Below are 71,297 nucleotides of genomic sequence, written 5' to 3' on the forward strand. Positions count from 1 at the left end.
TGTTTTACAGTAAGTCAGGTGAGGAACACTGCAGTGATGTTTTACAGTAAGTCAGGTGAGGAACACTGCAGTGATGTTTTACAGTAAGGTGAGGAACACTGCAGTGATGTTTTACAGTAAGGTGAGGAACACTGCAGTGATGTTTTACAGTAAGCCAGGTGAGGAACACTGCAGTGATGTTTTACAGTAAGCCAGGTGAGGAACACTGCAGTGATGTTTTACAGTAAGTCAGGTGAGGAACACTGCAGTGATGTTTTACAGTAAGGTGAGGAACACTGCAGTGATGTTTTACAGTAAGGTGAGGAACACTGCAGTGATGTTTTACAGTAAGGTGAGGAACACTGCAGTGATGTTTTACAGTAAGCCAGGTGAGGAACACTGCAGTGATGTTTTACAGTAAGCCAGGTGAGGAACACTGCAGTGATGTTTTACAATAAGCCAGGTGAGGAACACTGCAGTGATGTTTTACAGTAAGCCAGGTGAGGAACACTGCAGTGATGTTTTACAGTAAGCCAGGTGAGGAACACTGCAGTGATGTTTTACAGTAAGCCAGGTGAGGAACACTGCAGTTGACCTTTAACTGTATTTGTTTCTTTTTTGTAGCTAATTATTTTTGCTTTGATTCAAAGAAACCTATGTTGTGATTTTATTGTATTTCATCAATACATTTCAGATTTTGCTCCATGATTCCACTGTGTCTGTAGTTTTCTCTCTACTAGTCCTTTTACAGTGACATATTTATGTGTAGTACCATCATGAAACATGTGTCACATATTTTGTACTACAATATTTAATGATTTTACAAACAACTACACAGTGAAACTAACTATCGGTATCTGGTGTGTGTGGATGATCTAAATGAACGTACCTATGGTATTTCATGATAAATTAGTTATTTGAACCAATGATTCTGCAAGTGCAAGGTTTCTTTAAAGATATGAATACACCATGCAATGTTTTGAACATTGGATAGCCTGTGTTACCGGTTTGAGTTTTGTGTCTAGAGTTTTGAAAAATGACCACAAGGTTCTGAAATTAGTGCCAAAGTGATTGTAAACAACTGTAGGATGACGAGTAGGACTAACAGTGATTGTAAACAACTGTAGGATGACGAGTAGGACTAACAGTGATTGTAAACAACTGTAGGATGACGAGTAGGACTAACAGTGATTGTAAACAACTGTAGGATGACAACTGTAGGATGGAGGACTAACAGTGATTGTAAACAACTGTAGGATGACGAGTAGGACTAACAGTGATTGTAAACAACTGTAGGATGACGAGTAGGACTAACAGTGATTGTAAACAACTGTAGGATGACGAGTAGGACTAACAGTGATTGTAAACAACTGTAGGATGACGAGGAGGACTAACAGTGATTGTAAACAACTGTAGGATGACGAGTAGGACTAACAGTGATTGTAAACAACTGTAGGATGACGAGTAGGACTAACAGTGATTGTAAACAACTGTAGGATGACGAGTAGGACTAACAGTGATTGTAAACAACTGTAGGATGACGAGTAGGACTAACAGTGATTGTAAACAACTGTAGGATGACGAGTAGGACTAACAGTGATTGTAAACAACTGTAGGATGACGAGTAGGACTAACAGTGATTGTAAACAACTGTAGGATGACGAGTAGGACTAACAGTGATTGTAAACAACTGTTGTAGGATGACGAGTAGGACTAACAGTGATTGTAAACAACTGTAGGATGACGAGTAGGACTAACAGTGATTGTAAACAACTGTAGGATGACGAGTAGGACTAACAGTGATTGTAAACAACTGTAGGATGACGAGTAGGACTAACAGTGATTGTAAACAACTGTAGGATGACGAGTAGGACTAACAGTGATTGTAAACAACTGTAGGATGACGAGTAGGACTAACAGTGATTGTAAACAACTGTAGGATGACGAGTAGGACTAACAGTGATTGTAAACAACTGTAGGATGACGAGTAGGACTAACAGTGATTGTAAACAACTGTAGGATGACGAGAAGGACTAACAGTGATTGTAAACAACTGTAGGATGACGAGGACTGACAGTACAAACGGCCATAATAAAACTTGGACTTTTGACGTTATTTTTATAAGTTTTGCAGAGCCTTTGTCGTGCAGTGTGGACCTCCCCCGGATGAACCCAGCCCCTCTCTGGATTCAGTGGGAATGTAAGTGTGTGTATGTATCTGTGTGTGTGTCTGTGTGTATGTGTGTGTGTGTGTATGTATCTGTGTGTGTGTATAGTGTATGTGTGTATGTATCTGTGTCTGTGTGTGTGTGTGTGTGTGTGTGTGCACGCGCATATGTGTGTATTACTCACAGGTCTGCTTGGTGTCATGGCAGGTGTTGTCCTCCAGAGAGAAGATGGGGGGAACACAGGCCGCTGTGGTCCCCAGGCCCTGACCCAATCCCTGGGCCAATCCCTGGCCCAGCACCTGGCCCAGACCCTGGCCCAGACCCTGGCCCAACCCCTGGCCTAGCCCCTGGCTGAGGTAGGAGGCAGAGGAATAGTAGGAATGCATCCGGTACTGAGGAGACACGTTGTGGCTGGATAGACGACTCTCGCCGTTTGGCATCTGTTTCAGACGATAACACACACACGCACACACACAGACAGGTGGGGAGAAAATTATTGTCTTTCTCAATTTCAAAATGATATTTAAACAGAGCTTTAAACAGAGCTCACGTCCTCCCTCAGCTTAAAGGAAGTTAAAGGTTAAACAATGCATCATGCATGTTTACGGGGCGGCAGGTAGCCTAGTGGTTAGAGTGTTTGGACTAGTAGCCAAAAGATTGCAAGATCGAATCCCAGAGCTGACAAAGTCTGAACAAGGCAGTTAACCCACTGTTCCTAGGCTGTTGTCAAAAATAAGAATTTGTTCTGAACTGACTTGCCTGGTGTTACTGTCCTTGGAGGTGTTTTACACTCTGTTATCAGAGACAATATAGGAATCATGAAGGTGTTTTACACATTCACTTTGCTGACATGGAATGCTGCGGTACGGGTCTCTCAGCATGGTACAGATTTCTCCGTTAGTCCAGGGTTTTTGGTTGGGGAATGTCCAGATTTTTTGATGAATCTTGTGATTGATGATGTGTATTCCTCAATGTTAGAGAATGAATCGTGGTTAATCGTGGTTAGATGAGTCCTATATATATTCCAATCAGTATTCTCCAAATCGTCCTGGAACACTGAGTCTGCTCCCTCTGTCCAGTGTCTCACTATTCTCCCTGTTGGTGGCTCCCTCCCTCTGTCCAGTGTCTCACTATTCTCCCTGTTGGTGGCTCCCTCCCTCTGTCCAGTGTCTCACTATTCTCCCTGTTGGTGGCTCCCTCTGTCCAGTGTCTCACTATTCTCCCTGTTGGTGGCTCCCTCCCTCTGTCCAGTGTCTCACTATTCTCCCTGTTGGTGGCTCCCTCCCTCTGTCCAGTGTCTCACTATTCTCCCTGTTGGTGGCTCCCTCTGTCCAGTGTCTCACTATTCTCCCTGTTGGTGGCTCCCTCCCTCTGTCCAGTGTCTCACTATTCTCCCTGTTGGTGGCTCCCTCCCTCTGTCCAGTGTCTCACTATTCTCCCTGTTGGTGGCTCCTCCCTCTGTCCAGTGTCTCACTATTCTCCCTGTTGGTGGCTCCCTCCCTCTGTCCAGTGTCTCACTATTCTCCCTGTTGGTGGCTCCCTCCCTCTGTCCAGTGTCTCACTATTCTCCCTGTTGGTGGCTCCCTCTGTCCAGTGTCTCACTATTCTCCCTGTTGGTGGCTCCCTCCCTCTGTCCAGTGTCTCACTATTCTCCCTGTTGGTGGCTCCCTCTGTCCAGTGTCTCACTATTCTCCCTGTTGGTGGCTCCCTCCCTCTGTCCAGTGTCTCACTATTCTCCCTGTTGGTGGCTCCCTCCCTCTGTCCAGTGTCTCACTATTCTCCCCGTTGGTGGCTCCCCCCTCTGTCCAGTGTCTCACTATTCTCCCTGTTGGTGGCTCCCTCCCTCTGTCCAGTGTCTCACTATTCTCCCTGTTGGTGGCTCCTCCCTCTGTCCAGTGTCTCACTATTCTCCCTGTTGGTGGCCCCTCCCTCTGTCCAGTGTCTCACTATTCTCCCTGTTGGTGGCTCCCTCCTGTCCAGTGTCTCACTATTCTCCCTGTTGGTGACTCCTCCCTCTGTCCAGTGTCTCACTATTCTCCCTGTTGGTGGCTCCTCCCTCTCTGTCCAGTGTCTCACTATTCTCCCTGTTGGTGGCTCCCTCCCTCTGTCCAGTGTCTCACTATTCTCCCTGTTGGTGGCTCCTCTGTCCAGTGTCTCACTATTCTCCTGTTGGTGGCTCCATCTGTCCAGTGTCTCACTATTCTCCCTGTTGGTGGCTCCCTCCCTCTGTCCAGTGTCTCACTATTCTCCCTGTTGGTGGCTCCCTCTGTCCAGTGTCTCACTATTCTCCCTGTTGGTGGCTCCCTCCCTCTGTCCAGTGTCTCACTATTCTCCCTGTTGGTGGCTCCCTCTGTCCAGTGTCTCACTATTCTCCCTGTTGGTGGCTCCCTCTGTCCAGTGTCTCACTATTCTCCCTGTTGGTGGCTCCTCCCTCTGTCCAGTGTCTCACTATTCTCCCTGTTGGTGGCTCCCTCCCTCTGTCCAGTGTCTCACTATTCTCCCTGTTGGTGGCTCCCTCCCTCTGTCCAGTGTCTCACTATTCTCCCTGTTGGTGGCTCCCTCTGTCCAGTGTCTCACTATTCTCCCTGTTGGTGGCTCCCTCCCTCTGTCCAGTGTCTCACTATTCTCCCTGTTGGTGGCTCCCTCTGTCCAGTGTCTCACTATTCTCCCTGTTGGTGGCTCCCTCCTCTGTCCAGTGTCTCACTATTCTCCCTGTTGGTGGCTCCCTCTGTCCAGTGTCCAGTGTCTCACTCATTCTCCCTGTTGGTGGCTGGCTCTGTCCTCTGTCCAGTGTCTCACTATTCTCCCTGTTGGTGGCTCCCTCTGTCCAGTGTCTCACTATTCTCCCTGTCCAGTGTCTCACTATTCTCCCTGTTGGTGGCTCCCTCCCTCTGTCCAGTGTCTCACTATTCTCCCTGTTGGTGGCTCCCTCCCTCTGTCCAGTGTCTCACTATTCTCCCTGTTGGTGGCTCCCCCAGTGTCCAGTGTCTCACTATTCTCCCTGTTGGTGGCTCCTCCCTCTGTCCAGTGTCTCACTATTCTCCCTGTTGGTGGCTCCCTCCCTCTGTCCAGTGTCTCACTATTCTCCCTGTTGGTGGCTCCCTCTGTCCAGTGTCTCACTATTCTCCCTGTTGGTGGCTCCTCCCTCTGTCCAGTGTCTCACTATTCTCCCTGTTGGTGGCTCCCTGTTGGTGGCTCCTCTGTCCAGTGTCTCACTATTCTCCCTGTTGGTGGCTCCTCCCTCTGTCCAGTGTCTCACTATTCTCCCTGTTGGTGGCTCCCTCCTGTCCAGTGTCTGTCACTATTCTCCTGTTGGTGGCTCCCTCCCTCTGTCCAGTGTCTCACTATTCTCCCTGTTGGTGGCTCCCTCTCTGTCCAGTGTCTCACTATTCTCCCTGTTGGTGGCTCCCTCTGTCCAGTGTCTCACTATTCTCCCTGTTGGTGGCTCCCTCCCTCTGTCCAGTGTCTCACTATTCTCCCTGTTGGTGGCTCCCTCCCTCTGTCCAGTGTCTCACTATTCTCCCTGTTGGTGGCTCCCTCCCTCTGTCCAGTGTCTCACTATTCTCCCTGTTGGTGGCTCCCTCCCTCTGTCCAGTGTCTCACTATTCTCCCTGTTGGTGGCTCCCTCCCTCTGTCCAGTGTCTCACTATTCTCCCTGTTGGTGGCTCCCTCCCTCTGTCCAGTGTCTCACTATTCTCCCTGTTGGTGGCTCCTCTCACTATTCTCCCTGTCCAGTGTCTCACTATTCTCCCTGTTGGTGGCTCCCTCCCTCTGTCCAGTGTCTCACTATTCTCCCTGTTGGTGGCTCCCCCTCTGTCCAGTGTCTCACTATTCTCCCTGTTGGTGGCTCCCCTGTTGGTGGCTCCCTCTGTCCAGTGTCTCACTATTCTCCCTGTTGGTGGCTCCCTCCCTCTGTCCAGTGTCTCACTATTCTCCCTGTTGGTGGCTCCCTCCCTCTGTCCAGTGTCTCACTATTCTCCCTGTTGGTGGCTCCCTCTGTCCAGTGTCTCACTATTCTCCCTGTTGGTGGCTCCACTCCCTCTGTCCAGTGTCTCACTATTCTCCCTGTTGGTGGCTCCCTCCCTCTGTCCAGTGTCTCACTATTCTCCCTGTTGGTGGCTCCCCCTCTGTCCAGTGTCTCACTATTCTCCCTGTTGGTGGGCTCACTATTCTCCCTCTGTCCAGTGTCTCACTATTCTCCCTGTTGTGGCTCCCTCTGTCCAGTGTCCTATTCTCCCTGTTGGTGGCTCCCTCTGTCCAGTGTCTCACTATTCTCCCTGTTGGTGGCTCCTCCCTCTGTCCAGTGTCTCACTATTCTCCCTGTTGGTGGCTCCCTCCCTCTGTCCAGTGTCTCACTATTCTCCCTGTTGGTGGCTCCCTCTCTGTCCAGTGTCTCACTATTCTCCCTGTTGGTGGCTCCCTCCCTCTGTCCAGTGTCTCACTATTCTCCCTGTTGGTGGCTCCTCCCTCTGTCCAGTGTCTCACTATTCTCCCTGTTGGTGGCTCCCTCTGTCCAGTGTCTCACTATTCTCCCTGTTGGTGGCTCCCTCCTCTGTCCAGTGTCTCACTATTCTCCCTGTTGGTGGCTCCCTCCCTCTGTCCAGTGTCTCACTATTCTCCCTGTTGGTGGCTCCCTCTGTCCAGTGTCTCACTATTCTCCCTGTTGGTGGCTCCCTCCCTCTCTGTCCAGTGTCTCACTATTCTCCCTGTTGGTGGCTCCTCCCTCTGTCCAGTGTCTCACTATTCTCCCTGTTGGTGGCTCCCTCCCTCTGTCCAGTGTCTCACTATTCTCCCTGTTGGTGGCTCCTCCCTCTGTCCAGTGTCTCACTATTCTCCCTGTTGGTGGCTCCCTCTGTCCAGTGTCTCACTATTCTCCCTGTTGGTGGCTCCCTCTGTCCAGTGTCTCACTATTCTCCCTGTTGGTGGCTCCCTCCCTCTGTCCAGTGTCTCACTATTCTCCCTGTTGGTGGCTCCCTCCCTCTGTCCAGTGTCTCACTATTCTCCTGTTGGTGGCTCCCTCCCTCTGTCCAGTGTCTCACTATTCTCCCTGTTGGTGGCTCCCTCTGTCCAGTGTCTCACTATTCTCCCTGTTGTGGCTCCCTCCCTCTGTCCAGTGTCTCACTATTCTCCCTGTTGGTGGCTCCCTCTGTCCAGTGTCTCACTATTCTCCCTGTTGGTGGCTCCTCCCTCTGTCCAGTGTCTCACTATTCTCCCTGTTGGTGGCTCCCCTCCAGTGTCTCTGTCCAGTGTCTCACTATTCTCCCTGTTGGTGGCTCCCCCTCTGTCCAGTGTCTCACTATTCTCCCTGTTGGTGGCTCCCTCCCTCTGTCCAGTGTCTCACTATTCTCCCTGTTGGTGGCTCCTCTCTGTCCAGTGTCTCACTATTCTCCCTGTTGGTGGCTCCCTCCCTCTGTCCAGTGTCTCACTATTCTCCCTGTTGGTGGCTCCCTCTGTCCAGTGTCTCACTATTCTCCCTGTTGGTGGCTCCTCCCTCTGTCCAGTGTCTCACTATTCTCCCTGTTGGTGGCTCCCCCTCCAGTGTCTGTCCAGTGTCTCACTATTCTCCCTGTTGGTGGCTCCCTCCCTCTGTCCAGTGTCTCACTATTCTCCCTGTTGGTGGCTCCCCTCTGTCCAGTGTCTCACTATTCTCCCTGTTGGTGGCTCCTCCCTCTGTCCAGTGTCTCACTATTCTCCCTGTTGGTGGCTCCTCCTCTGTCCAGTGTCTCACTATTCTCCCTGTTGGTGGCTCCCTCCCTCTGTCCAGTGTCTCACTATTCTCCCTGTTGGTGGCTCCCTCCCTCTGTCCAGTGTCTCACTATTCTCCCTGTTGGTGGCTCCCTCTGTCCAGTGTCTCACTATTCTCCCTGTTGGTGGCTCCTCCCTCTGTCCAGTGTCTCACTATTCTCCCTGTTGGTGGCTCCCTCCCTCTGTCCAGTGTCTCACTATTCTCCCTGTTGGTGGCTCCTCCCCTCTGTCCAGTGTCTCACTATTCTCCCTGTTGGTGGCTCCCTCCCTCTGTCCAGTGTCTCACTATTCTCCCTGTTGGTGGCTCCCTCCTGTCTGGTCAGTGTCTCACTATTCTCCCTGTTGGTGGCTCCCTCCCTCTGTCCAGTGTCTCACTATTCTCCCTGTTGGTGGCTCCCTCCCTCTGTCCAGTGTCTCACTATTCTCCCTGTTGGTGGCTCCTCCCTCTGTCCAGTGTCTCACTATTCTCCCTGTTGGTGGCTCCCTCCCTCTGTCCAGTGTCTCACTATTCTCCCTGTTGGTGGCTCCCTCTCTGTCCAGTGTCTCACTATTCTCCCTGTTGGTGGCTCCCTCCCTCTGTCCAGTGTCTCACTATTCTCCCTGTTGGTGGCTCCCAGTGTCCCTCTGTCCAGTGTCTCACTATTCTCCCTGTTGGTGGCTCCTCCCTCTGTCCAGTGTCTCACTATTCTCCCTGTTGGTGGCTCCCTCCCTCTGTCCAGTGTCTCACTATTCTCCCTGTTGGTGGCTCCTCCCTCTGTCCAGTGTCTCACTATTCTCCCTGTTGGTGGCTCCTCCCTCTGTCCAGTGTCTCACTATTCTCCCTGTTGGTGGCTCCCTCCCTCTGTCCAGTGTCTCACTATTCTCCCTGTTGGTGGCTCCCTCCCTCTGTCCAGTGTCTCACTATTCTCCCTGTTGGTGGCTCCCTCCCTCTGTCCAGTGTCTCACTATTCTCCCTGTTGGTGGCTCCTCCCTCTGTCCAGTGTCTCACTATTCTCCCTGTTGGTGGCTCCTCCTCTGTCCAGTGTCTCACTATTCTCCCTGTTGGTGTGCTCCCCCTCTCCTGTCCAGTGTCTCACTATTCTCCCTGTTGGTGGCTCCTCCCTGTCCAGTGTCTCACTATTCTCCCTGTTGGTCCAGGCTCCCTCCTCTGTCCAGTGTCTCACTATTCTCCCTGTTGGTGGCTCCCTCCCTCTGTCCAGTGTCTCACTATTCTCCCTGTTGGTGGCCAGTGTCTCACTATTCTCCCTGTTGGTGGCTCCCTCCCTCTGTCCAGTGTCTCACTATTCTCCCTGTTGGTGGCTCCCTCCCTCTGTCCAGTGTCTCACTATTCTCCCTGTTGGTGGCTCCCTCTGTCCAGTGTCTCACTATTCTCCCTGTTGGTGGCTCCCTCCCTCTGTCCAGTGTCTCACTATTCTCCCTGTTGGTGGCTCCTCCCTCTGTCCAGTGTCTCACTATTCTCCCTGTTGGTGGCTCCCTCCCTCTGTCCAGTGTCTCACTATTCTCCCTGTTGGTGGCTCCCTCTGTCCAGTGTCTCACTATTCTCCCTGTTGGTGGCTCCCTCCCTCTGTCCAGTGTCTCACTATTCTCCCTGTTGGTGGCTCCCTCCCTCTGTCCAGTGTCTCACTATTCTCCCTGTTGGTGGCTCCCTCCCTCTGTCCAGTGTCTCACTATTCTCCCTGTTGGTGGCTCCCTCCCTCTGTCCAGTGTCTCACTATTCTCCCTGTTGGTGGCTCCCTCCCTCTGTCCAGTGTCTCACTATTCTCCCTGTTGGTGGCTCCCTCCCTCTGTCCAGTGTCTCACTATTCTCCCTGTTGGTGGCTCCCTCCCAGTCTGTCCAGTGTCTCACTATTCTCCCTGTTGGTGGCTCCCCTCCCAGTCTGTCCAGTGTCTCACTATTCTCCCTGTTGGTGGCTCCTCCCTCTGTCCAGTGTCTCACTATTCTCCCTGTTGGTGGCTCCTCTGTCCAGTGTCTCACTATTCTCCCTGTTGGTGGCTCCCTCTCCTCTGTCCAGTGTCTCACTATTCTCCCTGTTGGTGGCTCCCTCCCTCTGTCCAGTGTCTCACTATTCTCCCTGTTGGTGGCTCCCTCCCTCTGTCCAGTGTCTCACTATTCTCCCTGTTGGTGGCTCCCTCTGTCCAGTGTCTCACTATTCTCCCTGTTGGTGGCTCCCTCCCTCTGTCCAGTGTCTCACTATTCTCCCTGTTGGTGGCTCCTCCCTCTGTCCAGTGTCTCACTATTCTCCCTGTTGGTGGCTCCCTCCTCTGTCCAGTGTCTCACTATTCTCCCTGTTGGTGGCTCCCCTCTGTCCAGTGTCTCACTATTCTCCCTGTTGGTGGCTCCCTCCCTCTGTCCAGTGTCTCACTATTCTCCCTGTTGGTGGCTCCCTCCCTCTGTCCAGTGTCTCACTATTCTCCCTGTTGGTGGCTCCCTCTGTCCAGTGTCTCACTATTCTCCCTGTTGGTGGCTCCTCCCTCTGTCCAGTGTCTCACTATTCTCCCTGTTGGTGGCTCCCTCCCTCTGTCCAGTGTCTCACTATTCTCCCTGTTGGTGGCTCCCCTCCCTCTGTCCAGTGTCTCACTATTCTCCCTGTTGGTGGCTCCCTCCCTCTGTCCAGTGTCTCACTATTCTCCCTGTTGGTGGCTCCCTCCCTCTGTCCAGTGTCTCACTATTCTCCCTGTTGGTGGCTCCCTCCCTCTGTCCAGTGTCTCACTATTCTCCCCGTTGGTGACTCCCTCCCTCTGTCCAGTGTCTCACTATTCTCCCTGTTGGTGTCTCCCTCCCTCTGTCCAGTGTCTCACTATTCTCCCTGTTGGTGGCTCCCTCCCTCTGTCCAGTGTCTCACTATTCTCCCTGTTGGTGGCTCCCTCTGTCCAGTGTCTCACTATTCTCCCTGTTGGTGGCTCCTCCCTCTGTCCAGTGTCTCACTATTCTCCCTGTGTCTCCCTCCCTCTGTCCAGTGTCTCCCTCCTGTTGGTGGCTCCCTCTGTCCAGTGTCTCACTATTCTCCCTGTTGGTGGCTCCCTCTGTCCAGTGTCTCACTATTCTCCCTGTTGGTGGCTCCCTCCCTCTGTCCAGTGTCTCACTATTCTCCCCATTGGTGGCTCCCTCCCTCTGTCCAGTGTCTCACTATTCTCCCTGTTGGTGGCTCCCTCCCTCTGTCCAGTGTCTCACTATTCTCCCTGTTGGTGGCTCCCTCTGTCCAGTGTCTCACTATTCTCCCTGTTGGTGGCTCCCTCCCTCTGTCCAGTGTCTCACTATTCTCCCTGTTGGTGGCTCCCTCTGTCCAGTGTCTCACTATTCTCCCTGTTGGTGGCTCCCTCCCTCTGTCCAGTGTCTCACTATTCTCCCTGTTGGTGGCTCCCTCTGTCCAGTGTCTCACTATTCTCCCTGTTGGTGGCTCCCTCCCTCTGTCCAGTGTCTCACTATTCTCCCTGTTGGTGGCTCCCTCCCTCTGTCCAGTGTCTCACTATTCTCCCTGTTGGTGGCTCCCTCTGTCCAGTGTCTCACTATTCTCCCTGTTGGTGGCTCCCTCTGTCCAGTGTCTCACTATTCTCCCTGTTGGTGGCTCCCTCCCTCTGTCCAGTGTCTCACTATTCTCCCTGTTGGTGGCTCCATCTGTCCAGTGTCTCACTATTCTCCCTGTTGGTGGCTCCCTCCCTCTGTCCAGTGTCTCACTATTCTCCCTGTTGGTGGCTCCCTCCCTCTGTCCAGTGTCTCACTATTCTCCCTGTTGGTGGCTCCTCTCTGTCCAGTGTCTCACTATTCTCCCTGTTGGTGGCTCCCTCCCCTCTGTCCAGTGTCTCACTATTCTCCCTGTTGGTGGCTCCCTCTGTCCAGTGTCTCACTATTCTCCCTGTTGGTGGCTCCCTCCCTCTGTCCAGTGTCTCACTATTCTCCCTGTTGGTGGCTCCCTCCCTCTGTCCAGTGTCTCACTATTCTCCCTGTTGGTGGCTCCCTCCATCTGTCCAGTGTCTCACTATTCTCCCTGTTGGTGGCTCCCTCTGTCCAGTGTCTCACTATTCTCCCTGTTGGTGGCTCCCTCCCTCTGTCCAGTGTCTCACTATTCTCCCTGTTGGTGGCTCCCTCCCTCTGTCCAGTGTCTCACTATTCTCCCTGTTGGTTGCTCCCTCCCTCTGTCCAGTGTCTCACTATTCTCCCTGTTGGTGGCTCCCTCTGTCCAGTGTCTCACTATTCTCCCTGTTGGTGGCTCCCTCCCTCTGTCCAGTGTCTCACTATTCTCCCTGTTGGTGGCTCCCTCTGTCCAGTGTCTCACTATTCTCCCTGTTGGTGGCTCCCTCCCTCTGTCCAGTGTCTCACTATTCTCCCTGTTGGTGGCTCCCTCCCTCTGTCCAGTGTCTCACTATTCTCCCTGTTGGTGGCTCCCTCTGTCCAGTGTCTCACTATTCTCCCTGTTGGTGGCTCCCTCCCTCTGTCCAGTGTCTCACTATTCTCCCTGTTGGTGGCTCCCTCTGTCCAGTGTCTCACTATTCTCCCTGTTGGTGGCTCCCTCCCTCTGTCCAGTGTCTCACTATTCTCCCTGTTGGTGGCTCCCTCTGTCCAGTGTCTCACTATTCTCCCTGTTGGTGGCTCCCTCCCTCTGTCCAGTGTCTCACTATTCTCCCTGTTGGTGGCTCCCTCCCTCTGTCCAGTGTCTCACTATTCTCCCTGTTGGTGGCTCCATCTGTCCAGTGTCTCACTATTCTCCCTGTTGGTGGCTCCCTCCCTCTGTCCAGTGTCTCACTATTCTCCCTGTTGGTGGCTCCCTCCCTCTGTCCAGTGTCTCACTATTCTCCCTGTTGGTGGCTCCCTCTGTCCAGTGTCTCACTATTCTCCCTGTTGGTGGCTCCCTCCCTCTGTCCAGTGTCTCACTATTCTCCCTGTTGGTGGCTCCCTCCCTCTGTCCAGTGTCTCACTATTCTCCCTGTTGGTGGCTCCCTCCCTCTGTCCAGTGTCTCACTATTCTCCCTGTTGGTGGCTCCCTCCCTCTGTCCAGTGTCTCACTATTCTCCCTGTTGGTGGCTCCCTCCCTCTGTCCAGTGTCTCACTATTCTCCCTGTTGGTGGCTCCCTCCCTCTGTCCAGTGTCTCACTATTCTCCCTGTTGGTGGCTCCCTCCCTCTGTCCAGTGTCTCACTATTCTCCCTGTTGGTGGCTCCTCCCTCTGTCCAGTGTCTCACTATTCTCCCTGTTGGTGGCTCCCTCCCTCTGTCCAGTGTCTCACTATTCTCCCTGTTGGTGGCTCCCTCTGTCCAGTGTCTCACTATTCTCCCTGTTGGTGGCTCCCTCTGTCCAGTGTCTCACTATTCTCCCTGTTGGTGGCTCCCTCCCTCTGTCCAGTGTCTCACTATTCTCCCTGTTGGTGGCTCCCTCCCTCTGTCCAGTGTCTCACTATTCTCCCTGTTGGTGGCTCCCTCCCTCTGTCCAGTGTCTCACTATTCTCCCTGTTGGTGGCTCCCTCTGTCCAGTGTCTCACTATTCTCCCTGTTGGTGGCTCCCTCCCTCTGTCCAGTGTCTCACTATTCTCCCTGTTGGTGGCTCCCTCTGTCCAGTGTCTCACTATTCTCCCTGTTGGTGGCTCCCTCCCTCTGTCCAGTGTCTCACTATTCTCCCTGTTGGTGGCTCCCTCTCTGTCCAGTGTCTCACTATTCTCCCTGTTGGTGGCTCCCTCCCTCTGTCCAGTGTCTCACTATTCTCCCCATTGGTGGCTCCTCCCTCTGTCCAGTGTCTCACTATTCTCCCTGTTGGTGGCTCCCTCCCTCTGTCCAGTGTCTCACTATTCTCCCTGTTGGTGGCTCCCTCTGTCCAGTGTCTCACTATTCTCCCTGTTGGTGGCTCCCTCCCTCTGTCCAGTGTCTCACTATTCTCCCTGTTGGTGGCTCCATCTGTCCAGTGTCTCACTATTCTCCCTGTTGGTGGCTCCCTCCTCTGTCCAGTGTCTCACTATTCTCCCTGTTGGTGGCTCCTCCCTCTGTCCAGTGTCTCACTATTCTCCCTGTTGGTGGCTCCTCTGTCCAGTGTCTCACTATTCTCCCTGTTGGTGGCTCCCTCCCTCTGTCCAGTGTCTCACTATTCTCCCTGTTGGTGGCTCCCTCTGTCCAGTGTCTCACTATTCTCCCTGTTGGTGGCTCCCTCCCTCTGTCCAGTGTCTCACTATTCTCCCTGTTGGTGGCTCCCTCCCTCTGTCCAGTGTCTCACTATTCTCCCTGTTGGTGGCTCCCTCCATCTGTCCAGTGTCTCACTATTCTCCCTGTTGGTGGCTCCCTCCCTCTGTCCAGTGTCTCACTATTCTCCCTGTTGGTGGCTCCCTCCCTCTGTCCAGTGTCTCACTATTCTCCCTGTTGGTGGCTCCCTCCTCTGTCCAGTGTCTCACTATTCTCCCTGTTGGTGGCTCCCTCCTCTGTCCAGTGTCTCACTATTCTCCCTGTTGGTGGCTCCCTCTGTCCAGTGTCTCACTATTCTCCCTGTTGGTGGCTCCCTCCCTCTGTCCAGTGTCTCACTATTCTCCCTGTTGGTGGCTCCCCCTCTGTCCAGTGTCTCACTATTCTCCCTGTTGGTGGCTCCCTCCCTCTGTCCAGTGTCTCACTATTCTCCTGTTGGTGGCTCCCTCCCTCTGTCCAGTGTCTCACTATTCTCCCTGTTGGTGGCTCCCTCTGTCCAGTGTCTCACTATTCTCCCTGTTGGTGGCTCCCTCCCTCTGTCCAGTGTCTCACTATTCTCCCTGTTGGTGGCTCCCCCTCTGTCCAGTGTCTCACTATTCTCCCTGTTGGTGGCTCCTCCCTCTGTCCAGTGTCTCACTATTCTCCCTGTTGGTGGCTCCCTCTGTCCAGTGTCTCACTATTCTCCCTGTTGGTGGCTCCTCCCTCTGTCCAGTGTCTCACTATTCTCCCTGTTGGTGGCTCCCTCCCTCTGTCCAGTGTCTCACTATTCTCCCTGTTGGTGGCTCCATCTCTGTCCAGTGTCTCACTATTCTCCCTGTTGGTGGCTCCCTCCCTCTGTCCAGTGTCTCACTATTCTCCCTGTTGGTGGCTCCCTCCCTCTGTCCAGTGTCTCACTATTCTCCCTGTTGGTGGCTCCCTCCCTCTGTCCAGTGTCTCACTATTCTCCCTGTTGGTGGCTCCCTCCCAGTCTGTCCAGTGTCTCACTATTCTCCCTGTTGGTGGCTCCTCCCTCTGTCCAGTGTCTCACTATTCTCCCTGTTGGTGGCTCCCTCTGTCCAGTGTCTCACTATTCTCCTGTTGGTGGCTCCCTCCCTCTGTCCAGTGTCTCACTATTCTCCCTGTTGGTGGCTCCCTCCCTCTGTCCAGTGTCTCACTATTCTCCTGTTGGTGGCTCCCTCCCTCTGTCCAGTGTCTCACTATTCTCCCTGTTGGTGGCTCCCTCCCTCTGTCCAGTGTCTCACTATTCTCCCTGTTGGTGGCTCCCTCCCTCTGTCCAGTGTCTCACTATTCTCCCTGTTGGTGGCTCCCCCTCTGTCCAGTGTCTCACTATTCTCCCTGTTGGTGGCTCCCTCCCTCTGTCCAGTGTCTCACTATTCTCCCTGTTGGTGACTCCCTCTGTCCAGTGTCTCACTATTCTCCCTGTTGGTGGCTCCCTCCCTCTGTCCAGTGTCTCACTATTCTCCCTGTTGGTGGCTCCATCTGTCCAGTGTCTCACTATTCTCCCTGTTGGTGGCTCCCTCCCTCTGTCCAGTGTCTCACTATTCTCCCTGTTGGTGGCTCCTCCCTCTGTCCAGTGTCTCACTATTCTCCCTGTTGGTGGCTCCTCCCTCTGTCCAGTGTCTCACTATTCTCCCTGTTGGTGGCTCCCTCCCTCTGTCCAGTGTCTCACTATTCTCCCTGTTGGTGGCTCCCTCCCTCTGTCCAGTGTCTCACTATTCTCCCTGTTGGTGGCTCCTCCCTCTGTCCAGTGTCTCACTATTCTCCCTGTTGGTGGCTCCTCCCTCTGTCCAGTGTCTCACTATTCTCCCTGTTGGTGGCTCCCTCTGTCCAGTGTCTCACTATTCTCCCTGTTGGTGGCTCCCTCCCTCTGTCCAGTGTCTCACTATTCTCCCTGTTGGTGGCTCCCCCTCTGTCCAGTGTCTCACTATTCTCCCTGTTGGTGGCTCCCTCTGTCCAGTGTCTCACTATTCTCCTGTTGGTGGCTCCCTCCCTCTGTCCAGTGTCTCACTATTCTCCCCATTGGTGGCTCCTCCCTCTGTCCAGTGTCTCACTATTCTCCCTGTTGGTGGCTCCCTCCCTCTGTCCAGTGTCTCACTATTCTCCCTGTTGGTGGCTCCCTCTGTCCAGTGTCTCACTATTCTCCCTGTTGGTGGCTCCCTCCCTCTGTCCAGTGTCTCACTATTCTCCCTGTTGGTGGCTCCCTCTGTCCAGTGTCTCACTATTCTCCCTGTTGGTGGCTCCCTCCCTCTGTCCAGTGTCTCACTATTCTCCCTGTTGGTGGCTCCCTCTGTCCAGTGTCTCACTATTCTCCCTGTTGGTGGCTCCCTCCCTCTGTCCAGTGTCTCACTATTCTCCCTGTTGGTGGCTCCCTCCCTCTGTCCAGTGTCTCACTATTCTCCCTGTTGGTGGCTCCCTCTGTCCAGTGTCTCACTATTCTCCCTGTTGGTGGCTCCCTCTGTCCAGTGTCTCACTATTCTCCCTGTTGGTGGCTCCCTCTGTCCAGTGTCTCACTATTCTCCCTGTTGGTGGCTCCTCCCTCTGTCCAGTGTCTCACTATTCTCCCTGTTGGTGGCTCCTCCCTCTGTCCAGTGTCTCACTATTCTCCCTGTTGGTGGCTCCCTCTGTCCAGTGTCTCACTATTCTCCCTGTTGGTGGCTCCCTCCCTCTGTCCAGTGTCTCACTATTCTCCCTGTTGGTGTCTCCCTCCCTCTGTCCAGTGTCTCACTATTCTCCCTGTTGGTGGTTCCCTCCCTCTGTCCAGTGTCTCACTATTCTCCCTGTTGGTGGCTCCCTCTGTCCAGTGTCTCACTATTCTCCCTGTTGGTGGCTCCCTCTGTCCAGTGTCTCACTATTCTCCCTGTTGGTGGCTCCCTCCCTCTGTCCAGTGTCTCACTATTCTCCCTGTTGGTGGCTCCCTCTGTCCAGTGTCTCACTATTCTCCCTGTTGGTGGCTCCCTCTGTCCAGTGTCTCACTATTCTCCCTGTTGGTGGCTCCCTCCCTCTGTCCAGTGTCTCACTATTCTCCCTATTGGTGGCTCCCTCTGTCCAGTGTCTCACTATTCTCCCTGTTGGTGGCTCCCTCTGTCCAGTGTCTCACTATTCTCCCTGTTGGTGGCTCCATCTGTCCAGTGTCTCACTATTCTCCCTGTTGGTTGCTCCCTCCCTCTGTCCAGTGTCTCACTATTCTCCCTGTTGGTGGCTCCCTCCCTCTGTCCAGTGTCTCACTATTCTCCCTGTTGGTGGCTCCCTCCCTCTGTCCAGTGTCTCACTATTCTCCCTGTTGGTGGCTCCCTCCCTCTGTCCAGTGTCTCACTATTCTCCCTGTTGGTGGCTCCCTCCCTCTGTCCAGTGTCTCACTATTCTCCCTGTTGGTGGCTCCCTCCCTCTGTCCAGTGTCTCACTATTCTCCCTGTTGGTGGCTCCCTCTGTCCAGTGTCTCACTATTCTCCCTGTTGGTGGCTCCCTCCCTCTGTCCAGTGTCTCACTATTCTCCCTGTTGGTGGCTCCTCTGTCCAGTGTCTCACTATTCTCCCTGTTGGTGGCTCCCTCTCCTCCCTCTGTCCAGTGTCTCACTATTCTCCCTGTTGGTGGCTCCATCTGTCCAGTGTCTCACTATTCTCCCTGTTGGTGGCTCCCTCCCTCTGTCCAGTGTCTCACTATTCTCCCTGTTGGTGGCTCCCTCTGTCCAGTGTCTCACTATTCTCCCTGTTGGTGGCTCCCCCTCTGTCCAGTGTCTCACTATTCTCCCTGTTGGTGACTCCTCTGTCCAGTGTCTCACTATTCTCCCTGTTGGTGGCTCCCTCTGTCCAGTGTCTCACTATTCTCCCTGTTGGTGGCTCCCTCTGTCCAGTGTCTCACTATTCTCCCTGTTGGTGGCTCCCTCTCTGTCCAGTGTCTCACTATTCTCCTGTTGGTGGCTCCCTCCCTCTGTCCAGTGTCTCACTATTCTCCCTGTTGGTGGCTCCCTCTGTCCAGTGTCTCACTATTCTCCCTGTTGGTGGCTCCCTCCCTCTGTCCAGTGTCTCACTATTCTCCCTGTTGGTGGCTCCCTCCCTCTGTCCAGTGTCTCACTATTCTCCCTGTTGGTGGCTCCCTCTGTCCAGTGTCTCACTATTCTCCCTGTTGGTGGCTCCCTCTGTCCAGTGTCTCACTATTCTCCCTGTTGGTGACTCCCTCTGTCCAGTGTCTCACTATTCTCCCTGTTGGTGGCTCCCTCTGTCCAGTGTCTCACTATTCTCCCTGTTGGTGGCTCCATCTGTCCAGTGTCTCACTATTCTCCCTGTTGGTGGCTCCCTCCCTCTGTCCAGTGTCTCACTATTCTCCCTGTTGGTGGCTCCCTCCTCTGTCCAGTGTCTCACTATTCTCCCTGTTGGTGGCTCCCTCTGTCCAGTGTCTCACTATTCTCCCTGTTGGTGGCTCCTCCCTCTGTCCAGTGTCTCACTATTCTCCCTGTTGGTGGCTCCCTCTGTCTAGTGTCTCACTATTCTCCCTGTTGGTGGCTCCCTCCCTCTGTCCAGTGTCTCACTATTCTCCCTGTTGGTGGCTCCCTCTGTCCAGTGTCTCACTATTCTCCCTGTTGGTGGCTCCCTCTGTCCAGTGTCTCACTATTCTCCCTGTTGGTGACTCCCTCTGTCCAGTGTCTCACTATTCTCCCTGTTGGTGGCTCCCTCCCTCTGTCCAGTGTCTCACTATTCTCCCTCTTGGTGGCTCCATCTGTCCAGTGTCTCACTATTCTCCCTGTCGGTTGCTCCCTCCCTCTGTCCAGTGTCTCACTATTCTCCCTGTTGGTGGCTCCCTCTGTCCAGTGTCTCACTATTCTCCCTGTTGGTGGCTCCCTCTGTCCAGTGTCTCACTATTCTCCCTGTTGGTTGCTCCCTCCCTCTGTCCAGTGTCTCACTATTCTCCCTGTTGGTGGCTCCCTCTGTCCAGTGTCTCACTATTCTCCCTGTTGGTGGCTCCCTCTGTCCAGTGTCTCACTATTCTCCCTGTTGGTGGCTCCCTCCCTCTGTCCAGTGTCTCACTATTCTCCCTGTTGGTGGCTCCCTCTGTCCAGTGTCTCACTATTCTCCCTGTTGGTGGCTCCCTCTGTCCAGTGTCTCACTATTCTCCATGTTGGTGGCTCCCTCTGTCCAGTGTCTCACTATTCTCCCTGTTGGTGGCTCCCTCTGTCCAGTGTCTCACTATTCTCCCTGTTGGTGGCTCCCTCCCTCTGTCCAGTGTCTCACTATTCTCCCTGTTGGTGGCTCCTCTCCTCTGTCCAGTGTCTCACTATTTCCCTGTTGGTGGCTCCCTCCCTCTGTCCAGTGTCTCACTATTCTCCCTGTTGGTGGCTCCCTCTGTCCAGTGTCTCACTATTCTCCCTGTTGGTGGCTCCCTCTGTCCAGTGTCTCACTATTCTCCCTGTTGGTGGCTCCCTCTGTCCAGTGTCTCACTATTCTCCCTGTTGGTGACTCCCTCTGTCCAGTGTCTCACTATTCTCCCTGTTGGTGGCTCCTTCGTTGGTGGCTCCCAGTATTGCTGGTAGTTGTACAAGTTGCTGTAGTAGGCTGCAGAGTTAAGGTAGGTAGGGTAGGGTTAAGGGTAGGTAGGGTAGGATTTAGGTAGGGTAAGGTTAAGGGTAGGTAGGGTAGGGTAGGATTTAGATAAGCTAGGGTTAAGGGTGGGCAGGGTAGGGTTAAGGGTAGGTAAGTTAGGATTTAGGTAGGGTAGGGTTAAGGGTAGGTAGGGTAGGATTTAGGTAGGGTAGGGTTGGGTTAAGGTAGGGTTAAGGGTAGGCAGGGTAGGGTTAAGGTAGGGTAGGGTTAAAGTAGGGTTGGGTTAAGGAAGGGTAGGGTTAAGATAGGTTAGGGTTAAGGTAGGGTAGGGTTAAGGTAGGGTAGGGTTAAGGTAGGGTAGGGTTAAGGTAGATTAGGGTTAAGGTAGGTTAGGGTTTACGTAGGGTAGGGTTTACGTAGGGTAGGGTTAAGGTAGGGTAAAGTAGGGTTAAGGTAGGGTAGGGTTAAGGTAGGGTTAAGGTAGGGTAGGGTTAAGGTAGGGTAAAGTAGGGTTAAGGTAGGGTAGGGTTAAGGTAGGGTTAAGGTAGGGTAGGGTTAAGGTAGGTTAGGGTTAAGGTAGGGTAGGGTTAAGGTAGGGTAAAGTAGGGTTAAGGTAGGGTAGGGTTAAGGTAGGGTTAAGGTAGGGTAGGGTTAAGGTAGGGTAGGGTTAAGGTAGGGTTAAGGTAGGGTAGGGTTAAGGTAGGGTTAAGGTAGGGTAGGGTTAAGGTAGGGTAGGGTTAAGGTAGGGTTAAGGTAGGGTAGGGTTAAGGTAGGGTAGGGTTAAGGTAGGGTAGGGTTAAGGTAGGGTTAAGGTAGGGTAGGATTAAGGTAGGTTAGGGTTAAGGTAGGGTATGGTTAAGGTAGGGTAGGGTTAAGGCTAGGGTTAAGGGTAGGAGAGGGTTAAGGGTAGGGTTAAGAATAGAGTAGGGTAAAGGTATGGTAGGTAGGGTAGGGTTAGGAGTAGGGTTAAGGTACAGTAAGGTTAAGGGTAGGGTTAAGGGTAGGAAAGGGTTAAGGGTAGGAGAGGGTTAAGGGTAGGAGAGGGTTAAGGTAGGGTAAGGTAGAGTATGGTTAAGGGTAGGGTTAGGGTTAAGGTAGGATAGGGTTAAGGTAAGGTAGGGTTAAGGGTAGGATAGGGTTAAGGGTAGGATAGGGTTAAGGGTAGGATAGGGTTAAGGGTAGGATAGGGTTAAGGTAAGGTAGGGTAGGGTTAAGGGTAGGATAGGGTTAAGGGTAGGATATGGTTAAGGTAGGTTAGGGTTAAGGTAGGATAGGGTTAAGGGTATGGTTAAGGTAGGGTAGGGTTAAGGTAGGGTAGGGTAGGGTTAAGGTAAGGTAGGGTAGGGTTGAGGTAGGGTAGGGTTAAGGTAGGATAGGGTTAAGGTAAGGTAGGGTTAAGGTAGGGTAGGAATAAGGGTATGGTTAAGGGTAGGGTTAAGGTAGAGTATGGTTAAGGGTAGGGTTAAGGGTAGGATAGGATAGGGTTAAGGTAAGGTAAGGTAAAGTGAAGGTAGAGTACGGTTAAGAGAAGGGTTAAGGTAGGGTAGGGTTAAGGGTAGAGTTAAGGGTAGAGTTAAGGTAGGGTAGGGTTAAGGGTAGGGTAGGGTTAAGAGAAGGGTTAAGGTAGGGTAGGGTTACAGAGCTCTACCTGGTATTGTTGGTAGTTGTACAGGTTACTGTAGTAGGCTGTAGGGTAGGGTTAAGGGTTAAGGGTAGAGTTAAGGGTAGAGTTAAGGGTAAGGTTAAGGGTAGAGTTAAGGTTAGGGTTAAGGGTAGGGTAGGGTTAAGGGTAGAGTTAAGGGTAGAGTTAAGGTAGGGTAGGGTTAAGGTTAGGGTTAAGGGTAGGGTAGGGTTAAGGGTAGAGTTAAGGGTAGAGTTAAGGTAGGGTTAAGGTTAGGGTTAAGGGTAGGGTAGGGTTAAGAGAAGGGTTAAGGTAGGGTAGGGTTACAGAGGTCTACCTGGTATTGTTGGTAGTTGTACAGGTTACTGTAGTAGGCTGTAGGGTAGCGTGACGGCTGGTAGAAGTTGTAGTAGGAGGTGTCCACCAGGAGGTCAGCTGTTCCGTCAGTAGACTGCCCCCTACTGAACGCTGTGGGGCTGGACGCCAGGCCAGAACGACTACCTACAAGGGACAGAGGAACAGGGTTAGAGGTCAGACAGGGCCAGGTATACTGTCCCTCAGACCAGACCGACTCCCTGCAGGGACAGAGGAACAGGGTTAGGGTTAGAGGTCAGACAGGGCCAGGTATACTGTCCCTCAGACCAGACCGACTCCCTGCAGGGACAGAGGAACAGGGTTAGGGTTAGAGGTCAGGCAGGGCCAGGTATACTGTCCCTCAGACCAGACCGACTCCCTGCAGGGACAGAGGAACAGGGTTAGAGGTCAGACAGGGCCAGGTATACTGTCCCTCAGACCAGACCGACTCCCTGCAGGGACAGAGGATCAGGGTTAGGGTTAGAGGTCAGACAGGGCCAGGTATACTGTCCCTCAGACCAGACCGACTCCCTGCAGGGACAGAGGAACAGGGTTAGGGTTAGAGGTCAGACAGGGCCAGGTATACTGTCCCTCAGACCAGACCGACTCCCTGCAAGGACAGACAGGAGAGAGATTAAAAAGACATTCACTCTGCTCCCACTGCTCTCCATCTGTACACATGCTGAAATTATGGACTTAAAAATCCTCCCGCCAGTGTCCTGCCACCCCTAGTACACTGATACCAACTCGGCCAGTTCCAAGAGAGTTCACAAGGTTGGAAACTAATTGCAAAAATCACTGAAGTTGGAGACATATATTTCCCTCACTAACTTTAAGCATCAGCTGTCAGAGCAGCTTACCAGTTGGTGCAGCTGTACATAGCCCATCTGTAAATAGCCCATCTGTAAATAGCCCACTTCTGTAAATAGCCCATCTGTAAATAGCCCATCCAACCAACTACCTACCTCATCCCCATTTTTGTTTTTTTTGTTTTTCTGTTATTCTGCACACCAGTATTTCTAATTGCACATCCTCATCTGCACATCTACCATTCCAGTGGTTTAATTGATATATTGTAATTACTTCGCCACTATGGCCTATTTATTGCCATACCTCCCTAATTTTACCTCATTTGCACACACTGTATATAGACTTTTCTACTGTGTTATTGACTGTATGTTTGTTTATTCCATGTGTAACTCTGTGTTGTTGTTTTTGTCGCACTGCTATGCTTTATCTTGGCCAGGTCGCAGTTGTAAATGAGAACTTGTTCTCAACTGGCCTACCTGGTTAAATAAAGGTGTTCTCAACTAGCCTACCTGGTTAAATAAAGGTGTTCTCAACTGGCCTACCTGGTTAAATAAAGGTGTTGTCAACTGGCCTACCTGGTTAAATAAAGGTGTTCTCAACTGGCCTACCTGGTTAAATAAAGGTGTTCTCAACTAGCCTACCTGGTTAAATAAAGGTGTTCTCAACTGGCCTACCTGGTTAAATAAAGGTGTTCTCAACTACACTACCTGGTTAAATAAAGGTGTTCTCAACTGGCCTACCTGGTTAAATAAAGGTGTTCTCAACTGGCCTACCTGGTTAAATAAAGGTGTTCTCAACTGGCCTACCTGGTTAAATAAAGGTGTTGTCAACTGGCCTACCTGGTTAAATAAAGGTGTTCTCAACTAGCCTACCTGGTTTAATAAAGGTGTTCTCAACTGGCCTACCTGGTTAAATAAAGGTGTTCTCAACTGGCCAACCTGGTTAAATAAAGGTGTTGTCAACTAGCCTACCTGGTTAAATAAAGGTGTTCTCAACTGGCCTACCTGGTTAAATAAAGGTGTTGTCAACTGGCCTACCTGGTTAAATAAAGGTGTTGTCAACTGGCCTACCTGGTTAAATAAAGGTGTTCTCAACTGGCCTACCTGGTTAAATAAAGGTGTTCTCAACTAGCCTACCTGGTTAAATAAAGGTGTTGTCAACTGGCCTACCTGGTTAAATAAAGGTGTTCTCAACTGGCCTACCTGGTTAAATAAAGGTGTTCTCAACTAGCCTACCTGGTTAAATAAAGGTGTTCTCAACTGGCCTACCTGGTTAAATAAAGGTGTTCTCAACTAGCCTACCTGGTTAAATAAAGGTGTTCTCAACTGGCCTACCTGGTTAAATAAAGGCGTTCTCAACTAGCCTACCTGGTTAAATAAAGGTGTTCTCAACTGGCCTACCTGGTTAAATAAAGGTGTTCTCAACTAGCCTACCTGGTTAAATAAAGGTGTTCTCAACTGGCCTACCTGGTTAAATAAAGGTGTTCTCAACTAGCCTACCTGGTTAAATAAAGGTGTTCTCAACTGGCCTACCTGGTTAAATAAAGGTGTTCTCAACTAGCCTACCTGGTTAAATAAAGGTGTTGTCAACTAGCCTACCTGGTTAAATAAAGGTGTTGTCAACTGGCCTACCTGGTTAAATAAAGGTGTTCTCAACTAGCCTACCTGGTTAAATAAAGGTGTTCTCAACTAGCCTACCTGGTTAAATAAAGGTGTTCTCAACTGGCCTACCTGGTTAAATAAAGGTGTTCTCAACTGGCCTACCTGGTTAAATAAAGGTGTTCTCAACTGGCCTACCTGGTTAAATAAAGGTGTTCTCAACTGGCCTACCTGGTTAAATAAAGGTGTTCTCAACTAGCCTACCTGGTTAAATAAAGGTGTTCTCAACTGGCCTACCTGGTTAAATAAAGGTGTTCTCAACTAGCCTACCTGGTTAAATAAAGGTGTTCTCAACTGGCCTACCTGGTTAAATAAAGGTGTTCTCAACTAGCCTACCTGGTTAAATAAAGGTGTTCTCAACTGGCCTACCTGGTTAAATAAAGGTGTTCTCAACTAGCCTACCTGGTTAAATAAAGGTGTTGTCAACTAGCCTACCTGGTTAAATAAAGGTGTTGTCAACTGGCCTACCTGGTTAAATAAAGGTGTTCTCAACTAGCCTACCTGGTTAAATAAAGGTGTTCTCAACTAGCCTACCTGGTTAAATAAAGGTGTTCTCAACTGGCCTACCTGGTTAAATAAAGGTGTTCTCAACTGGCCTACCTGGTTAAATAAAGGTGTTCTCAACTGGCCTACCTGGTTAAATAAAGGTGTTCTCAACTGGCCTACCTGGTTAAATAAAGGTGTTCTCAACTAGCCACCTGGTTAAATAAAGGTGTTCTCAACTGGCCTACCTGGTTAAATAAAGGTGTTCTCAACTAGCCTACCTGGTTAAATAAAGGTGTTCTCAACTAGCCACCTGGTTAAATAAAGGTGTTCTCAACTAGCCTACCTGGTTAAATAAAGGTGTTCTCAACTAGCCACCTGGTTAAATAAAGGTGTTCTCAACTGGCCTACCTGGTTAAATAAAGGTGTTCTCAACTAGCCTACCTGGTTAAATAAAGGTGTTCTCAACTGGCCTACCTGGTTAAATAAAGGTGTTCTCAACTGGCCTACCTGGTTAAATAAAGGTGTTCTCAACTAGCCTACCTGGTTAAATAAAGGTGTTCTCAACTGGCCTACCTGGTTAAATAAAGGTGTTCTCAACTGGCCTACCTGGTTAAATAAAGGTGTTCTCAACTAACCTACCTGGTTAAATAAAGGTGTTCTCCACTAGCCAACCTGGTTAAATAAAGGTGTTCTCAACTGGCCACCTGGTTAAATAAAGGTGTTCTCAACTGGCCTACCTGGTTAAATAAAGGTGTTCTCAACTGGCCTACCTGGTTAAATAAAGGTGTTCTCAACTAGCCTATCTGGTTAAATAAAGGTGTTGTCAACTAGCCTACCTGGTTAAATAAAGGTGTTCTCCACTAGCCTACCTGGTTAAATAAAGGTGTTCTCAACTAGCCTACCTGGTTAAATAAAGGTGTTCTCAACTAGCCTATCTGGTTAAATAAAGGTGTTGTCAACTGGCCTACCTGGTTAAATAAAGGTGTTCTCCACTAGCCACCTGGTTAAATAAAGGTGTTCTCAACCAGCCTACCTGGTTAAATAAATGTGTTCTCAACTAGCCTACCTGGTTAAATAAAGGTGTTCTCAACTAGCCTACCTGGTTAAATAAAGGTGTTCTCAACTAGCCTACCTGGTTAAATAAAGGTGTTCTCAACTGGCCTACCTGGTTAAATAAAGGTGTTCTCAACTGGCCTACCTGGTTAAATAAAGGTGTTCTCAACTGGCCTACCTGGTTAAATAAAGGTGTTCTCAACTGGCCTACCTGGTTAAATAAAGGTGTTCTCAACTGGCCTACCTGGTTAAATAAAGGTGTTCTCAACTAGCCACCTGGTTAAATAAAGGTGTTCTCAACTGGCCTACCTGGTTAAATAAAGGTGTTCTCAACTAGCCTACCTGGTTAAATAAAGGTGTTCTCAACTAGCCTACCTGGTTAAATAAAGGTGTTGTCAACTGGCCTACCTGGTTAAATAAAGGTGTTCTCAACTAGCCTACCTGGTTAAATAAAGGTGTTCTCAACTAGCCACCTGGTTAAATAAAGGTGTTCTCAACTGGCCTACCTGGTTAAATAAAGGTGTTCTCAACTAGCCTACCTGGTTAAATAAAGGTGTTCTCAACTAGCCTACCTGGTTAAATAAAGGTGTTCTCAACTAGCCTACCTGGTTAAATAAAGGTGTTGTCAACTGGCCTACCTGGTTAAATAAAGGTGTTCTCAACTAGCCTACCTGGTTAAATAAAGGTGTTCTCAACTAGCCACCTGGTTAAATAAAGGTGTTCTCAACTGGCCTACCTGGTTAAATAAAGGTGTTCTCAACTAGCCTACCTGGTTAAATAAAGGTGTTCTCAACTGGCCTACCTGGTTAAATAAAGGTGTTCTCAACTAACCTACCTGGTTAAATAAAGGTGTTCTCCACTAGCCAACCTGGTTAAATAAAGGTGTTCTCAACTGGCCACCTGGTTAAATAAAGGTGTTCTCAACTGGCCTACCTGGTTAAATAAAGGTGTTCTCAACTGGCCTACCTGGTTAAATAAAGGTGTTCTCAACTAGCCTATCTGGTTAAATAAAGGTGTTGTCAACTAGCCTACCTGGTTAAATAAAGGTGTTCTCCACTAGCCTACCTGGTTAAATAAAGGTGTTCTCAACTAGCCTATCTGGTTAAATAAAGGTGTTGTCAACTGGCCTACCTGGTTAAATAAAGGTGTTCTCCACTAGCCACCTGGTTAAATAAAGGTGTTCTCAACCAGCCTACCTGGTTAAATAAAGGTGTTCTCCACTGGCCTACCTGGTTAAATAAAGGTGTTCTCAACTGGCCTACCTGGTTAAATAAAGGTGTTCTCCACTGGCCTACCTGGTTAAATAAAGGTGTTCTCAACTGGCCTACCTGGTTAAATAAAGGTGTTCTCCACTGGCCTACCTGGTTAAATAAAGGTGTTCTCCACTGGCCTACCTGGTTAAATAAAGGTTCAATTAAACAAAAATAAATAAACGTCTTTCTGTTTTCAGTCAAGACATTTTTAGTTTTCAGTCCCACACAATAGCACCATCTACTGGTGGCTGTCCTGAACTGATTCTTCCTGTCACTCTCCATCCTTCTCTTCATTGGTAAAACCATACATACAAAAAAATGTGGCATGCCAGCAAAGCAACAAAACCACACTAAACAATACATTAGTTGCACTATAACTGTGCTCACAAACTGTGCTCACAAACTGTGAGGGCCAACATAAAGTTGTCCCAACACCTTACCACTGCTACAGTTCATTCAGCCTCTAGCTGATATGGCTGACTTGCTTTTTAAACAAATGTGGTTCCTGCTGACAATTGAGATGTACAAACTATGACATAGGGGGACGACAAGCGGATAAGAGGCAATCCGTAATTTCGATTAAGACATTAAAAGAGAGACGATAGTCAATAGTCAATATAACTATTTCTTCGGCACTTTTGAAATGTACAGCGTCAGAATTCAGAACATGGGCCGTTCTTACTTACAGTGTTCTCCCTGTACACCAAGTCAGAACCGTAGGATAAATAAAGAGGGCATATAAGCAGACAATGAAAGCTCTTACAATATTCGATGACTACATTTCTCTGAACATTGAACGCCATTTGGGTCTTTGCGTGTCAAACAAGATACATGCATTACATTATTTGACACATTAAATAAGCCAAGCGCCACCACTACTAGCAGTAGCACTGTCAAAGCCAAGCGCCACCACTACTAGCAGTAGCACTGTCAAAGCCAAGCGCCACCACTACTATCAGCACTGTCAAAGCCAAGCGCCACCACTACTAGCAGTAGCACTGTCAAAGCCAAGCGCCACCCTACTAGCAGTAGCACTGTCAAAGCCAAGCGCCACCACTACTATCAGTAGCACTGTCAAAGCCAAGCGCCACCACTACTATCAGTAGCACTGTCAAAGCCAAGCGCCACCACTACTATCAGTAGCACTGTCAAAGCCAGCGCCACCACTACTATCAGCACTGTCAAAGCCAAGCGCCACCACTACTATCAGTAGCACTGTCAAAGCCAAGCGCCACCACTACTAGCAGTAGCACTGTCAAAGCCAAGCGCCACCACTACTAGCAGTAGCACTGTCAAAGCCAAGCAACACCACTACTATCAGTAGCACTGTCAAAGCCAAGCAACACCACTACTATCAGTAGCACTGTCAAAGCCAAGCGCCACCACTACTAGCAGTAGCACTGTCAAAGCCAAGCGCCACCACTACTAGCAGTAGCACTGTCAAAGCCAAGCAACACCACTACTATCAGCACTGTCAAAGCCAAGCAACACCACTACTATCAGCACTGTCAAAGCCAAGCAACACCACTACTATCAGCACTGTCAAAGCCAAGCAACACCACTACTATCAGTAGCACTGTCAAAGCCAAGCAACACCACTACTATCAGTAGCACTGTCAAAGCCAAGCAACACCACTACTATCAGTAGCATTGTCAAAGCCAAGCAACACCACTACTATCAGTAGCACTGTCAAAGCCAAGCAACACCACTACTAGCAGTAGCACTGTCAAAGCCAAGCAACACCACTACTATCAGTAGCACTGTCAAAGCCAAGCGCCACCACTACTATCAGTAGCACTGTCAAAGCCAAGCAACACCACTACTATCAGCACTGTCAAAGCCAAGCAACACCACTACTATCAGTAGCACTGTCAAAGCCAAGCAACACCACTACTATCAGTAGCACTGACAAAGCCAAGCGCCACCACTACTATCAGTAGCACTGACAAAGCCAAGCGCCACCACTACTATCAGCACTGTCAAAGCCAAGCAACACCACTACTATCTGCACTGTCAAAGCCAAGCAACACCACTACTATCAGCACTGTCAAAGCCAAGCAACACCACTACTATCAGTAGCACTGTCAAAGCCAAGCAACACCACTACTATCAGTAGCACTGTCAAAGCCAAGCGCCACCACTACTATCTGCACTGTCAAAGCCAAGCAACACCACTACTATCAGTAGCACTGTCAAAGCCAAGCGCCACCACTACTATCAGCACTGTCAAAGCCAAGCAACACCACTACTATCAGTAGCACTGTCAAAGCCAAGCGCCACCACTACTATCAGTAGCACTGTCAAAGCCAAGCGCCGTCACTACTATCAGCAGCACTGTCAAAGCCAAGCGCCACCACTACTATCTGCACTGTCAAAGCCAAGCAACACCACTACTATCAGTAGCACTGTCAAAGCCAAGCAACACCACTACTATCAGCACTACTAGCAGCACTGTCAAAGCCAAGCGCCACCACTACTATCAGCACTGTCAAAGCCAAGCAACACCACTACTATCAGTAGCACTGTCAAAGCCAAGCGCCACCACTACTATCAGTAGCACTGTCAAAGCCAAGCGCCACCACTACTATCAGTAGCACTGTCAAAGCCAAGCGCCACCACTACTATCAGTAGCACTGTCAAAGCCAAGCAACACCACTACTATCAGCACTGTCAAAGCCAAGCAACACCACTACTATCAGCACTGTCAAAGCCAAGCAACACCACTACTAGCAGTAGCACTGTCAAAGCCAAGCGCCACCACTACTATCACCGTTTGTGGCCGTTGTGTGCTTGTTTGCAACTTTTTATGTACAGCTTTGACAGTGCTACTGATAGTAGTGGTGGCGCTGGCACTGTCAAAGCTAAGCAACACCACTTTGACAGTGCTGATAGTAGTAGCACTGTCAAAGCCAAGCAACACCACTACTATCAGCACTGTCAAAGCCAAGCGCCACCACTACTATCAGTAGCACTGTCAAAGCCAAGCGCCACCACTACTATCAGTAGCACTGTCAAAGCCAAGCGCCACCACTACTATCAGCACTGTCAAAGCCAAGCGCCACCACTACTATCAGTAGCACTGTCAAAGCCAAGCGCCACCACTACTATCAGCACTGTCAAAGCCAAGCGCCACCACTACTATCAGTAGCACTGTCAAAGCTGTACATAAAAAGTTGCAAACAAGCACACAACGGCCACAAACGGTGAAAACAGACCAAATTATTAGGGCGAGGAACATGGGCTACTAACAGCTTACGACACAACATACACTTAGTATTACTTTCTCAGCTACAGTATAGATATCTCCCTGACATATTACATCATTATTTTCAGCGGGTCCATAAGACATGTTGTAATGTGCTTGAACAGGAAAGTGGCACAGCGGGTCCATAAGACATGTTGTAATGTGCTTGAACAGGAAAGTGGCACAGCGGGTCCATAAGACATGTTGTAATGTGCTTGAACAGGAAAGTGGCGCAGCGGGTCCATAAGACATGTTGTAATGTGCTTGAACAGGAAAGTGGCACAGCGGGTCCATAAGACATGTTGTAATGTGCTTGAACAGGAAAGTGGCGCAGCGGGTCCATAAGACATGTTGTAATGTGCTTGAACAGGAAAGTGGCACAGCGGGTCCATAAGACATGTTGTAATGTGCTTGAACAGGAAAGTGGCACAGCGGGTCCATAAGACATGTTGTGATGTGCTTGAACAGGAAAGTGGCACAGCGGGTCCATAAGACATGTTGTAATGTGCTTGAACAGGAAAGTGGCACAGCGGGTCCATAAGACATGTTGTAATGTGCTTGAACAGGAAAGTGGCGCAGCGGTCCATCGTGAGGACATTTTGTCATCAAAGAGAAAGATTTGAACGACCCGTTCAAACGTATTTTCCCAGTCGAAGCTCGTTTCCCCGAGTCGTCTTGAACTCTGATTCCTTCCCAGACCACACATTGTTGTTCCAACTTGTTGTGTTTAATGTTGAAAAGGATTTGATTGTCGACTTGATTCATGGCGACGACTGCTCGCTTGATCACGATCACGGCTAGCTAAGATTTTGAAAGTATGATGTTGACATGATCAGTCCAATCAAAGCTACGCGTGATTTGATGTCATTCTATCTGTGGCCAATGACCTTGAGCCTTCTTGGATGGGCATTTCTAATATAACTCTATGGCAGAACCCAAGGGTCAAAATATTTGAGCTCTAACCTTAGAATTGGGGATGACGTGCTGTCCCATGAGTGACAGAAAACTGAGCCAATCAGGCTCAACACTGTATTTTCTGCTGGCTCGCCCCACCACCACAGAAAGCACTGGGCTGAAACACCTGCACTTTGGAGTGACGCAGTGTCCCCATGTCCCCAACCAGAGAACATGACCAACCCCACCACCACAGAAAGCACTGAGCTGGGCTGAAACACCTGCACGTTGGAGTGACGCAGTGTCCCCATGAGTGACAGGACACTGAGCCAATCACGGAGCAACCAGAGAACATGACCAACCCCACCACCACAGAAAGCACTGAGCTGGGCTGAAACACCTGCATTTTGGAGCTGCTTTACTCTAGAAAACAAAAAAGAGACCATGTTTGTATGCAGCTTTTTTAACTCAATTACATTAGATTTGTTTTTTTACATTGTTTGCAAACTGATATGTGACACATATTAATGCCAAAATAACAAGCGCAACAGGCAAGCCCCCCCCCCCGAAACAGGCAAGCCCCCCCGAAACAGGCAAGCCCCCGAAACAGGCAAGCCTACCTCAAGGAGTTGCATTAAGGCATATTTACCATATCAACAACTAACCTACCTCAAGGAGTTGCATTAAGGCATATTTACCATATCAACAACTAACTACCTCAAGGAGTTGCATTAAGGCATATTTACCATATCAACAACTAACTACCTCAAGGAGTTGCATTAAGGCATATTTACCATCAACAACTAATCTCATCATGTGTTGGGATATCTGGAGTCAACAAAGACACATTTGTCTCAAGCTTCTGCCAGATTCAGCTCTGTGGTATATCTCACTATCAGTAGATTAGGAGACAGAAGTGTTGTGTGTGTCCCAGGTCTGACCGTTGTCCTCATGGCTGAATCACTGAGTGCTCAACTCCTCTCCTCTCTGTCACCGGCCCAGGGGCCACAAACACACACAGTGGCAGCAGCCTTGACCGGGTTGGTATTCCAGTCCAGAGCTGATATCAGGCTTGAAGGAACAAGCTGTTTCTGCCTCCTTACTTCCTCTACCACAGAGTGATCAAAAGATGGACTTGAGGCTGGCACCAGGACTGTACTATAGTACCGGGACATCAGGACTAGGACTACACTATAGTACCAGGACTGTACTATAGCACCAGGACTGTACTATAGCACCAGGACTGTACTATAGTACCAGGACATCAGGACTATACTGATAGTACCAGGACACTATAGTACCAGGACATCAGGACTAGGACTACACTATAGTACTAGGACATCAGGACTATACTGATAGTACCAGGACACTATAGTACCAGGACATCAGGACTAGGACTACACTATAGTACTAGGACATCAGGACTAGGACTACACTATAGTACTAGGACATCAGGACTAGGACTACACTATAGTACTAGGACATCAGGACTAGGACTACACTATAGTACTAGGACATCAGGACTAGGACTACACTATAGTACCAGGACATCAGGACTAGGACTACACTATAGTACCAGGACATCAGGACTAGGACTACACTATAGTACCAGGACATCAGGACTAGGACTACACTATAGTACTAGGACATCAGGACTAGGACTACACTATAGTACCAGGACATCAGGACTAGGACTACACTATAGTACCAGGACATCAGGACTAGGACTACACTATAGTACCAGGACATCAGGACTAGGACTACACTATAGTACCAGGACATCAGGACTAGGACTACACTATAGTACCAGGACATCAGGACTAGGACTACACTATAGTACTAGGACATCAGGACTAGGACTACACTATAGTACTAGGACATCAGGACTAGGACTACACTATAGTACCAGGACTAGGACTACACTATAGTACCAGGACATCAGGACTAGGACTACACTATAGTACCAGGACATCAGGACTAGGACTACACAGAAAGTCCTCCACATGAGATGCTGTCCACTGTCCTCCCAATGTCTGCAGAGCCCGTTGTGTCCACTGTCCTCCCAATGTCTACAGAGCCAGTTGTGTCCACTGTCCTCCCAATGTCTGCAGAGCCCGTTGTGTCCACTGTCCTCCCAATGTCTACAGAGCCCGTTGTGTCCACTGTCCTCCCAATGTCTGCAGAGCCAGTTGTGTCCACTGTCCTCCCAATGTCTGCAGAGCCCGTTGTGTCCACTGTCCTCCCAATGTCTGCAGAGCCAGTTGTGTCCACTGTCCTCCCAATGTCTGCAGAGCCCGTTGTGTCCACTGTCCTCCCAATGTCTGCAGAGCCCGTTGTGTCCACTGTCCTCCCAATGTCTGCAGAGCCAGTTGTGTCCACTGTCCTCCCAATGTCTGCAGAGCCCGTTGTGTCCACTGTCCTCCCAATGTCTGCAGAGCCAGTTGTGTCCACTGTCCTCCCAATGTCTGCAGAGCCCGTTGTGTCCACTGTCCTCCCAATGTCTGCAGAGCCAGTTGTGTCCACTGTCCTCCCAATGTCTGCAGAGCCAGTTGTGTCCACTGTCCTCCCAATGTCTGCAGAGCCCGTTGTGTCCACTGTCCTCCCAATGTCTGCAGAGCCAGTTGTGTCCACTGTCCTCCCAATGTCTGCAGAGCCAGTTGTGTCCACTGTCCTCCCAATGTCTGCAGAGCCAGTTGTGTCCACTGTCCTCCCAATGTCTGCAGAGCCCGTTGTGTCCACTGTCCTCCCAATGTCTGCAGAGCCAGTTGTGTCCACTGTCCTCCCAATGTCTGCAGAGCCCGTTGTGTCCACTGTCCTCCCAATGTCTGCAGAGCCAGTTGTGTACACTGTCCTCCCAATGTCTGCAGAGCCCGTTGTGTCCACTGTCCTCCCAATGTCTGCAGAGCCAGTTGTGTCCACTGTCCTCCCAATGTCTGCAGAGCCAGTTGTGTACACTGTCCTCCCAATGTCTGCAGAGCCAGTTGTGTCCACTGTCCTCCCAATGTCTGCAGAGCCAGTTGTGTCCACTGTCCTCCCAATGTCTGCAGAGCCTGTTGTGTCCACTGTCCTCCCAATGTCTGCAGAGCCAGTTGTGTCCACTGTCCTCCCAATGTCTGCAGAGCCAGTTGTGTACACTGTCCTCCCAATGTCTGCAGAGCCAGTTGTGTCCACTGTCCTCCCAATGTCTGCAGAGCCAGTTGTGTCCACTGTCCTCCCAATGTCTGCAGAGCCAGTTGTGTCCACATCAAAATGACATTGCATTGACAGGCGGTCCCGAGATCAAAGGCTTTTGAGATCAAATCGCAGAGCTGCATGTAGCCACGTGCGCACATTTGTTGATATTCCTTGCTAGTTAGTCAGTTATTTGCCCAGTTATAGCACATTTTTGGTCGGCAAACAGGGTTCGTAGGGATATGAAAATCCTGTAAAAGTCATAGCGTGTGCATCACCTGCATGTGTGATTTGGGCCTGTGGCCCGCCCCCCTTTTGTAGGTCCACAATGATTTTGTAGAATTGGAGCAAACATGCTTTGAAACTGCAACATTTGTCTCTATGCACCATGCCAGAAAATCTGTCAGCCATCGGGGGGTCCCCAAAAGGCTAGGGTCGGGACTGACTGCGTGTGTGGGTTATGAATGTGGGTACCCGCCAGCCACTGCTGCCCCTCATAATGTGTTCAGATTCTTTGTGCCCCCCACCACCCCTATCAAAATGGCCCATCCCTGGCCTATAAAATAATGATAGACAACAGACTAACTAGATAGCCAATTCAAAACATAACATGTAGCCTGGCTAACTATCTCACTAGTTAACTAATTAGCTAATAGGATCTATTAATGTCATTGTCATGTCTGATATCCTAAAATAAATAGTGTGAATAACCGCCAATGAATGGTTGTGTTAATAAACCAGAGCAAAACACCTGTTGGAAAACACCTCTAAAGCAATGAATGGTTGTGTTAATAAACCAGAGCAAAACTCCTGTTGGAAAACACCTCTAAAGCAATGAATGGTTGTGTTAATAAACCAGAGCAAAACTCCACTTGGAAAACGCCTCTAAAGCAATGAAATAACTGCAAAACACCACTTGGAAAACACCTCTAAAGCAATGAAATAACTGCAAAACTCCACTTGGAAAACACCTCTAAAGCAATGAATGGTTGTGTTAATAAACCAGAGCAAAACTCCTGTTGGAAAACACCTCTAAAGCAATGAATGGTTGTGTTAATAAACCAGAGCAAAACTCCACTTGGAAAACACCTCTAAAGCAATGAATGGTTGTGTTAATAAACCAGAGCAAAACTCCACTTGGAAAACACCTCTAAAGCAATGAAATAACTGCAAAACTCCACTTGGAAAACACCTCTAAAGCAATGAAATAACTGCAAAACTCCACTTGGAAAACACCTCTAAAGCAATGAAATAACTGCAAAACACCTCTAAAGCAATGAAATAACTGCAAAACACCTCTAAAGCAAAGAAATAACTGCAAAAACACTCCTGTTGGAAAACGCCTCTAAAGCAATGAAATAACTGCAAAAACACTCCTGTTGGAAAACACCTCTAAAGCAATGAAATAACTGCAAAACTCCTCTAAAGCAATGAAATAACTGCAAAACTCCTGTTGGAAAACACCTCTAAAGCAATGAAATAACTGCAAAACTCCTCTAAAGCAATGAAATAACTGCAAAACTCCTCTAAAGCAATGAAATAACTGCAAAACTCCTGTTGGAAAACGCCTCTAAAGCAATGAAATAACTGCAAAAACACTCCTGTTGGAAAACGCCTCTAAAGCAATGAAATAACTGCAAAACTCCTGTTGGAAAACGCCTCTAAAGCAAGGAAATAACTGCAAAACTCCTCTAAAGCAATGAAATAACTGCAAAACTCCTCTAAAGCAATGAAATAACTGCAAAACTCCTGTTGGAAAACACCTCTAAAGCAATGAAATAACTGCAAAACTCCTGTTGGAAAACACCTCTAAAGCAATGAAATAACTGCAAAGCTCCTGTTGGAAAACACCTCTAAAGCAATGAAATAACTGCAAAACTCCTGTTGGAAAACACCTCTAAAGCAATGAAATAACTGCAAAACTCCTGTTGGAAAACACCTCTAAAGCAATGAAATAACTGCAAAACTCCTGTTGGAAAACACCTCTAAAGCAATGAAATAACTGCAAAACTCCTGTTGGAAAACACCTCTAAAGCAATGAAATAACTGCAAAACACCTGTTGGAAAACACCTCTAAAGCAATGAAATAACTGCAAAATAATTCTGACACAGTTGGAAAGCTGTTATTCCCCGATATTCAACATTAGCCAAGTCATTCTGACATCATTCCAATATTCTTAGAATAGCCTAAATAACTACCAATGCTGGCAATAGATCTCCAGTGAAACCTGCCTTACCAGGCAGATAGATAGTTAGTTAGTCACCTTGCTTTGAGGTAGCCAACCTTGGCCATTTGATCCCTGATTCATTAAAGTAGGACAGTATTTTATAAAGACATAATAAGCATTTGGTTGTAATTGGAAGGTTGTAATATTTCTTAAGCCAACCATCCTCCAGGCAAACCTTAAAGGGAAAGTGTTCTATTTTTTATTTTATTTTATTTTACCAGGCAAGTCAGTTAAGAACAAATTCTTATTTTCAATGACGGCCTTGGAACAGTGGGTTAACTGCCTGTTCAGGGGCAGAACAACAGATTTGTACCTTGTCAGCTCGGGGATTCGAACTTGCAACCTTTCGGTTACTAGTCCAACGCTCTAACCACTAGGCTACCTGCCACCTCTACACTCTAACCACTAGGCTACCTGCCACCTCTACACTCTAACCACTAGGCTACCCTGCCACCTCTACACTCTAACCACTAGACTACCTGCCTCCTCTACACTCTAACCACTAGGCTACCCTGCCACCTCTACACTCTAACCACTAGGCTACCTGCCACCTCTACACTCTAACCACTAGGCTACCCTGCCACCTCTACACTCTAACCACTAGGCTACCTGCCACCTCTATGCTCTAACCACTAGGCTACCTGCCTCCTCTACACTCTAACCACTAGGCTACCTGCCACCTCTACACTCTAACCACTAGGCTACCCTGCCGCCTCTACACTCTAACCACTAGGCTACCCTGCCACCTCTACACTCTAACCACTAGGCTACCTGCCACCTCTACACTCTAACCACTAGGCTACCTGCCACCTCTACACTCTAACCACTAGGCTACCTGCCACCTCTACACTCTAACCACTAGGCTACCTGCCACCTCTACACTCTAACCACTAGGCTACCCTGCCACCTCTACACTCTAACCACTAGGCTACCTGCCACCTCTACACTCTAACCACTAGGCTACCTGCCACCTCTACACTCTAACCACTAGGCTACCCTGCCACCTCTACACTCTAACCACTAGGCTACCTGCCACCTCTACACTCTAACCACTAGGCTACCCTGCCACCTCTACACTCTAACCACTAGGCTACCTGCCACCTCTACACTCTAACCACTAGGCTACCTGCCACCTCTACACTCTAACCACTAGGCTACCTGCCACCTCTACACTCTAACCACTAGTCTACCTGCCACCCCTACACTCTAACCACTAGGCTACCCTGCCACCTCTACACTCTAACCACTAGGCTACCTGCCACCTCTACACTCTAACCACTAGGCTACCTGCCACCTCTACACTCTAACCACTAGGCTACCTGCCTCCTCTACACTCTAACCACTAGGCTACCTGCCACCCCTACAATCTAACCACTAGGCTACCTGCCACCTCTACACTCTAACCACTAGTCTACCTGCCACCTCTACACTCTAACCACTAGGCTACCCTGCCACCTCTACACTCTAACCACTAGGCTACCTACCTCCTCTACACTCTAACCACTAGGCTACCTGCCTCCTCTACACTCTAACCACTAGTCTACCTGCCGCCTCTACACTCTAACCACTAGTCTACCTGCCACCTCTACACTCTAACCACTAGGCTACCTGCCACCTCTCCACTCTAACCACTAGGCTACCCTGCCACCTCTACACTCTAACCACTAGGCTACCTACCTCCTCTACACTCTAACCACTAGGCTACCTGCCTCCTCTACACTCTAACCACTAGTCTACCTGCCGCCTCTACACTCTAACCACTAGGCTACCTGCCACCTCTACACTCTAACCACTAGGCTACCTGCCACCTCTACACTCTAACCACTAGGCTACCTACCTCCTCTACACTCTAACCACTAGGCTACCTGCCTCCTCTACACTCTAACCACTAGGCTACCTGCCTCCTCTACACTCTAACCACTAGGCTACCCTGCCTCCTCTACACTCTAACCACTAGGATACCCTGCCACCTCTACACTCTAACCACTAGGCTACCTACCTCCTCTACACTCTAACCACTAGGCTACCTGCCACCTCTACACTCTAACCACTAGGATACCCTGCCACCTCTACACTCTAACCACTAGGCTACCTACCTCCTCTACACTCTAACCACTAGGCTACCTGCCTCCTCTACACTCTAACCACTAGGCTACCCTGCCTCCTCTACACTCTAACCACTAGTCTACCTGCCGCCTCTACACTCTAACCACTAGGCTACCTGCCACCTCTACACTCTAACCACTAGGCTACCTGCCACCTCTACACTCTAACCACTAGGCTACCTGCCACCTCTACACTCTAACCACTAGGCTACCTGCCACCTCTACACTCTAACCACTAGGCTACCTGCCACCTCTACACTCTAACCACTAGGCTACCTGCCACCTCTACACTCTAACCACTAGGCTACCTGCCACCTCTACACTCTATCCACTAGGCTACCTGCCACATCTACACTCTAACCACTAGGCTACCTGCCACCTCTACACTCTAACCACTAGGCTACCTGCCACCTCTACACTCTAACCACTAGGCTACCCTGCCTCCTCTACACTCTATCCACTAGGCTACCTGCCACCTCTACACTCTAACCACTAGGCTACCTGCCACCTCTACACTCTAACCACTAGGCTACCTGCCACCTCTACACTCTAACCACTAGGCTACCCTGCCGCCTCTACACTCTAACCACTAGGCTACCTGCCACCTCTACACTCTAACCACTAGGCTACCTGCCACCTCTACACTCTAACCACTAGGCTACCTGCCACCTCTACACTCTAACCACTAGGCTACCTGCCACCTCTACACTCTAACCACTAGGCTACCTGCCACCTCTACACTCTAACCACTAGGCTACCTGCCACCTCTACACTCTATCCACTAGGCTACCTGCCACCTCTACACTCTAACCACTAGGCTACCTGCCACCTCTACACTCTAACCACTAGGCTACCTGCCACCTCTACACTCTAACCACTAGGCTACCCTGCCTCCTCTACACTCTATCCACTAGGCTACCTGCCACCTCTACACTCTAACCACTAGGCTACCTGCCACCTCTACACTCTAACCACTAGGCTACCTGCCACCTCTACACTCTAACCACTAGGCTACCCTGCCGCCTCTACACTCTAACCACTAGGCTACCTGCCACCTCTACACTCTAACCACTAGGCTACCTGCCACCTCTACACTCTAACCACTAGGCTACCTGCCACCTCTACACTCTAACCACTAGGCTACCTGCCACCTCTACACTCTAACCACTAGGCTACCTGCCACCTCTACACTCTAACCACTAGGCTACCCTGCCGCCTCTACACTCTAACCACTAGGCTACCTACCTCCTCTCTGCACTCTAACCACTAGGCTACCTGCCACCTCTACACTCTAACCACTAGGCTACCTGCCACCTCTACACTCTAACCACTAGGCTACCTGCCACCTCTACACTCTAACCACTAGGCTACCTGCCACCTCTACACTCTAACCACTAGGCTACCCTGCCGCCTCTACACTCTAACCACTAGGCTACCTGCCACCTCTACACTCTAACCACTAGGCTACCTGCCACCTCTACACTCTAACCACTAGGCTACCTGCCACCTCTACACTCTAACCACTAGGCTACCCTGCCGCCTCTACACTCTAACCACTAGGCTACCCTGCCACCTCTACACTCTAACCACTAGGCTACCCTGCCACCTCTACACTCTAACCACTAGGCTACCCTGCCACCTCTACACTCTAACCACTAGGCTACCCTGCCACCTCTACACTCTAACCACTAGGCTACCCTGCCTCCCTTTTGAGACAAGCTGCAAAGAAGCCAATAGGCAGAAGGGAGCCTGCATTTAAATCTGATAATAATAATAATAATAATAATAATAATCACAATAATTGTATTGTGTAAAGTGGTTCCTTGCATCATTCAACAGAATTTGATGTCACCATTTTGGCCCCTGGTGTTACAGACCATTACAAGTGACTTGAGCTTTCAGACAAGCAAACAAATCAGTCCTACTTGTTCAAAAGAACTAGTGGCTAAAAAAAGTCAAGCCCTGTGTTTGATTTTAATATGTTCAACTGATCTAATCCCAATAGTTATAAACATAGGGACCAGATTATATTAGTTGTGGTAGTCACTGTGTTATAAACATAGGGACCAGATTATATTAGTTGTGGTAGTCACTGTGTTGTAAACATAGGGACCAGATTATATTAGTTGTGGTAGTCACTGTGTTATAAACATAGGGACCAGATTATATTAGTTGCGGTAGTCACTGTGTTATAAACATAGGGACCAGATTATATTAGTTGTGGTAGTCACTGTGTTATAAACATAGGGACCAGATTATATTAGTTGTGGTAGTCACTGTGTTGTAAACATAGGGACCAGATTATATTAGTTGTGGTAGTCACTGTGTTATAAACATAGGGACCAGATTATATTAGTTGCGGTAGTCACTGTGTTATAAACATAGGGACCAGATTATATTAGTTGTGGTAGTCACTGTGTTATAAACATAGGGACCAGATTATATTAGTTGTGGTAGTCACTGTGTTATAAACATAGGGACCACATTATATTAGTTGTGGTAGTCACTGTGTTATAAACATAGGGACCAGATTATATTAGTTGTGGTAGTCACTGTGTTATAAACATAGGGACCAGATTATATTAGTTGTGGTAGTCACTGTGTTATAAACATAGGGACCAGATTATATTAGTTGTGGTAGTCACTGTGTTATAAACATAGGGACCAGATTATATTAGTTGTGGTAGTCACTGTGTTATAAACATAGGGACCAGATTATATTAGTTGTGGTAGTCACTGTGTTGTAAACATAGGGACCAGATTATATTAGTTGTGGTAGTCACTGTGTTATAAACATAGGGACCAGATTATATTAGTTGTGGTAGTCACTGTGTTATAAACATAGGGACCAGATTATATTAGTTGTGGTAGTCACTGTGTTATAAACATAGGGACCAGATTATATTAGTTGTGGTAGTCACTGTGTTATAAACATAGGGACCAGATTATATTAGTTGTGGTAGTCACTGTGTTGTAAACATAGGGACCAGATTATATTAGTTGTGGTAGTCACTGTGTTATAAACATAGGGACCAGATTATATTAGTTGTGGTAGTCACTGTGTTATAAACATAGGGACCAGATTATATTAGTTGTGGTAGTCACTGTGTTATAAACATAGGGACCAGATTATATTAGTTGTGGTAGTCACTGTGTTGTAAACATAGGGACCAGATTATATTAGTTGTGGTAGTCACTGTGTTATAAACATAGGGACCAGATTATATTAGTTGTGGTAGTCACTGTGTTGTAAACATAGGGACCAGATTATATTAGTTGTGGTAGTCACTGTGTTATAAACATAGGGACCAGATTATATTAGTTGTGGTAGTCACTGTGTTATAAACATAGGGACCAGATTATATTAGTTGTGGTAGTCACTGTGTTATAAACATAGGGACCAGATTATATTAGTTGTGGTAGTCACTGTGTTATAAACATAGGGACCAGATTATATTAGTTGTGGTAGTCACTGTGTTGTAAACATAGGGACCAGATTATATTAGTTGTGGTAGTCACTGTGTTATAAACATAGGGACCAGATTATATTAGTTGTGGTAGTCACTGTGTTATAAACATAGGGACCAGATTATATTAGTTGTGGTAGTCACTGTGTTATAAACATAGGGACCAGATTATATTAGTTGTGGTAGTCACTGTGTTATAAACATAGGGACCAGATTATATTAGTTGTGGTAGTCACTGTGTTATAAACATAGGGACCAGATTATATTAGTTGTGGTAGTCACTGTGTTATAAACATAGGGACCAGATTATATTAGTTGTGGTAGTCACTGTGTTATAAACATAGGGACCAGATTATATTAGTTGTGGTAGTCACTGTGTTATAAACATAGGGACCAGATTATATTAGTTGTGGTAGTCACTGTGTTATAAACATAGGGACCAGATTATATTAGTTGCGGTAGTCACTGTGTTATAAACATAGGGACCAGATTATATTAGTTGTGGTAGTCACTGTGTTATAAACATAGGGACCAGATTATATTAGTTGTGGTAGTCACTGTGTTATAAACATAGGGACCAGATTATATTAGTTGTGGTAGTCACTGTGTTATAAACATAGGGACCAGATTATATTAGTTGTGGTAGTCACTGTGTTATAAACATAGGGACCAGATTATATTAGTTGTGGTAGTCACTGTGTTATAAACATAGGGACCAGATTATATTAGTTGTGGTAGTCACTGTGTTATAAACATAGGGACCAGATTATATTAGTTGTGGTAGTCACTGTGTTATAAACATAGGGACCAGATTTACATCGGTAACACTAACATGTGGGTGGATTGAATGTGTGTCATATATACCTGCATTAGAAGGTGAGGTACCAGCTGAGGTGTTTCCACAGGTAGGTGATCGTCCTCCAGACACCGAGGACAGACAGTCTCCAGTGGGCTCATTCTTCACAACAACCTCCTGACTGGACAGCGTGGCTGGGCTACAGAGCCCCATCTCCTCCTCTTGAGCCTGCTGCCTTCGCAGAGCCACCTGCACACACACAGAGAGAAAGAGGCACACACACACACAGAGAGAAAGAGGCACACACACACACACACACAGAGAGAGAAAGAGGCACACACACACACAGAGAGAAAGAGGCACACACACACACAGAGAGAAAGAGTCACACACACACACACAGAGAGAGAAAGAGGCACACACACACACAGAGAGAAAGAGGCACACACACACACACACAGAGAGAAAGAGGCACACACACACACACAGAGAGAAAGAGGCACACACACACACAGAGAGAAAGAGTCACACACACACACACACACACACACAGAGAAAGAGGCACACACACACACACAGAGAGAGAAAGAGGGACACACACACAGAGAGAGAAAGAGGCACACACACACACACACACAGAGAAAGAGGGACACACACAGAGAGAGAGAGAGGCACACACACACACACAGAGAGAAAGAGGCACACACACACACAGAGAGAAAGAGGCACACACACACACAGAGAGAAAGAGGCACACACACAGAGAGAAAGAGGCACACACACACATAGAGAAAGAGGCACACACACAGAGAGAAAGAGGCACACACACACAGAGAGAAAGAGGCACACACACACACAGAGAAAGAGGCACACACACACAGAGAAAGAGGCACACACACACAGAGAGAAAGAGGCACACACACAGAGAGAAAGAGGCACACACACACACACACAGAGAGAGAAAGAGGCACACACACACACACACAGAGAAAGAGGCACACACACACACAGAGAGAAAGAGGCACACACACACAGAGAAAGAGGCACACACACACACAGAGAGAAAGAGGCACACACACAGAGAGAGAAAGAGGCACACACACACAGAGAAAGAGGCACACACACACACACACAGAAAGAGGCACACACACACACAGAGAGAAAGAGGCACACACACAGAGAGAGAAAGAGGCACACACACACAGAGAAAGAGGCACACACACACACACACAGAAAGAGGCACACACACACAGAGAAAGAGGCGCACACACAGAGAAAGAGGCACACACACACACAGAAAGACACATACATGCACACCCACACACAGACACAGTTAGTTACTGTATTGAGGAAGGATAAAGACATGACAGACAGCTGGGTAGACAGACAGCTGGGTAGACAGACAGACAGACAGACAGACAGACAGACAGACAGACAGACAGACAGACAGTTCCGCATACTCATGGAGCTCATTGGCCAGCTCCACCACCCAGATTAAACCTACTCCTGGACCTCATTAGCCAGTTCCCACACCCAGATTAAGCCTGCTCCTGGACCTCATTGGCCAGTTCCCACACCCAGATTAAGCCTGCTCCTGGACCTCATTGGCCAGTTCCCACACCCAGCCTGCTCCTGGACCTCATTGGCCAGTTTCCACACCCAGATTAAGCCTGCTCCTGGACCTCATTGGCCAGTTCCCACACCCAGCCTGCTCCTGGACCTCATTGGCCAGTTCCCACACCCAGCCTGCTCCTGGACCTCATTGGCCAGTTTCCACACCCAGATTAAGCCTGCTCCTGGACCTCATTGGCCAGTTCCCACACCCAGCCTGCTCCTGGACCTCATTGGCCAGTTCCCACACCCAGCCTGCTCCTGGACCTCATTGGCCAGTTTCCACACCCAGATTAAGCCTGCTCCTGGACCTCATTGGCCAGTTCCCACACCCAGCCTGCTCCTGGACCTCATTGGCCAGTTCCCACACCCAGCCTGCTCCTGGACCTCATTGGCCAGTTCCCACACCCAGATTATGCCTGCTCCTGGACCTCATTGGCCAGTTCCCACACCCAGCCTGCTCCTGGACCTGATGTAAAATGCATGTGGAGAATATCTTTGGGTTTACTTTGACCACAGCCTGTTTTTAATTCATATTAGCTCCTATCTTTGTCCACCAAATCTACCTACACATGAAAATATAGGAATTCCTGCATGTCAGTGAACATGGAAACAATTGGACATTACAAACTTTAAAAACATTTTATTGTCTCACAATCATATATCCTGAAGAAGGCTTTACTGACAGACAAGGGAGTGACTTCAGCTTCTTCCACTACGAGCAGATTAGGTTACTCTACATGTAGCCTATCTGACCAAAGTATTGACCTTGAGTGAATTAGACAAATTCCACAAAGCCACCAGTCTCTCTGATCATCAGAGTTCGTCATAAACTTCCTTCACTTTGAACTCCGTTTTAGTAAGCTACAAGTAGCCCAAAATAAAGTGCCTTGTAGTAAAATTATAGTTTACAAATTACAATGCAGAATATATTTAAAGCAAAATTGATAGTGTACATTTTGGCACTATTCTAACTTCGTATTTCAATAACCTGGGTTCCATCCATGCTTCAGGTTATGTATTGGTCTTCACATTTAGCTGTCTGTCTGAGGGAAAGTCCAGCATGGTGGTGTATTCACATTGTAGCAGATTGTAGCCACCTAGCTATTCAATGTATCCATGTATCTAAACAAATGCCTTTGTTGTGATCAACTGTGTAAATACGGAACATAAACAAACAACTGTAGGACGAAAAGAAAAGAAATCTGACAGACTATTTGAAAACCACAGCAGCAAACTGTAGCTAATAAATGATTGCTAACGTTAACTAGCTAAAGTTAGCTAGTTCCACACAGCACAATGCACAATCCACGTATGCATATAATTGCAAAACAGCATTATTTACATTTACTGTGGAAAAAAAACAATGCATAGTTTAATCGAAAGATCCTAATACAATGCACTGCTAAACTACAGTAGTTCCCTACCTGGGCCGCCATAACTCTCTGCCGCTCCGCGATCAGTTTGCATTTCTGGCACTGGCAGTCTCTCCAGTTGCAGAAGCGCTTGTGTCCCTTCAGCGGCGACACGTAGCCGTGGTTCCTGCACCGGGAGCACTTGGGCATCCGCGGGGGTTTCTTCCCGGGAGACGCGGACGGGGGACCAGCACACTCCAGCAGCTTGGTCTGCTCGTCGTCGCTCATTGTCGGGGTGGTAAAGTGGTAGCTAGTGGTGATGGTGACCTGGACGGTTGCAGGAAAATCTTCAGCAAAAAAAGAAAACTGATGCTCGGCGACCAACGGCTCTCCTCACGCGACACAAGTGACAACTAGTACGGTGAGTTTATTTTATTGAAGTTTTTAATGTCGCGAGAAGTTGATGCAATATTGAGAACCTACAAGGTTACTGTCCCACGTGTACTCTCACCCTCCAACGTCACCGCAGACAGTTTGGCCCAAACTCAGCATTCCAGGCCGTAGGGGGGTGATGGCATGCCCGACCCAGCCCAGTCCTGGCGGGCACTCCTCTCCTCTACCCACTCGCTGACCGGATGAACCCTGGCACTGTATAATGAAGATCTATCTTGCAGGAAGTTGTTTTAACATAATGCTTTCCCTCAGAGTTAATGTATGCAACAGGGCCAGGTTTATCAAATTAGACCTTGCAAAGCCCTCTGAACGCTACCCAGTGGGCATTACGACAGTGATCAAGACGTATTTTTCTGGTTGAAATGTGATCGGGACCAGATCATAACCAGATCATAACTAGATGAAGAAATATTTTTCATGATGTCTTTTTGGCGTCTTATTTTGATTAATATCTGTGTTTTGGTTGACATCTGATTATATAAGTTATCTAAATGCTACTCAATTAATATAAACCAATCTACAGTATATAAACATGTGCATAGTGTTTGTGGGCCATGCACACATTGCATATAATACACTATTCCAATTGGAGTAATGTTATTTTTCAGCAGGGTGATTCAGTTTAACACATTTGGTAAACAAACAGTTGGCAGAGCGCACCAAAGCAGGTTAGGGTCTGGTGGCATATTGTACCTAGTCATCTCACTGGGCTCGGGCATATTCCGTTTGAGACTGTGGACGAATGCATTTCTTGTTGGACTGCATTTTTTTGAACAAAGTTAATTTGGGAGATCCATTTGTACTATCAATGACTGTGAAGAGAACAGTGGATTCAATCTAGAAGCGGCCTTTTTTTATTAATTGTGTCGATGTGTCACGTCAGAAGTAACCTGTATTGATCTGGCTAAATTCATTCACGTCAGAGTAACTGTATTGATCTGGCTAAATTCATCCACGTCAGAGTAACTGTATTGATCTGGCTAAATTCATTCACGTCAGAGTAACTGTATTGATCTGGCTAAATTCATTCACGTCAGAGTAACTGTATTGATCTGGCTAAATTCATCCACGTCAGAGTAACTGTATTGATCTGGCTAAATTCATTCACGTCAGAGTAACTGTATTGATCTGGCTAAATTCATCCACGTCAGAGTAACTGTATTGATCTGGCTAAATTCATTCACGTCAGAAGTAACCTGTATTGATCTGGCTAAATTCATTCACGTCAGAGTAACCTGTATTGATCTGGCTAAATTCATCCACGTCAGAGTAACTGTATTGATCTGGCTAAATTCATTCACGTCAGAAGTAACCTAAATTCATTCACGTATTGTATCTGGCTAAATTCATTCACGTCAGAAGTAACCTGTATTGATCTGGCTAAATTCATTCACGTCAGAGTAACCTGTATTGATCTGGCTAAATTCATTCCACCTCAGAGTAACTGTATTGATCTGGCTAAATTCATCCACGTCAGAGTAACTGTATTGATCTGGCTAAATTCATTCACGTCAGAAGTAACCTGTATTGATCTGGCTAAATTCATTCACGTCAGAGTAACCTGTATTGATCTGGCTAAATTCATTCACGTCAGAAGTAACCTGTATTGATCTGGCTAAATTCATTCACGTCAGAGTAACTGTATTGATCTGGCTAAATTCATCCACCTCAGAGTAACTGTATTGATCTGGCTAAATTCATTCACGTCATTGAAGTAACCTGTATTGATCTGGCTAAATTCATTCACGTCAGAAGTAACTGTATTGATCTGGCTAAATTCATTCACGTCAGAGTAACTGTATTGATCTGGCTAAATTCATCCACGTCAGAGTAACTGTATTGATCTGGCTAAATTCATCCACGTCAGAGTAACTGTATTGATCTGGCTAAATTCATTCACGTCTGGCTAAATTCATTCACGTAACCTGTATTGATCTGGCTAAATTCATTCACGTCAGAGTAACTGTATTGATCTGGCTAAATTCATCCACGTCAGAGTAACTGTATTGATCTGGCTAAATTCATTCACGTCAGAAGTAACCTGTATTGATCTGGCTAAATTCATTCACGTCAGAAGTAACCTGTATTGATCTGGCTAAATTCATTCACGTCAGAGTAACTGTATTGATCTGGCTAAATTCATCCACCTCAGAGTAACTGTATTGATCTGGCTAAATTCATCCACGTCAGAGTAACTGTATTGATCTGGCTAAATTCATTCACGTCAGAAGTAACCTGTATTGATCTGGCTAAATTCATTCACGTCAGAGTAACCTGTATTGATCTGGCTAAATTCATCCACGTCAGAGTAACTGTATTGATCTGGCTAAATTCATTCACGTCAGAAGTAACCTGTATTGATCTGGCTAAATTCATTCACGTCAGAAGTAACCTGTATTGATCTGGCTAAATTCATTCACGTCAGAGTAACTGTATTGATCTGGCTAAATTCATTCACCTCAGAGTAACTATTGATCTGGCTAAATTCATTCACGTCAGAGTAACTGTATTGATCTGGCTAAATTCATCCACGTCAGAGTAACTGTATTGATCTGGCTAAATTCATTCACGTCAGAGTAACTGTATTGATCTGGCTAAATTCATCCACGTCAGAGTAACTGTATTGATCTGGCTAAATTCATTCATTGATCGGCTCATTCACGAGAGTAACCTGTATTGATCTGGCTAAATTCATTCACGTCAGAAGTAACCTGTATTGATCTGGCTAAATTCATCCACCTCAGAGTAACTGTATTGATCTGGCTAAATTCATCCACGTCAGAGTAACTGTATTGATCTGGCTAAATTCATTCACGTCAGAAGTAACCTGTATTGATCTGGCTAAATTCATTCACGTCAGAGTAACCTGTATTGATCTGGCTAAATTCATCCACGTCAGAGTAACTGTATTGATCTGGCTAAATTCATTCACGTCAGAGTAACTGTATTGATCTGGCTAAATTCATTCACGTCAGAGTAACTGTATTGATCTGGCTAAATTCATCCACGTCAGAGTAACTGTATTGATCTGGCTAAATTCATTCACGTCAGAGTAACTGTATTGATCTGGCTAAATTCATCCACGTCAGAGTAACTGTATTGATCTGGCTAAATTCATCCACGTCAGAGTAACTGTATTGATCTGGCTAAATTCATTCACGTCAGAAGTAACCTGTATTGATCTGGCTAAATTCATTCACGTCAGAGTAACCTGTATTGATCTGGCTAAATTCATCCACGTCAGAGTAACTGTATTGATCTGGCTAAATTCATTCACGTCAGAAGTAACCTGTATTGATCTGGCTAAATTCATTCACGTCAGAAGTAACCTGTATTGATCTGGCTAAATTCATTCACGTCAGAGTAACTGTATTGATCTGGCTAAATTCATCCACCTCAGAGTAACTGTATTGATCTGGCTAAATTCATCCACGTCAGAGTAACTGTATTGATCTGGCTAAATTCATTCACGTCAGAAGTAACCTGTATTGATCTGGCTAAATTCATTCACGTCAGAGTAACCTGTATTGATCTGGCTAAATTCATCCACGTCAGAGTAACTGTATTGATCTGGCTAAATTCATTCACGTCAGAAGTAACCTGTATTGATCTGGCTAAATTCATTCACGTCAGAAGTAACCTGTATTGATCTGGCTAAATTCATTCACGTCAGAGTAACTGTATTGATCTGGCTAAATTCATCCACCTCAGAAGTAACCTGTATTGATCTGGCTAAATTCATCCACCTCAGAAGTAACAGATGACGAGTCCCTCAGTCAGAAAATCCCAGGAGTGGTCAGTGCACGTCACCTGACCCGTATGGTAAATGGAAGGAAGGAGAAAAGCCTGTTGATATTATTGTTGTTTGAGGAGACTTTACCTGATTTTAAACAATAATATTTAACCTTTAATTAACCAGGCAAGAACAAATTCTTATTTACAATGACGGCCTATCGGGGAACAGTGTTAACTGCCTTGTTCAGTGGCAGAACAACAGATTTTTACCTTGTCAGGTCAGGGATTCGATCCAGCAACCTTTCGGTACCTGTTGCCCCAACATTTGAAGCTTTGATATGTAAGGTATGCGGTGAGAGCATTTGTGTCTAAACCACTACATTTTGGGAATTGTAAAAGATATGGACATGTGCCCTGTTAGGGTGAAAGAGATCACCCTAACAGGGCACTCTCTAATTCTCTCTTTCTCTCTTTCTTTCTCTCTCTCAGAGGACCTGAGCCCTAGGACCATGCCTCAGGACTACCTGACATGATGACTCCTTGCTGTTCCCAGTCCACCTGGCCGTGCTGCTGTTCCAGTTTCAACTTCCACCTGACTGTGCTGCTGCTCCAGTTTCAACTGTTCTGCCTTATTATTATACGACCATGCTGGTCATTTATGAACATTTGAACATCTTGGCCATGTTCTGTTATAATCTCTACCCGGCACAGCCAGAAGAGGACTGGCCACCCCACATAGCCTGGTTCCTCTCTAGGTTTCTTCCTAGGTTTTGGCCTTTCTAGGGAGTTTTTCCTAGCCACCGTGCTTCTACACCTGCATTGCTTGCTGTTTGGGGTTTTAGGCTGGGTTTCTGTACAGCACTTTGAGATATCAGCTGATGTACGAAGGGCTTTATAAATACATTTGATTTGATTTGATTTGGCTGTACGGCAGATCTCCTATGTGGAGGCGGTGAGGAGAGTCAAAGGGGTAAGAGGCAACAGTACTGATGAAGATATGGAGGTGGATGTACCTCAACCAGTTGTAAATGTTTTAAATCCATCGAGTGATCTGGATGCATTCATTGTGAAGAAGGTGAATGTTTTTAGCCATTTATAGCCATTAGCCATTTATATAATTGTACAGCACAAGGGTTTAAGAAGTCCAAGAAAGTGGACATTATTATATCTGTAGCCAAAAAGTTTTTGGGCCTCCAAGCCTTCACGGCAGAAGCACTGCAAGGACTACTGATGCCAGAAAATGTCCCGATTACAATTTGAGAATTGAATATTAAAGCAGGTTTATTTTGTTTAGAGAAAGTTTATTTTTTGTTAGTTTGTATGATTTTTACCCCACATCCTTATGATCCAGCCGTGCAGTAGGTGGCGAGATTCACATCCAACTGTTGCGAAGGCCATTATACCAGAGAAGTAGAAGTTCCAGCTAATACTGGGATTGGAATCTGTAGCCCACAGCGCCCCCTAAGTGTCATGGTGGAGAAAAGAATCAGCCAATCCCTGTTTTTTATCCATTTTCTCAGGTGTTTTATCCATTCTCTCAGGTGTTTTATCCATTCTCTCAGGTGTTTTATCCATTCTCTGAGGTGTTTTATCCATTCTCTCAGGTGTTTTATCCATTCTCTCAGGTGTTTTATCCATTCTCTCAGGTGTTTTATCCATTCTCTCAGGTGTTTTATCCATTCTCTCAGGTGTTTTATCCATTCTCTCAGGTGTTTTATCCATTCTCTGAGGTGTTTTATCCATTCTCTCAGGTGTTTTATCCATTCTCTCAGGTGTTTTATCCATTCTCTCAGATGTTTTATCCATTCTCTCAGGTGTTTTATCCATTCTCTCAGGTGTTTTATCCATTCTCTCAGGTGTTTTATCCATTCTCCATTTTTATCTTCTCAGGTGTTTTATCCATTCTCTCAGGTGTTTTATCCATTCTCTGAGGTGTTTTATCCATTCTCTCAGGTGTTTTATCCATTCTCTCAGATGTTTTATCCATTCTCTCAGGTGTTTTATCCATTCTCTCAGGTGTTTTATCCATTCTCTCAGGTGTTTTATCCATTCTCTCAGGTGTTTTATCCATTCTCTCAGGTGTTTTATCCATTCTCTCATTCTCTCAGGTGTTTTATCCATTCTCTCATTCTCTCAGGTGTTTTATCCATTCTCTCAGGTGTTTTATCCATTCTCTCAGGTGTTTTATCCATTCTCTCAGGTGTTTTATCCATTCTCTCAGGTGTTTTATCCATTCTCTCAGGTGTTTTATCCATTCTCTCAGGTGTTTTATCCATTCTCTCAGGTGTTTTATCCATTCTCTCAGGTGTTTTATCCATTCTCTCAGGTGTTTTATCCATTCTCTCAGGTGTTTTCCATCCATTTTTATCTTCTCTCAGGTGTGTTCTATCCATTCTCTCAGATGTTTTATCCATTCTCTCGGGTGTTTTATCCATTCTCTCAGGTGTTTTATCCATTCTCTCAGGTGTTCTATCCATTATCTCAGGTGTTTTATCCATTCTCTCAGATGTTTTATCCATTCTCTCAGGTGTTCTATCCATTCTCTCAGATGTTTTATCCATTCTCTCAGGTGTTTTATCCATTCTCTCAGGTGTTTTATCCATTCTCTGAGGTGTTTTATCCATTCTCTCAGGTGTTTTATCCATTCTCTCAGGTGTTTTATCCATTCTCTCAGGTGTTTTATCCATTCTCTCAGGTGTTTTATCCATTCTCTCAGGTGTTTTATCCATTCTCTCATTCTCTCAGGTGTTTTATCCATTCTCTCAGGTGTTTTATCCATTCTCTCAGGTGTTTTATCCATTCTCTCAGGTGTTTTATCCATTCTCTCAGGTGTTTTATCCATTCTCTCAGGTGTTTTATCCATTCTCTCAGGTGTTTTATCCATTCTCTCAGGTGTTTTATCCATTCTCTCAGGTGTTTTATCCATTCTCTCATGTTTTATCCATTCTCTCAGGTGTTTTATCCATTCTCTCAGGTGTTTTATCCATTCTCTCAGGTGTTTTATCCATTCTCTCTCAGGTGTTTTATCCATTCTCTCAGGTGTTTTATCCATTCTCTCAGGTGTTTTATCCATTCTCTCAGGTGTTTTATCCATTCTCTCAGGTGTTTTATCCATTCTCTCAGGTGTTTTATCCATTCTCTCAGGTGTTTTATCCATTCTCTCAGGTGTTTTATCCATTCTCTGAGGTGTTTTATCCATTCTCTCATGTTTTATCCATTCTCTCAGGTGTTTTATCCATTCTCTCAGGTGTTTTATCCATTCTCTCAGGTGTTTTATCCATTCTTCTCAGGTGTTTTATCCATTCTCTCAGGTGTTTTATCCATTCTCTCAGGTGTTTTATCCATTCTCTCAGGTGTTTTATCCATTCTCTCAGGTGTTTTATCCATTCTCTGAGGTGTTTTATCCATTCTCTCAGGTGTTTTATCCATTCTCTAAGGTGTTTTATCCATTCTCTCAGGTGTTTTATCCATTCTCTGAGGTGTTTTATCCATTCTCTCAGGTGTTTTATCCATTCTCTAAGGTGTTTTATCCATTCTCTCAGGTGTTTTATCCATTCTCTCAGGTGTTTTATCCATTCTCTCAGGTGTTTTATCCATTCTCTCAGGTGTTTTATCCATTCTCCCAGGTGTTTTATCCATTCTCTCAGGTGTTTTATCCATTCCCTCACATTATTTATCAGAATAACAGCATAATTGCCAGATTATTTTCATTTACCCTTTATTTAACTAGGCAAATCAGTTAAGAACACATTCTTATTTACAATTCTGGCCTACCCCGGCCAAACCCTAACCCGGACGATGCTGGGTCAATTGTGCGCTGCCCTATGGGACTCCCAATCACGGCCGGGTTGTGATACAGCCTGGAATTGAACCAGGATCTGTAGTGACGCCTCAAGCACTGAGATACAGTGCCGTAGACCGCTGTGCCACTCGGGAGCCAGAAAATAGCTCAACATTTGTTTTTTCATGTTCATCCAAGTGTTTCTTGCTCAGAGATTCCAAGATCTATGAGCAACAAACTCAACAAACTCTCCTGTTGGATGTATCTATAGTTATGCACATGCGTAAAGGGGATTTATTTACAATTATAAACCTGGTTTGATCCATGAATGCAGATTGGCTGAAAGCTGTGGCATATCAGACCATATACCACAGGTTTGACAAAAAAAAATATTTTTTACTGTTCTAATCAACGTCAACAAAACAAAGGAGATGATTGTGGACTTTAGGAAACAGCAGAGGGCGCACCCCCCATCCACATCGAAAGGACAGCAGTGGACAAGGTGAAAAGTTTTAAGTTCCTCTGCGTACACATCACAGACAAACTGAAATGGTCCACCCACACAGACAGCGTGGTGAAGAAGGTGCAACAGCGCCTCTTCAACCTAAGGAGGCTGAAGACATTTGGCTTAACACCTAAAACCCTCACAAACTTTTACAGATGCACAATCAAGAGCATCCTGTCAGGCTGTATCACAGCCTGGTAAGGCAACTGTACCGCCCTCAACCGAAAGGCTCTCCAGAGGGTGGTGTGATCTGCACAATGCACCACCAGGGTCAAACTACCTGCCCTCCAGGACACCTACAGCACCGGATGTCATAGGAAGGCCAAAAAGATCATCAAGGACAACAACCACTGGCCACATTAATAAATGGATCACTAGTCACTTTATACAATGCCACTTTAAATAATGTCACTTTAATAGTGTTTACATATCTCTCATTACTCATATCACATGTATATACTGTATTTTATACCATCTACTGCACCTTGCCTATGCCGCTCGGCCATCACTCATCCATATACTTACATGTACATATTCTCATTCACCCCTTTAGATGTGTGTATATTAGGTAGTTGTTGGGGAATTGTTAGATATTACTGCCCTAAAAAAAACATGAGCTGGCGCACACCCAGAATAATAGTTTGTGTGGAGGTGCTGACTAACGGCGAATAAACTATAACCTATCAAAATAAAGAATGTCTCGCACTCCATGTGTGCTCCAGATGTTACTGTCGGAACTAGAAGTACAAGCATTTCTCTACACTCGCATTAACATCTGCTCAAATGTGATTTGATTTGGTAACCAGTTTATAATAGAAATAAGACACACTGGGGGTTTGCGGTATATGGCCAATATACCACACCCCCTTGTGCCTTATTGCTTAATCATAGCAGTCACATATTTAGCAGATGTTATTGTGGGTGTAGCGACATTCTTGTGTTCCTTGCTCCAACAATGCAGTAGTAACAATTCACAATAATACACACATCTAAAAGTAAAAGAATGGAATTAAGAAATATATAAATATTAGGATGAGCAATGTTGGAGTGGCGTTGACTGAAATACAGTAGAATAGAATACAGTATATACATATGAGATGAGTAAAGCAGTATGTAAACATCATTAAAGTGACCAGTGATTCCATGTCTATTTACAAAGGGCAGCAGCGAGAGAATGGATAAAACACCTGAGAGAATGGATAAAACACCTGAGAGAATGGATAAAACACCTGAGAGAATGGATAAAACACCTGAGAGAATGGATAAAACACCTGAGAGAATGGATAAAACACCTTAGAGAATGGATAAAACACCTGAGAGAATGAGAGAATGGATAAAACACCTGAGAGAATGGATAAAACACCTGAGAGAATGAGAGAATGGATAAAACACCTGAGAGAATGGATAAAACACCTGAGAGAATGGATAAAACACCTGAGATAATGGATAAAACACCTGAGAGAATGGATAAAACACCTGAGAGAATGGATAAAACATCTGAGAGAATGGATAAAACACCTGAGAGAATGGATAAAACACCTGAGAGAATGGATAAAACACCTCAGAGAATGGATAAAACACCTGAGAGAATGGATAAAACACCTCAGAGAATGGATAGAACACCTGAGAGAATGGATAAAACACCTCAGAGAATGGATAAAACACCTGAGAGAATGGATAAAACACCTGAGAGAATGGATAAAACACCTGAGAGAATGGATAAAACACCTCAGAGAATGGATAGAACACCTGAGAGAATGGATAAAACACCTGAGAGAATGGATAAAACACCTGAGAGAATGGATAAAACACCTGAGAGAATGGATAAAACACCTGAGAGAATGGATGAAACAACTGAGAGAATGGATAAAACACCTGAGAGAATGGATAAAACACCTGAGAGAATGGATAAAACATCTGAGAGAATGGATAAAACACCTGAGAGAATGGATAAAACACCTGAGAGAATGGATAAAACACCTGAGAGAATGGATAAAACACCTGAGAGAATGGATAAAACACCTGAGAGAATGGATAAAACATCTGAGAGAATGGATAAAACACCTGAGAGAATGGATAAAACACCTGAGAGAATGGATAAAACACCTGAGAGAATGGATAAAACACCTCAGAGAATGGATAGAACACCTGAGAGAATGGATAAAACACCTCAGAGAATGGATAAAACACCTGAGAGAATGGATAAAACACCTGAGAGAATGGATAAAACACCTGAGAGAATGGATAAAACACCTGAGAGAATGGATAAAACACCTCAGAGAATGGATAGAACACCTGAGAGAATGGATAAAACACCTGAGAGAATGGATAAAACACCTGAGAGAATGGATAAAACACCTGAGAGAATGGATAGAACACCTGAGAGAATGGATAAAACACCTGAGAGAATGGATAAAACACCTGAGAGAATGGATAAAACACCTGAGAGAATGGATAAAACACCTGAGATAATGGATAAAACACCTGAGAGAATGGATAAGGTGCAGGTTTGAGTAACTGGGTGGTAGCCAGCTAGTGATGGCTATTTAACAGTCTGATGGCCTTGAGTTATAAGCTGTTTTTCAGTCTCTCGGTCCCAGCTTTGATGCACCTGTACTGACCTCGCCTTCTGGATGATAGCGGGGTGAACAGGCCGTGGCTTGGATGATTGATGTCCTTGATGATCTTTTTGGCCTTCCTGTGACATCGGGTGGTGTAGGTTTCCTGGAGGGCAGGTAGTTTGCCCCCCGGTGATGTGTTGGAAAGACAGCACTACCCTCTGGAGAGCCTTATGGTTGTGGGCGGAGCAGTTGCCGTACCAGGCAGTGATACAGCCCGACAGAATGCAATCAATTGCACATCTGTAAAAGTTTGTTAGGGTCTAAGGGGCCAAATCATTGATGGAAAATGTTCTGGCGAGTTTTTAATAAGGTCAAATTATCTTTTTTCTTGCGACTGATTCAAATTCTTCTATTAAGTCATGTCAATTATTATTTTGCTTCTAATGTCTTTAAAAGTGACTACGATATTCGTTCTTAATTTCAGGACAAGAAGAAGATGGCTGACATTTTACGTGTTTTTATGTTCACTTTTTGATGTTATTTGTAACTTCCTTTTGTACATAATTTTGCTGCTACGTCTCTTATGACTGAAAAGCGATTACTCACCACAAACTGGCAGAAGCCTTTTTTTCCTTTAACGAGTCCGACGAGCCCGTCAAATCAAATCAAATGTATTTATATAGCCCTTCGTACATAAGCTGATATCTCAAAGTGCTGTCCAGAAACCCAGCCTAAAACCCCAAACAGCAAGCAATGCAGGTGTAGAAGCACGGTGGCTAAGAAAAACTCCCTAGAAAGGCCAAAACCTAGGAAGAAACCTAGAGAGGAACCAGGCTATGAGGAGTGGCCAGTCCTTTTCTGGCTGTGCCGGGTGGAGATAACAGAACATGGCCAAGATGTTCAAATGTTCATAAATGACTAGCATGGTCAAATAATAATAATCACAGTAGTTGTCGAGGGTGCAGCAAGTCAGCACCTCAGAGGTAAATGTCAGTTGAGTATCTCTACCACTCCTGCTGTCTCTAGAGACTTGACAGCAGGTCTGGGACATGTAGCACGTCCGGTGAACAGGTCAGGGTTCCATAGCCGCAGTCAGAACAGTTGAAACTGGAGCAGCAGCACTGCCAGGTGGACTGGGGACAGCAAGGAGTCATCATGTCAGGTAGTCCTGGGGCATGGTCCTAGGGCTCAGGTCCTCCGAGAGAATTAGAGAGAGCATACTTAAATTCACACAGGACACCGGATAAGACAGGAGAAGTACTCCAGATATAACAAACTGACCCTAGCCCCCCGACACATAAACTACTGCAGCATAAATACTGGAGGCTGAGACAGGAGGGGTCAGGAGACACTGTGGCCCCATCCGATGATGCCCCCGGACAGGGCCAAACAGGAAGGATATAACCCCACCCACTTTGCCAAAGCACAGCCCCCACACCACTAGAGGGATATCTTCAACCACCAACTTACCATCCTAAGACAAGGCAGAGTATAGCCCGCGAAGATCTCCACCACGGCACAACCAAGGGGGTGCACCAACCCAGACAGGAAGATCACATCAGTGACTCAACCCACTCAAGTGACGCACCCCTCCTAGGGACGGCATGAAAGAGCACCAGTAAGCCAGTGACTCAGCCCCTGTAATAGGGTTAGAGGCAGAGAATCCCAGTGGAGAGAGGAGAACCGGCCAGGCAGAGACAGCAAGGGCGGTTCGTTGATCCAGAGCCTTTCCGTTCACCTTCACACTCCTGGGCCAGACTACACTCAATCATATGACCCACTGAAGAGATGAGTCTTCAGTAAAGACGTAAAGGTTGAGACCGAGTCTGCGTCTCTCACATGGGTAGGCAGACCATTCCATAAAAATGGAGCTCTATAGGTGAAAGCCCTGCCTCCAGCTGTTTGCATAGAAATTCTAGGGACAATTAGGAGGCCTGCGTCTTGTGACCGTAGCGTACGTGTAGGTATGTACGGCAGGACCAAATCAGAGAGATAGGTAGGAGCAAGCCCATGTAATGCTTTGTAGGTTAGCAGTAAAACCTTGAAATCAGCCCTTTCCTTAACAGGAAGCCAGTGTAGGGAGGCTAGCACAGGAGTAATATTATACATTTTTTGGGTTCTAGTCAGGATTCTAGCAGTCGTATTTAGCACTAACTGAAGTTTATTTAGTGCTTTATCCGGGTAGCCGGAAAGTAGAGCATTGCAGTAGTCTATCCTAGAAGTAACAAAAGCATGGATTAATTTTTCTGCATAATTTTTGGACAGAAAGTTTCAGATTTTTGCAATGTTACGTAGATGGGAAAAAGCTGTCCTTGAAACAGTCTTGATATGTTCATCAAAAGAGAGATCAGGGTTCAGAGTAACGCCGAGGTCCTTCACAGTTTTATTTGAGACGACTGTACAACCGTCAGATTCAACAGAAGATCTCTTTGTTTCTTGGGACCTAGAATAAGCATCTCTGTTTTGTCCCAGTTTAAAAGTAGAAAGTTTGCAGCCAATTTTGGGGCTCCACCGTGTTTCATTGAAATGTACAGCTGTGTGTCATCCGCATAGCAGTGAAAGTTAACATTATGTTTTCGAATGACATCCCCAAGAGGTAAAAAATATAGTGAAAACAATAGTGGGCCTAAAACGGAACCTTGAGGAACACAGAAATGTACAGTTGATTTGTCAGAGGACAAACCATTCACAGAGACAAACTGATATGTTTCCGACAGATAAGATCTAAACCAGGCCAGAACTTGTCCGTGTAGACCAACTTGGGTTTCCAATCTCTCCAAAAGAATGTGGTGATCGATGGTATCAAAAGCAGCACTAAGGTCTAGGAGCACGAGGACAGATGTAGAGCCTCGGTCTGATGCCATTATACATTGTTTGTCTTCAGGAAGGCAGTGAGTTGCTCCGTCATACTGCTTTTCCGGGAACAGGCCCAAATCCCGGTTATTTGCGTGAAGAGACGACTGAAAAAAAGTGGACGGAGGTCGGGCTGCCTTCCGTTCTTCTAGCTAATGTGCAATCATTGCAAAATAAAAACGACGACCTACGAGGAAGATTAAACTACCAATGAGTACGATGAGTACAGCCCCAAGAACACCATCCCAACCGTGAAGCAAGGAGGTGGAAACGTCATTCTTTGGGGATGCTTTTCTGCAAAGGGGACAGGACGACTGCACCGTATTGAGCGGAGGATGGATGGGGCCATGTATCGCGAGATCAGTAAGAACATTGAAGATGGGTCGTGTCTGGGTCTTCCAGCATGACAACGACCCGAAACACACAGCCAGGGCAACTAAGGAGTGGCTCCGTAAGAAGCATCTCAAGGACCTGGAGTGGCCTAACCAGTCTCCAGACCTGAACCCAATAGAAAATCTTTGGAGGGAGCTGAAAGTCCGTATTGCCCAGCGACAGCCCCGAAACCTGAAGGATCTGGAGAAGGTCTGTATGGAGGAGTGGGCCAAAATCCCTGCTGCAGTGTGTGCAAACATGGTCAAGAACTACAGGAAACGTATGATCTCTGTAATTGCAAACAAAGGTTTCTGTACCAAATATTAAGTTCTGCTTTTCTGATGTATCAAATACTTATGTCATGCAATAAAATGCAAATTAATTACTTAAAAATCATACAATGTGATTTTCTGGATTTTTGTTTTAGATTCCGTCTCTCACAGTTGAAGTGTACCTATACTAAAAATTACAGACCTCTACATGCTTTGTAAGTAGGAAAACCTGCAAAATCGACAGTGTGTCAAATACTATGTAAACAACAGCTGGTGCACGATATCTAAGGAAGTTTTGCTTACCTGAGGTAGAGTATCTCATGATAAGCTGTAGACAACACTATCTACCTAGAGTGTTTCATTAGTATTTTTCGTAGCTATCTACATACCACCACAGACCGATGCTGGCACTAAGATCGCACTGAATGGACTGTCTTCCGTATTAAGCAAACAGGAAAACGTTCATCCTGAGGCGGCACTCCTAGTGGCCGGAGACTTTAATGCAGGGAAACTTAAATCTGTTCTGTTCTACCAGCATGTCACATGTGCAACCAGAGAGAAAAAACCTGTAGATCACCTTTACTCCAAGCAAAAACTAAAGCAGGAAGCACCAGTGACTTTGTCAGATGAAGCCGATGCTAAGCTACAGGACTGTTTTGCTAGCACAGAATGGGATATGTTACGGGATTCTTCCTATTCTTCCGACACATTGGTGCGGCTGGCTTCCGGGTTGGATGCGCGCTGTGTTAAGAAGCAGTGCGGCTTGGATGGGTTTTGTATCGGAGGACGCATGGCTTTCAACCTTCGTCTCTTCCGAGCCCGTACGGGAGTTGTAGCGATGAGACAAGATAGTAGCTACTAAAACAATTGGACACCACGAAATTGCGGAGAAAAAGGGGTGTAAAAAAATAAAAAACAACAACAAAAAAACACAAAAATAAAAGAGACTACAGCTCAGCGTTCAACACCATAGTGCCCTCAAGCTCATCAATAAGCTAAGGACCCTGGGACTAAACACTTCCCTCTGCAACTGGATCCTGGACTTCCTGATGGGCCGCCCCCAGGTGGTGAAGTTAGGTAACAACACATCTGCCACGCTGATCCTCAACACAGGGGCCCCTCAGGGTTGCATGCTTAGTCCCCTCCCTGTTCACTCATGACTGCAGGGCCAAGCACGACTCCAACACCATCATTAAGTCTGCCGATGACACACCCAGCAAATTTGCCTGATCACCAACAACGTCAGGACAACAACCTCTCCGTCAATATGATCAAGACAAAGGAGATGGTTGTGGAAAAGGAGAACCGAGCACGCCCCCATTCTCATCGACGGGCTGCAGTGGAGCAGATTAAGAGCTTCAAGGTCTTTGGTGTCCACATCACCAACAAACGAACATGGTCCAAGCATGCTAAGGCAGTCGTGAAGAGGGCACAACAAGACCTATTCTCCCTCAGGAGACTAAAAAGATTTGGTATGGGTCCTCAGATCCTCAAAAGTTTCGACAGCTGCACCATCGAGAGCATCCTTACTGGTTGCATCACTGCCTGGCAACTGTTCGGCCTCCGACCACAAGCGAGGGTAGTGCGTAAGGCTCACTGGGGCCAAGCTTCCTGCCATCCAGGACCTCTATACCAGGTGGTGTCAGAGGAAGGCCCTAAAAATTGTCAAAAACTCCAGCCACCCTAGTAATAGACTGTTCTCTCAGCTACCACACGGGAAGTGGTACCGGAGCGCCAAGTCTAGATCCAAGAGGCTTCTAAACAGCTTTTAAGACTCTTGAACATCTAATCAATTGGCTACCCAGACCCCCCTTTCACGCGACTGCTCTCTGTTAATTATGTATGCATAGTCACATTAACATGTACATATTATCTCAATTACCTCGACTAACCGATGCCCCCGCACATTGACTCTGTACCAGTACCCCCTGTATACAGTGGGGCAAAAAAGTATTTAGTCAGCCACCAATTGTGCAAGTACCCTTTGTTGGCAATGACAGAAGTCAAACATTTTCACAAGGTTTTCACACACTGTTGCTGGTATTTTGGCCCATTCCTCCATGCAGATCTCCTCTAGAGCAGTGATGTTTTGGGCTGTTGCTGGGCAACACTGACTTTCAACTCCCTCCAAAGATTTTCTATGGGGTTGAGATCTGGAGACTGGCTAGGCCACTCCAAGACCTTGAAATGCTTCTTACGAACCCACTCCTTCGTTGCCCGGGCGGTGTGTTTGGCATCATTGTCATGCTGAAAGACCCAGCCACGTTTCGTCTTCAATGCCCTTGCTGATGGTAGGCTTTGTTACTTTGGTCCCAGCTCTCTGCAGGTCATTCACTAGGTCCCCCCGTGTGGTTCTGGGATTTTTGCTCACCGTTCTTGTGATCATTTTGACCCCACGGGGTGAGATCTTGCGTGGAGCCCCAGATCGAGGGAGATTATCAGTGGTCTTGTATGTCTTCCATTTCCTAATAATTGCTCCCACAGTTGATTTATTCAAACCAAGCTGCTTACCTATTGCAGATTCAGTCTTCCCAGCCTGGTGCAGGTTTACAATTTTGTTTCTGGTGTCCTTTGACAGCTCTTTGGCGTCCAGAGTAGTGATGATGTAGGTGCAGGCAGCGATCGGTTGAAGAGCATGCATTTAGTTTTACTTGTATTTAAGAGCAATTGGATGCCACGGAAGGAGAGTTGTATGGCATTGAAGCTTGCCTGGAGGGTTGTTAACACAGTGTCCAAAGAAGGGCCAGAAGTATACAGAATGGTGTCGTCTGCATAGAGGTGGATCAGAGACTCACCAGCAGCAAGAGCGACATCATTGCTGTATACAGAGAAGAGAGTCGGTCCAAGAATTGAACCCTGTGGCACCCCCATAGAGACTGCCAGAGGTCCGGACAGCAGACCCTCCGATTTGACACACTGAACTCTATCAGAGAAGTAGTTGGTGAACCAGACGAGGCAATCATTTGAGAAACCAAGGCTGTCGAGTCTCCCGATGAGGATGTGGTGATTGACAGAGTCGAAAGTCTTGGCCAGATCAATGAATACGGCTGCACAGTAATGTTTCTTATCGATGGCGGTTAAGATATCGTTTAGGACCTTGAGCGTGGCTGAGGTGCACCCAGCCACGCAGAGAAGGTATGGTGAGATTCGAAATGGTCGATAATCTGTTTGTTGACTTGGCTTTCGAAGACCTTAGAAAGGCAGGGTAGGATAGATATAGGTCTGTGGCAGTTTGGGTCAAGAGTGTCCCCCCCTTTGAAGAGGGGGATGACCGCAGCTGCATTCCAATCTTAGGGAATCTCAGACGACACGAAAGAGAGGTTGAACAGGCTAGTAATAGGGGTGGCAACAATTTCGGCAGATAATTTTAGAAAGAAAGGGTCCAGATTGTCTAGCCCGGCTGATTTGTAGGGGTCCAGATTTTGCAGCTCTTTCAGAACATCAGCTGACTGGATTTGGGAGAAGGAGAAATGGGGAAGGCTTGGGCGAGTTGCTGTGGAGGGTGCAGTGCTGTTGACCGGGGTAGGGGTAGCCAGGTGGAAAGCATGGCCAGCCGTAGAACAATGCTTATTGAAATTCTCAATTATAGTGGATTTATCAGTGGTGACAGTGTTTCCTACCTTCAGTGCAGTGGGCAGCTGGGAGGAGGTGTTCCTATTCTCCATGGACTTTACAGTGTCCCAGAACTTTTTTGAGTTAGTGTTGCAGGTAGCAAATTTCTGCTTGAAAAAGCTAGCCTTGGCTTTTCTAACTGCCTGTGTATAATGGTTTCTAGCTTCCCTGAACAGCTGTATATTACGGGGGCTGTTCGATGCTAATGCAGAACGCCATAGGATGTTTTTGTGTTGGTTAAGGGCAGTCAGGTCTGGAGAGAACCAAGGGCTATATCTGTTCCTGGTTCTAAATTTCTTGAATGGTGCATGCTTATTTAAGATGGTGAGGAAGACATTTTTAAAGAAAACCAGGCATCCTCTACTGACGGGATGAGATCAATATCCTTCCAGGATACCCTGGCCAGGTCGAATAGAAAGGCCTGCTCCCTAAAGTGTTTCAAGGAGCGTTTGACAGTGATGAGTGGAGGTCGTTTGACCCATTACGGATGCAGGCAATGAGGCAGTGATCGCTGAGATCTTGGTTGAAGACAGCAGAGGTGTATTTAGAAGGCAAGTTGGTTAGGATGATATCTATGAGGGTGCCCGTGTTTAACGCTTTGGGGAGGTACCTGGTAGGTTCATTGATCATTTGTGTGAGATTGAGGGCATCAAGCTTAGATTGTAGGATGGCTGGGGTGTTAAGCATGTTCCAGTTTAGGTCGCCTAGCAGCACGAGCTCTGAAGATAGATGGGGGGCAATCACTTCACATATGGTGTCCAGAGCACAGCTGGGGGCAGAGGGTGGTCTATAGCATGCGGCAATGGTGAGAGAATTGTTTTTGGAGAGGTGGATTTTTAAAAGTAGAAGTTCAAATTGTTTGGGAACAGACCTGGATAGTAGGACAGAACTCTGCAGGCTATCTTTGCAGTAGATTGCAACACCGCCCCCTTTGGCAGTTCTATCTTGTCTGAAAATGTTGTAGTTTAGGGTGAAAATTTCTTAATTTTTGGTGATCTCCCTAAGCCAGGATTCAGACACAGCTAGAACATCCGGGTTAGCAGAGTGTGCTAAAACAGTGAATAAAACAAACTTAGGGAGGAGGCTTCTAATGTTAACATGCATGAAACCAAGGCTATTACGGTTACAGAAGTCATCAAAAGAGAGCGCCTGGGGAATAGGAGTGGAGCTAGGCACTGCAGGGCCTGGATTCACCTCTACATCGCCAGAGGAACAGAGGAGGAGTAGGATAAGGGTACGGCTAAAAGCAATAAGAATTGGTCGTCTAGAACGTCTGGAACAGAGAGTAAAAGGAGGTTTCTGGGGGTGATAAAATAGCTTCAAGGTATAATGTACAGACAAAGGTATGGTAGGATGTGAATACAGTGGAGGTAAACCTAGGTATTGAGTAATGATGAGAGAGATATTGTCTCTAGAAACATAATTGAAACCAGGAGATGTCATCGCATGTGTGGGTGGTGGAACTAATAGGTTGGATAAGGTATAGTGAGCAGGACTAGAGGCTCTACAGTGAAATAAGCCAATAAACACTAACCAGAACAGCAATGGACAAGGCATATTGACATGCTTATTCGAGTGATCAAAAGGGTCCAGTGAGTAGTGAGGTTGGTTGGGGTCACGGCGATTCAGACAGCTAGCCGGGCCATCGGTAGCAAGCTAGCATAGGATGGAGGTCTGTTTTTAGCCACCTCGCGCGTTTCCTTCGGTAGGATTGGTGGGGTTCCGTGTGGTAGAGGGGATCAATCCAATTCGCAAAAAAAAACAATAGATAAAGTTATAGAGGCCCCAAAAAAATGTCAAATTAAAAAAAAGTTTAAAAAAATGTCCGACAGGTCTATTCAGATAGCAGCCGAAAAGACAGCTAACGGTTAGCGGACCGCAGATGGGCGTTCAGGTAACGTCGCGACGGAGGAGCCAGCTGGATAACGTAGATAAGATAGGTAGATAACGTCGGTAGTCCTGTTGTGAAGGCCCGGTGGGGCTCTGCGTTGGCAGTAAAACGTGTCCGGATAGGTGATTGTAGCCCAGGAGTGACTGATGGAACTCTTCAGCTGGCTAGCTACGGAATAATTTATGTTTGCTCCAGAATCAACGTAAGCCGATAGTCACACGGATAGCAGTTAACTAGCTGCGAGATCCAGGTATAAATGTCCAGAGTTAGTGGTTGAAATCCGGGGACACGGAGAGAAAAATAGGTCCGGTATGTTCCGGTCCGAGTCGTGCCGTACAAAACTGGCAATAGATTTTCTAGCTAAAGGATAGCTGATGACCACAAACCGTGGTTAGCTGAATACTAACGATTAGCCAGTAAAGAAGCTAACTAGCTTCTGGTTAGCTTCAGGCTAGCTTCTGGCTAGCTTCTGGCTAGCTTCTGGATAGGATTACAGATTTGAGGTAAATAATACTTTCTTTTAAAATATAAATTGGTGAGGCGGGTTGCAGGAGAGTGTTTTGAAGATGGAACTATGGAAAATAAAATGTATATATAAAAAGGTATGCGAAGAAAGTTGTAAATGTATATATATATATATATATATATATATACTGTGGCAAAGAAGGGGGTCGAGTGATAAGTGGCAGATATGTGAGAGCAGAACTAATAAACGGGCTCTGCCCGATCACTAAAATGGCCACCCCTGTCAGAACTACAGATCACAAAATGGCCGACCGCCAAAACAAACCCTCAGAAGGTGGAGCCGACTCACAGATAAAGGGTCAAGAAAAACCAGGAAGAGGAAGAGAGAGTGCTGGAAGGAGCTATGAACAATAGAGAAAGAGACTATAGAGATTGGCTGGATTTACCGTGTATGAGCTGGATTGTTTTGGACTTACCTGTTGGCGTTTGGACCTGGACCTACCGAGAACCCGATTCGTGTACCGAACCCTGCTATCCTTGACCTCGCCTACGGCCTGGGTGGACCAGGACAAACACACAGGTACTGTCCTGTTCGAAAGAACTCTCATTCTTGGGTGATTTGGTGACAGTTTACCACTTAGTTTGTGACAAACGCTCCTAACCTTGAAGAGGTTTGCCACAATACATATACGGGACACGACAAGACGAGGACAAAAGACGTCTGACTGCTACGTTGTCCTCCACCTCCATATCGATCAACAAGCTCAGTCCGATGATGCTGTGACACACCGCCCCAGATCATGACGGACCCTCCACCTCCATATCGATTCCGCTCCAGAGTACAGGCCTCGGTGTAACGCTCATTCCTTCGACGATAAACGTGAATCTGACCATCACCCCTGGTGAGACAAAACCGTGATTCATCAGTGAAGAGCACTTTTTGCCAGTCCTGTCTGGTCCAGCGACGGGGGGTTTGTGCCCATAGGTGGCATTGTTGCCGGTGATGTCTGGTGAGGATCTGTCTTACAACAGGCCCTCAGTCTCTCTCAGCCTATTGCAGACAGTCTGAGCACTGATGGAGGGAGTGTGCGTTCCTGGTGTAACTCGGGCAGTTGTTGTTGCCATCCTGTACCTGTCCCGCAGGTGTGATGTTCGGATGTACCGATCCTGTGCAGGTGTTGTTACACGTGGTCTGCCACTGCGAGGACGATCAGCTGTCCGTCCTGTCTCCCTGTAGCGCTGTCTTAGGCGTCTCACAGTATGGACATTGCAATGTATTGCCCTGGTCACATCTGCAGTCCTCATGCCTCCTTGCAGCATGCCTAAGGCACGTTCACGCAGATGAGCAGGGACCCTGGGCATCTTTCTTTTGGTGTTTTTCAGAATCAGTAGAAATGCCTCTTTAGTGTCCTAAGTTTTCATAACTGTGACCTTAATTGCCTACCATCTGTAAGCTGTCAGCATTTTAACGACCGTTCCACAGGTCCATGTTCATTAATAATTGTTTATGGTTCATTGAACAAGCATGGGAAGTAAACCCTTTACAATGATGATCTGTGAAGTTATTTTGATTTTTACGAATTATCTTTGAAAGACAGGGTCCTGATAAAGGGACGTTTCTATTTTTGCTGAGTTTATACATATATATGATTTTTTTCTACTTATCTATTTTTTACTTTGTTCTTAACTTCTTAAAGCATTGTTGGTTAAGGGCTTGTAAGTCAGCATTTCACTGTAAGGTTGTTGTTTGTGGGGCATGTGACAAGTACAATTGTATTTAATTTGATTTGAAGACCATCAAACACTAGACTGAAGACCAAAGACACACACTCAAGCCTCAACACCCAGGCCAAACCTCACCACCCCAGACCAAGCATTACCACCCAGACCTAGCCTCACCACCCAGAACTCGCCTCACCACCCAGACCAAGCCTCACCACCCCAGATCAAGCCTCACCACCCCAGACCAAGCCTCACCACCCAGACCAAGCCTCACCACCCAGAACTAGCCTCACCACCCCAGACCAAGCCTCACCACCCAGACCAAGCCTCACCACCCAGACCTAGCCTCACCACCCAGACCAAGCCTCACCACCCAGACCAAGCCTCACCACCCAGACCAAGCATTACCACCCAGACCAAGCATTACCACCCAGACCAAGCATTACCACCCAGACCAAGCATTACCACCCAGACCAAGCATTACCACCCAGACCAAGCCTCACCACCCAGACCAAGCCACAACACTAAGACCAAGCCACAACACCCAGACCAGAGACCAAGAAGAAAACCAAGATGGCCACCTACTATGACTTCCCATCCTGGACCAGGAACTGGAGGGGAAGAGACCATTTTCCCTCATTACATCATTGTAATTTATTTTAAAGGAATTTGCAGATGACCTGCAGTACCCTCTTGGACCACCAGTGGCCCCAGACCACTAAGCAAACCAGACATCACCAGTGTTTTTTTTAAAGAACGGATAGCCAGGGGCTTGCTCCAACATAATTTCCAAACTAAGCATTTGTGTTTAGATGACCAGGGATGTTCTCTGTTTAGTGAGTCCTCCAGATCAGAGGCAGTAGGGATGACCAGGGATGTTCTCTGTTTAGTGAGTCCTCCAGATCAGAGGCAGTAGGGATGACCAGGGATGTTCTCTGTTTAGTGAGTCCTCCAGATCAGAGGCAGTAGGGATGACCAGGGATGTTCTCTGTTTAGTGAGTCCTCCAGATCAGAGGCAGTAGGGATGACCAGGGATGTTCTCTGTTTAGTGAGTCCTCCAGACCAGAGGCAGTAGGGATGACCAGGGATGTTCTCTGTTAAGTGAGTCCTCCAGATCAGAGGCAGTAGGGATGACCAGGAATGTTCTCTGTTTGGTGAGTCCTCCAGATCAGAGGCAGTAGGGATGACCAGGGATGTTCTCTTGATAAGTCCTTGAATTGGACAATTTTCTTGTCCTGCTAAACATTCAAAACGTAACGACAACTTTTGGGTGTCAGGGAAAATGTATGGAGTAAAAAGTATATTATTTTCTTTAAGAATGTAGTGAAGTAAAAGTAAAAGTTGTCAAAATGGTGAAGTACAGATACCCCCCCAAAAAGTGACTAAAGTAGTACTTTAAAGTATTTCCACTACTGCCTAATGTGACCTCTATGCAGTACAGAAGCTATTAGCTATTACAGTAGCTAACAGCTAGGTGCCTTGTTTGGGATGATGAAGCATGTGAATAATAGACCCTGGTGATGATGTCATCGTGTTTGGGATGATGAAGCATGTGAATAATAGACCCTGGTGATGATGTCATTGTGCTGTTGTGAGTCTCTTACATTGCGATCCTATTTTACCACTTATATACAACACCAGTAGTAATCAGATGCTCCAACAATGAACAGCAAAGATAAATCAAACTGATAGACAATCAATATACCAGTATCTTTGTATGCCTAACAACACCGCTATCGTGACTCGGGCCTGGATTCAATCCCATAGTGGGTAATGTTCCATTTACAGGTCATTTCCTGTTGTGACGACATATGCAGCGTTTACTGTGAATTTGGTTTCCTCAAACATGGGAGCATTGCCTTTTAAAAGCATTGAGGACAACGCACAATTGAATCCCGGCCTTGGTTTTTTCTGTGAACCAATGATATCCTCAACACACTAATTTACCCCATTTGACTTAAGGTCAAAGCCACTCAGAGACCCATCACAATAGTTTCCATTATGCTCCAGCTGCGGCCAGAGAGTGGAGTGTACACTGAAGCCCAACGGGGGAGGAGCCGACCTTTACTCTGCAGGTCAACTAAAGAGCAGGTGACATTTGAGTCACACTTGAACTTCCCTGAACCAGTCTGGAACGAGCCTCAATGTCAGGTCTTAGGCTGCGTCTCAAACAGCACACTATTTAGTGGGTACAGTTTGACCAAGGCCCATAGAGGTGGCACCCTATCCCCTATGTAGTGGGTACAGTTTGACCAAGGCCCATAGAGGTGGCACCCTATCCCCTATGTAGTGGGTACAGTTTGACCAAGGCCCAAGGGCACCATCCCCTAGACAGTTTGACCAAGGCCCACACCCTATCCCCTATGTAGTGGGTACAGTTTGACCAAGGCCCATAGAGGTGGCACCCTATCCCCTATGTAGTGGGTACAGTTTGACCAAGGCCCATGACCACTAGGCCCACTACTAGGCTGACCCTGTAAAACAACACAATTCACCACTACTATGGCTGAACAAACAAACCACTTGGCTATGGCTGACCCTGTAAAACAACACAATTCTACTACTATGGCTGACCCTGTAAAACAACACAATTCACCACTACTATGGCTGACCCTGTAAAACAACACAATTCACCACTACTATGGCTGACCCTGTAAAACAACACAATTCACCACTACTATGGCTGACCCTGTAAAACAACACAATTCACCACTACTATACCTGACCCTGTAAAACAACACAATTCACCACTACTATGGCTGACCCTGTAAAACAACACAATTCACCACTACTATACCTGACCCTGTAAAACAACACAATTCACCACTACTATGGCTGACCCTGTAAAACAACACAATTCACCACTACTATGGCTGACCCTGTAAAACAACACAATTCACCACTACTATACCTGACCCTGTAAAACAACACAATTCACCACTACTATGGCTGACCCTGTAAAACAACACAATTCACCACTACTATGACTGACCCTGCTGACCCTGTAAAAACAAATTCACACTACTATGGCTGACACCACACTATGGCTGAAAACAACACAATTCACCACTACTATGGCTGACCCTGTAAAACAACACAATTCACCACTACTATGGCTGACCCTGTAAAACAACACATAGATACTTAGTCATAGATGATGATTAAATGATTAGACTCATCACATAGATGAGTCTACTCACTATCTATCTATGATGAGTCTACTCACTAGTATCTATGATGAGTCTACTCACTAGTATCTATCTATGATGAGTCTACTCACTAGTATCTATGATGAGTCTACTCACTAGTATCTATGATGAGTCTACTCACTAGTATCTATGATAGGTCTACTCACTAGTATCTATGATAGGTCTACTCACTAGTA

The 71,297-nt window shown here is 47.0% G+C and overlaps 1 protein-coding gene across 1 annotated transcript; it reads right to left on the bottom strand.

Annotated features, from left to right (window-relative positions):
- Nucleotides 1–2,322: 2,322 nt before the first annotated feature.
- On the bottom strand, nucleotides 2,323–46,069 carry LOC115110965 (doublesex- and mab-3-related transcription factor 1-like). Its single transcript, XM_065012025.1, has 4 exons — nucleotides 45,763–46,069; nucleotides 42,793–42,973; nucleotides 21,542–21,705; nucleotides 2,323–2,586 (listed from the first exon to the last, which is right to left on the bottom strand). The coding sequence occupies exons 1-4, from the start codon at nucleotides 45,976–45,978 to the stop codon at nucleotides 2,323–2,325; spliced, it is 825 nt and encodes a 274-aa protein (XP_064868097.1). The 5' UTR covers nucleotides 45,979–46,069.
- Nucleotides 46,070–71,297: the final 25,228 nt, after the last annotated feature.

This window comes from Oncorhynchus nerka, linkage group LG27 (genome assembly GCF_034236695.1).
Source record: "Oncorhynchus nerka isolate Pitt River linkage group LG27, Oner_Uvic_2.0, whole genome shotgun sequence".
In the NCBI taxonomy this organism is placed as follows: Eukaryota; Metazoa; Chordata; class Actinopteri; order Salmoniformes; family Salmonidae; genus Oncorhynchus; species Oncorhynchus nerka.

What these genes read in the sequence shown, in the direction of transcription:
- LOC115110965 (XM_065012025.1), bottom strand. Translation starts at nt 45,978, where the DNA reads ATGAGCGACGACGAGCAGACCAAGCTGCTGGAGTGTGCTGGTCCCCCG. An exon ending in AGAGAGTTATGGCGGCCCAG is followed by an intron (nt 42,974 to 45,762) that starts GTAGGGAACTAC and finishes GTGTGTGTGCAG; the next exon opens with GTGGCTCTGCGAAGGCAGCA. An exon ending in TACCTCACCTTCTAATGCAG is followed by an intron (nt 21,706 to 42,792) that starts GTATATATGACA and finishes TGTCCCTTGTAG; the next exon opens with GTAGTCGTTCTGGCCTGGCG.